General features: G+C 39.6%; 1 protein-coding gene across 1 annotated transcript; it reads left to right on the forward strand.

Annotated features, from left to right (window-relative positions):
• Positions 1-14918: 14918 nt before the first annotated feature.
• On the forward strand, positions 14919-16583 carry mafba (MAF bZIP transcription factor Ba). Its single transcript, XM_057830385.1, has 2 exons — positions 14919-15127; positions 15339-16583. The coding sequence occupies exon 2, from the start codon at positions 15346-15348 to the stop codon at positions 16579-16581; it is 1236 nt and encodes a 411-aa protein (XP_057686368.1). The 5' UTR covers positions 14919-15127; positions 15339-15345; the 3' UTR covers positions 16582-16583.
• Positions 16584-72089: the final 55506 nt, after the last annotated feature.

Below are 72089 nucleotides of genomic sequence, written 5' to 3' on the forward strand. Positions count from 1 at the left end.
AAATATTACTTTTCATCAACTAGTAGCCAATAAAACTTTGAAAGTTTAAATAAACTATAATGCATTGTCTTCCTTTGAAGTATTACACGTACATTATTAACTTGTAAAGGGTTACTTCAAAAGACTGCAATTCTGTTACATTGTCTTGTTATTCACTTTCTCCTAAAAAAAGAAAAAAAATGAATTACCATTTAAGTGTAATTTTACATTAATGAATTACCGGTAATCATTTTCCGTACGAATCCTCATTACAGGGGTTGCAAGATGCTGTAGCCCATCCTAGCTGACTGTGGACAATAATGGCACAGCAGAAGGGGACAAACACTTCATACTCACTTTCACCCCAATGGTTAATTCCGAGTTTTCCATGAACCTAGCATACATATTTGGGGGATGCGGGAGTGCCCAGAGAAATCTAATGGGTTTGTTACTACTCATTTAGAGAATGAGTGGCACCTATGTATCACTGGATTCATGAAGGGATGGGTTTCTGTGACTATTTCTGAAACACACCTCCTGAGTTTGGTTTTTCTTTGTTCTCTATGCCAGAGCATAACAAGTGGTCTCTTTGTGATGTGGGAATGGGCTGTCAGTGAAAGTGTGACTCAAACTTATGATTCAAAATTGTGTTAGCTTTGTGTTGGCTTTTCCTCTTTTTGAGCTTTTTGAGGAAAAAACATTTTTAAAAAAAAAAAGCCATGTAATTCTTTATGTTTAAAAACGTACAATACACAAATCAGAAATACAGATGCAGATTTGTTTTAACATGGAAGTGAATATTAATCCAGTTTTGGGGGGGATTGATGACAAAATTCCGATTTCAGTATCCTCACATACTGAATTTGGCAATTCTCAGTTCCTGTATGGAGGTTTAGTCTGGTCTCCATACGGCTTTACCGTATAATAAAGTTCTTGCAGGGATTGTAGGGATATGTGAAGATGTACATACATATTTTGATTTTATGCATGTGCTTGCAGGGGGAAAGGGCAGAGAAGATGGGAGGAGGCATATTAGAGTAACCTAGTGTGAAGCCTAACAAGCAACACAACTGCACTGCCATAATTCAGGTCCTGTAAAGCTGTCAGTGGAATTAAGAGGCCCCCATTATAGGTGCCCGTGCAAGTGCCTCAATGCAAAATATCAGTCTCTTCCCTGGGGCCAGCAGCTCCAGATAATTTTAGCTACTTAGTGAATCATCTTCAAGGCTCAGATGAGGTTACATACATTACATAAAATTCTCAAACTAGGTTCATCTTATTTTCTGCTTTAGGAATTTAGGCATCAATGTCCACATCACAGTCTGAAATCTTTAAGAAGGGGGTGGGGGGAGGAATGATGGATGAAAATATATTACCAAGATGTCCAACCTGAATTATTGGTTTGTCTGTGATAATCCTTATTTGTCTCCTGCTGGCATTAAGACAAAATCTGTCAGTGGGAACAAACAAACGAGGGACTGTTGATGGAATATTGGGGGGAGGGGGGTTAAAGCCCCACCTCATTTCCGAAGCGAGAACATACTTGAAGGGAAACCTCTGCTTTTTTCCCAGATGTGGAAAAAAAAAACTATAAAGCAGAAAACAATAAAAATAGCAGTATGAGTGGACAGGCCCGAGCAGTCCATTACTCAAATCTGCTTTGGGCAGCGTGGTAAAAATGTGCTGCTCACTGCAAAAGCATGCATCACCGCCAGCCCAAAACAAATGGGCTGTCTCCCATGTCTTTACCTCCAATTGTTCAAGCATCGGTGGGGAGAGGTGCGGCCTATCCGAACAACTCAGGCCTATCCCTCTGAGGGACCAGAGACTACTTATGAGGAGATGGGGTAAGAGAGACACCAGATGCATGCTGGCTGACTTTTACATGGCATATGCTTGTCTGAAGGTGTATTGTAATCTAATCAAGTGAGAATGTATAGTTTAATTCATTATCATCTATGGGAATTATTCTACCTAAAACAGCAACCTCAGCAGGAGTGAAAACTGTTGAAAAGTTAAAGATTTACTTCATTTCGGAATAACCAGGGCCGAACACACTACTGTTGTAAGGAACCTCACTTCCTTTGAGATTTCCTTTGAGTGCAATGTTTATATTTGTATTTTATCACAAGTGGGATTTATTGTTGCATGTAAATTGGAGTATATCCCAGTTTTGGACCAAGAGGGAATTATCAAGACAAACATATGATAAAATGTTTCTCAGTTTTTCTGAACATTCTATATTGTCAAGTATAACACCATAACCATAACACCATAGGTGTGAGTTTGAACAGTTGTCCTTATGTGCCCAGCTATTGGCTGGGGACCAGGCAGTGTATCCCGCCTCTTGAGCAGTTTTAATATCTGAACTCAACTTGGCCCCAGCTCAGCTGGCAAATGAGTATGAGAAATTGATGCAGGGAATAAGGTGAATGTGTTTAGATGAGCGTGTGACTAAGGAGTAACATTTTCATGATTACAGCTCTGTTTGCTTAAAAAGCCAGGCTTAGGAGAAGGAGTATATAACAGCAACGGAAGACTGAAGGCGTGTCATCCCCCCTCCCTTGTCTTATTGACTTTTAGCTGGAAAGTCCCTAGGAGGCTTTGATTGAAACATTCAGTGTTGGATATTAATTTCATGCGGTTCATGTTTTCGACACTTATTTTACTTTCCATGACCATTTTTTGCTTGGAAAGAGCCATAATAGCATCATTGGCCCCCTGTGCTGCTTGCGGCGGTGGCCTCCACAGACGTCATGGTGCAACTTTACATCTCAACTGAGGCCATATCCTAGTGCGGCACAGCTGGGCTTAATGACACTGCTCCACTCTCAAACAGCAATGCTGATTGAGATGCCTCTGCACATCAGCTCCGTTCATCTCCAGTGCGGTCATTAGCGGGGATGGGCCTGGTAATGACGAGTAGTTTACAATATGGCACACTGGTATAATTGGCTTCCTGTCGTCATGTTGTCACAGAGGAAGTCACAATTTTACAGCCTGTAGCTCTTTACACGTCATCCATCTGAAAGACAGCACAACTACTGAAATAAGTAAACATATTTTCTGTGCTGATGATTCTTAAGTGCATATTAATATCGCCCTGTGAAGTGTACATCAAATTCATTTGCTGGAGGCAAAATGACTGACAGCTACCCTAGCTACTGAAATTTGTAGCCAGCTGCATCGACATGTTTGACTTTATATGACATAAACAATGTAAGAAAAAGGCTAAATGGAAACACAGATTAAAAATCAGTAAAACGAATGTGAGTTTGTATATGTGAATGCAATAGGAGTGGCAGTGATACATGAACTTGGTTGTCCATTGAACGTGTTTCATGAAAAAAAAAAAAAAAAAAAACATTAATCTCCGAGCGATATGGCCACCATCAATCATACGTCTGTAAACAAGAAGGATAATACTTGTACCATAATGTGACTCTGAGGTGCACAAATGCACACACAAACAAGCATACTCTTCATACAGAAAACTACTGTAACACACACACTATCACCAAAATAACACACTAACGTTCTGTAACTCACCCAAACATACACTTATATACGCAGAGTAACAGATTAACGTTTATTCAGATAAAAGTAGAAACTTTAAATCAAATTCAGTTGCAGCTTTTCATATTCCTCACAGGGTGGTACAATCTTTTCATGTTCCTCAGAACAATAATTGCACTTAAAATAACCTATTCTTTTGCAGTTTTTATTTAATTAAACAAATAAAATGTGTGAATAAATCCTCTGCTATGCTGATGGGTGCGTGTGTGTGCGCGTGTGTGGGATGTATTGGGGGCATCTTTGCTGCGACTCATGGTCCAGATGGATGACTTGCATAGGGAGTGTATTTATTTTGTTGGAGGGCGACATCAGGAGATTTGTTATTCCCAGGCATTGCTGTGTTTTTCACATTGCTCCACATCCCTGGAACCATATTTCATCCACGCACCCCCAATCCCCAAACAGATTTATTTACAGAGCCCCCCCCCACACACACACACACCTATACACACGCACCCCTACATACTGCTACAGACACATAAACTCATGTATATAAAGAGCAGTCTTAAAGGTATGAGAGCAGAAAATACACTTTAACTTCAATCAAACACACAATCACACATGACACACCAGAAAGATGCAGGAAAACTCATATTTATGCCTCTATTCTCTACAGAGGTATGTGACAACATCCAACAAGTCTTGCCATTTCACCAGTGACAAAGACATAGGCTGCTGTTTCTTAACAAGAATGAAAGACAACAATAAGTCTCATCTGAAAAGAATTTACCATGAAAATCAAATGATTATTATTATTATTATTATTATTAAAATTACAGCTATTTTGGAACATTTGAAACAACACAACTAGATAAAGGTGTAGGAGAAAAAATGGGATAAAGTAAAGCGAAGAGAAAAAGAATGAAATATTAAGACAAATCAAAAGGGAACTGGGAAAGAGCAAGGGGATTGGGCATTGGGAGTTTGACTCACAATTCACTCACAGAAGGGAGGGGGTGGTTGTAGCAAAATGCCAGGACAAAAAACCTGCATGGGATTCAGTATGTATGTACGTACAGTACGTATGTACATATGAAGGTGAATATCCTAGATTGATCAACTTATGGTCTCTCCCTATCTGTGTGAGTAATGATGCACACTGCCAGTGCGGCGGCATCTTCCAATCTATAAAAGCTTATGTTCCAACAAACATACAGGCGAGAAGATTCATATAAGAAAGGAAACGGAGCAGGCAGATGGTCAGAGTAAGCTGAGTACCACCATTTAGGCTTCAAATACTGTAGTCATGCTGTCATCATGCATGCAGATTCAACAGTTTACTAACCCAAAAAATAAATAGTACAGATGATTGTCCAGATACTGAACATTTATGGATACATTTGACTTTAATGTAACCATTTCTAATTGGAATTTAAAGTTCTAAACAAATGGTGTCCAAACGTTTTTTTTTCTCTGAGAAATCAAAGGTCGCATGGATCAATTTGAAATTCTTCAAATGTAATTTTGTAAACACACTAAAAACACCGGTTATTCAATTTACCACAACACCATTAATGATGGAGAAAACATATCCTAGTTCCAATCCTGACTTTGAGATTTCTTTAAAACACGCACTGTTGTTAATCTTGCTTTAAAAAGTAATTAGTTAATCAGGTAATCAGTTACCTCATTGTAAGAGTAATTAGTTACTCAGCAAAGTAACAGATGTTACTTTTCTGATCTGATTTGTTCATTAAAAAAAAAAAAAAAAAAAAAAAAACAGGTCACACATTTTCCATTTTTTTTATTTCACCTATATAACAGTGTAATGCCATACCAACTTTAACTTTCAAATACTGTTAAAGTTATTGTTGTACTGAACCTGCACTGAACCGTGACCCCCGTACCCGGGTATATACTAAACGATGACTTGTGTGTATCGTCACACCCCAAATATATATAGATATATTTTTCAATATGCGGGTGAAGCTCTGAATCTCCTGCCGCGCCTATCTTTGCTCCAGTTGTTTCGATTAAAAAACATCACAAAAGGTTCATAATATACGTCATTCAAGAAAAGTTTAAGGCATGTGACCCTTTTTTATTATATATATATATATATATATATATATATATATATATATATATATATATATATATATATATATATATACGGTATATATATATACGGTATATACACACATACACATATATATGTACATATATATTAGGGCTGTCAAAATTATTGCGTTAACTGGCGGTAATTAATTTTTTTAATTAATCACATTAAAATATTTGACGCATTTAACGCACATGCCCTGCTCAAACAGAATAAAATGACAGCACAGTGTAATGTCCACTTCTTGTGTTTTTCGGTGTTTTGTCGCCCTCTGCTGGCGCTTGGGTGCGACTGATTTTATTGGTTTCAGCACCACAGGAGCATTGTGTTATTATTGACATCAACAATGGCGAGCTACTAGTTTATTTTTTGATTGAAATTTTTACAAATTTCATTAAAACAAAAACATTAAGAGGGGTTTTAATATAACATCTCTATAACTTGTACTAACATTTATCTTTTAAGAACTACAAGTCTTTCTATCCATGGATCACTTTAACAGAATGTTAATAATGCTAATGCAATCTTGTTGATTTATTGTTATAATAAACAAATACTGTACTTATGTACCGTATGTTGAATGTATATATCCGTCTTGTGTCTTATCTTTCCATTCCAACAATAATTTACAGAAAAATATGGCATATTTTATAGATGGTTTGAATTCGGTGCATATATATATATATATCTATATCTATATATATATATATATATATATATATATATATATATATATATATATCTATATCTATATATATATATATATATATATATATATATATATATATATATATACAATTTTTAATCGAGTTAAATACCGTACAGATTAAAAATTGATTAATTGTAATTAATCGTAATTCAAACTATAAAAAATATGCCATATTTTTCTGTAAATTATTGTTGGAATGGAAAGATAAGACAAAAGACGGATATATACATTCAACATGCTGTACATAAGTACTGTATTTGTTTATTATAATAATAAATCCACAAGATGGCATTAACATTATTAACATTCTTTCTGTTAAAGGGATCCACGGATAGAAAGACTAGTACTTCTCAAAAGATAAATGTGAGTACAAGTTATAGTAATTTTATATTAAAACCCCTCTTAATGTTTTCATTTTAATAACATTTGTAACATTTTCAATCAAAAAATAACTAATAGCTCGCCACTGTTGACGTCGCCGAGCGGAACGTCACATGGGCTCCCTGCCTTTCTTCCACAGTGTCTTTAACTACGTAAGGTAGTGATTGAAATACACCACAAGGTGTCAATGGCGAGTTTTAAATTAATTAGCGATCTAGCCAAGGCAAAGTCTGAGTAAGTTTTATATGTATTTTGCATAGCTTTATTGATTGGGAATGCCAGTTCTCTTTGCATTGCGCGCTTTTCATTTTGTAAACATTATTTTTTTGGAGAGATAGGAATATTGTTTTTGTTGTGCTTTCACTAAATGATACTGTAGCGACTTAACTGTTCTCCCCAAATGCATGATGGGAAGTTGGGCAACCATGACTGTCAGTGGTGGCTGCAAATGGTATATGTTATGTTCTGCGTTGTGTTTCATAAAGTGTGTTAAGAAAAACATCATCTTTGGTCATTCTTTCACACGTTGCTTGCCACATTAGTTATGTTTGTTGTGAAAGAGTTGCAAAACTTAATGCCAATAAAAGGCACGGCCCAATGAACGCCTGTGTCCACTCGCATATCACTGCCTTTTAGCTCTCAAGGTGCAAAAGTGGCGTCATTATAATCTGTTTGAGGCAACGCATGAGCGGGTCATTCCGTGCATGCGTTAAATGCGTCAAATATTTTAACATGATTAATAAAAATAATAATAATTACCGTCCGTTAACGTGATAAATTTGACAGGACTAATACATATTATATTATATTGTATCGTCTACAAGGACAATGCCAACTTGGTGATGAAAATGCACACTCAGCAGGAAAATAGTATATTATTTTCAACTAATTGTACCCACCTCGACGCTACAAACTATATGTAAAAAAAAAAGATGCCGGAGAGTGAGACAACGCGCCGCTAAATGCTAATACTAACGCGAATGCTATGCTAATGCACCGAACCACCTCACCATCCATCATCGCGTTTGCAACAGCGTCACCACCCCTTTCGCTCCTTCCCCCTCCTCTGTTCTCTTCCAGGAAGCACTGACAAAGTCGGACAACTCGCGTTTCATCCAATCAAATTGTAGTGACGCGCTCCTAATCAGATTGCTCACAATTTACAAATAAATAACACCATTAGAAACGCTTTTATACGCTGTTATTAACAACACTGAAAACAAGTACTTTACATGCTTTATTTGTATTGTTTTGTTTTCCAAAATGTGTAGTTGACAACCACCCCTCAAAAGCCTTCTAATGAATGAGGTTATTTTTAAATCCATATGGTATTATGTTTTCTATAATTCTACCAATTGTGAAGTAATTTGTCAATTCACAAATGTTTCTTTTTACCTTTTCCATTTCATTCAATCATAATTTCAACAATGATTACTAATTAATTAATTACTACAAATTCAGATTCATTGTTTTTGAGTACCATTTTTGGCACATTCACCTGTCATTAGTAGAGTCAACATGGTTTCAGTTTCCACTCTGTAAAGGAATGAATGTGACTCCGAATGGTTGTATGTCAAGATAGGTGCCTTGCAACTAACTGGTTACTGGTTCAGGGGTAAGCTTGCATTTCACCCCAAAACCAGCTTGGATTTGCGTCAGCACTCCAGAATCCTGAGCATGATTTGGGAGTGTGGAGAATGGATTGATGCATGTGTGCTTAGCAAAATAGATCTCGCCACTTCACATGATCACCCTCTGCCAAATTTATCCCTAAGATGCAGTATTTTTCCATTACACTTTAATGCCAGTTGTAAAACTAGATGCACATTCGACTATAGTCTTGATCAACAGAGATGTTTAGTATTTTGAAAATGCCAGACAGGTGATAAATGCATTTACTTCAGCAAAGTTTATTATGCCGTCAATGTTTTGGAGTGATGTACAACTGTGTCATTCTCTAACGCTTTTCTAATCTTAATCTAACTTCACATTTAATAAATAATGCAACAAAATTGGGCAGTCTTGCAATGCCGTAAACTAGAACAAAAACGATAAACACACAAAAATAAAAGTAAAATAGTTTTAGTAAAATGTGTAACAAATCTGGATTTTATTATCTGTATAAAGGCAGATTTTTGTTTATGTAAACATAATATTGGATTGTTTGTCTGTTTGTCCAGTAAATGGGCTCAAGAGTTAAAGTACTACATATTTCTTCTCCAATTCTTATGAATTGTTATAAACAGGATTCCATTAAGTTTTGCTTTTTTTCTCCCAATTTCACTGTAATAGCACAGTAAAATTAAAAACGTCTACATTTGATGGCCAGTCCATTTCTGAGTGGCTAAAAAACCTGTATATGTACATGTATAGATAAAATTGCTCCAGACGCCGGTCTGAGGCTGTGTTTCAGGAAACAATCAGTCGGTAAATAAAACTACCTTTGCATTACATGATGTAAGTGAACATGAGAGCTGCTCCTGCGGCTTTAGAGTAGGCTGGGTGTGGTCCAGTGGTCAGGGAAATGGCCGGATGACCTGAGCTGTGCTGAGTCATGTCCCAGGTGAGGGATAGCGTGCGTCCACTGGGCTCCGAGACGTGCACTTAACCTGCAGTAATTACTGGAAACAACACTGAGAACAAGACCAACATGGAACTGGTGAAAGGGGGATGGAAGACTTCAAATTACTTGGAGCCTCTTGAGGCTTTCTGTAAGGGAGGCCGCCAGCATTGTAATGTGGATTTTAAAGTTGGTTATCATCATGCTTCAGATTCATTAGGCATAAGTGGCAATCAACTGTAGGGATAACGACCATAGAAAATAATGACACAATAGCATTGATTGGCTTAGCGGGCAAGAGGAGGAGTGAGCGGAAAAATAAGAAATAAGGAGATGGAGTATGAGAAATGAGCTGGAGGGGGCAAAAGGAGGTATTACGAGTAGCGCAAAGAGGGGGTAAAGCGAGAGGAACGGGTTGGAACTCTGCGAATAAGAACCAACTGCCTGCTAAAAATCATTAATCTTGTGGGGATCTGTGTCAGCGAACAGCGGCGACACAAAAGGCTCTCGGAGCAGCAAGGAGAGCGGCTCACTGACCCGGACCCAATTGGCTGAGAAAGGCCCACCAGGCTTTAATAGACTTTTGCTGATCCGACACTTGTTTGCTGGTAGCCACAAAGAGGCGATTGCAGGGGCTGACAGGGGCCTGCAGGCCTGGGGGCTCCCCTCCTGCTCCATGATAAATGACCCGGGGTGGGCAGGGCCATGGCCAGAGGAGAGAGGTGATGGAGTCTCCAGGCGAAAAGGTGACCCAAGCAGCAGGGCAGGGTGGACAGAAGGGAGGAAAGACCAAGAAGAAAGAAAAGGGAACACTCAGATATTTCATTATCAACTACAGCCACATAATATTTCTGAAATGAAAATGAGGTTTTACAATCAGAGATTACATGGTCCTCCTAAAAGAAAAAAAAAATCATACAAGTCTATTTATCTGAGATGTTTGACTTTTAACAAGACATTTATGGTGTTTTCTGTTTTTATTTAAAGCATAATTGTTCAGTTAAAACATTTTAACCTATGCACTCCCCAAAAAATGTTTTGTCGCCTTTTTGTATGAAATTAAAACAAAATGAGTGAGGAATTAAAGCAATTTCCTACCCTGAACCAGTTTAAAGTCCCTGTGAAGTTCAGACAAATGTCTTCTAAATTTGACACATCACAGCCACGAGTGTTGTTCACAACACTACCAAACTTCAATGATTAAACATGATTTCCAATTCTTAAAATAAAGCCTCAATATTTTGGAAAAAGCCCATTTTTCTACTCTCAAATGACATAGACCTATCAGCTTTCCAATGCTTGCACATCACCTACATGTTAAAGGCACAAAAATATGTCTGCCTTCAGTCTCTGGTGGATGAACAATATACCACTGGTCACGGCAAACAGCTTGCTCGCAGGTTAACCACATAAGCCTGTAGCTGGTTTATCATACAGTTAGAGAGGATTGACTCATGACGGACACACAAGTGTGACAAGGGGCGCCTTTTTAGCCATGCCTCAAAAAATCAGGAAAACCGAAATGGTTTTAAAAAAAAAAAAAAAAAAAAAAAGGTTTAGGGCTTTCTCTTGACAATTCAGTGCTACATACTGTAATTCTCAGCCTTTAAAATGTTTTCAGAAATGATATTCCAACATATATAATGTATTTAGCAATAAATCTCCGAATCCACAATGGGTATTTAAAAGAATGAACAAAATACACAACACGAGATATAGGTAAGAAATCTGCACCTGCTACACCTTTCATAACCCTCATGGTCACACACAAGCTAATCTGAAGTCAACTGGTACCTATGAATATTGTATTCTAAAGTGAAATAGTGGCAAATGCATACGTGAACAGACAAACACTAATCATACTGATTTTATTATACCATTTTAAAAGTTAATAAAGGTTGATACAAAGTTTAGTTGTCTTTTGGTTCAAACACGGAAGACAAAGCATTCTTTTCTACACCATCTCATAATGTGGACATAATACAGGACAGATATTTGGCTGGAACGCACATTAGTCATGACTGTTTCAAAAGCTATCATAACCGAATATTCAAAACAAGAATAATGCTGTATTTATTTTAGTAGCCCTGAATGTTTCTGTAGATTGGTTTTCAACATTGAAAATTGTGACTTTTAATCAGTGTTGCCTGTGTTGGCACTACCCCAAATTTTGATAAGAACCCAAACATATGCATGTGATTCTGCTCAATACTGGAAAGAAGCCAAACTACTATGCATAGCATTGCAATTTACATTAGTGCAAGAACCACAGTAAGAGGCAGATTTATTGTTTGTTGCCTTTTTCTTACTGGGATAAAGCCAATAGGTGTGTGACATTTATTTCTTGTAATATTTATAGAATGTCAATCAGAGACATCTAATCTCACAAAAGGCCCACAATTATACTTGGGCCTTGCTGTCATATTTTTTTTACAACCTCTTTCCACCACGTTTCGAGAAATAAATTAAACATATGATGTAAGTGATGTGACGTTAGACCTGTATGCACGGGTTAACGCATTAAAATGCGAGCAGTAAACAAACTTGCCACCAGGGGCGCCTAGTCACAAGAAATAAACAGGCGGTTTCACACAAACACTAAATTACGCAGATGGACAATTGCTGAGTTGGTGGCAGAGACTGAGCAAGAGTGGCTTAAAAAAAGATAAAGATAAAATTATCTTCACTGTTTAATCGAAACTTCTTCTACATTAATGAGGTCGAGGGAATTTGCACTTATCTCACCCATTGCTGTGTCCCTGTAAGAGTGGTGTGTGTCAATTAGGTCTGCTGCGGCTGCAGCAGGCTTCCTTCACAGACCGGACTCTCTCCTGTTTACACAGACAACAACTTAATAATGCATGTTTTTACAGAGATAGTCGATCAGTCTGGAGTAAACAAGAATGCCTGAGTAAGTGCACGCAGTAAAGGGCCAATTAAAACGATGAGGATGCAAAGAGACCAGTTCACGCTTGTGCACCAGTAAACAAAACTTTTATAGGGATTAAACATGCACGCGCAAGTTATTTGTTATCAGGATGACTCATCGCTGCAAATCAACAAGATGCGAATTAATGGCCCTGAATAAATGTTCCTGGGTTGAATTAAACATGTCATTCGGTTTAAACATTTAAGCATGTTAATTATGGCAAATTGTGCATTTTTAAAAGTACAAATTAGTGACAATTGCTATTAGAGCCTACTCAAAGGTTTTACACATATTGTCCACTTCTGAATTGAAACTCACGCGTAATGCAGCAACGGCAAGCGTCGGCTCTCCTTCACTCTGCCGGTCACGTCAAGCTCATGCAGCTACCTGCGTGTCGATTAGCGGTTCACTCACTTTGGAGAGAAATTGGATTCAGGGAAAATTGCAATTAAATATCCTTCATTTTTTAGTCCAGCAGACATCACCAACAAAAAATCTTTTTTTTCTTTTTGGGTTTTGTCAGCATCAGGTAAGAAGAGGAGAAGTGCGGCCGCCAACTCAGTGGTCCATTCCTGGTGCACCGGGCCTCCTTGTTAACAGGTGTGACGGTATGAGATGTGAGCCTCTCGGATGCGATACGTCGACTGGGAGCAGCAGCCTCGGCATGCTCAAGTTCTCAGTGCAAGATTTTAAGGCTGACTTTATTTCATGTTATTCATTCCTAAAATCCGTAGGACGGGACTCTCATCGGGGGGTTGAATAAGCAAGCATCGACACTTTTTTCGCTGCCCATAAGCACACACATCACTTAATAGATCATTAACCACTGATATGATGCTGACACTAACGTTTTTCCCCCCCTTCTGGTCCCTCCATTACGGCCCCGTTATTGAGAGGGCGTCAGCATCGCCTGCACGCCTCAATAGACGGCGGGCTCTTGCTCCGTGAGGGAGGGTGTAGGACCACCTAACGGGGCCGCCGCCGGCTCGGCCTGACCGGGGAGAACGTTTGTGAGCTGCTCGGTTCGGTTAGATGCTCCGCGGGCGTTTTGGGAAATACGACGCTCGCCTGCAGGTGCATGCCAAGAATAAAATAAGGAGAAGGATTTTAATTATCTTGACTTGTTTTCGGGGTAATTTGTGGATCACTGTGCGTTGTTAAGCGTAATAAGGCTGATGTGGTGTAGAGTTCATAGAACAACATTTTTAGATATTGATCATTTTCTTCAGGAAAAGAAAAGAGATTAATAATGAGAAAAGAGTATATTTATAAATGTTGTTTATCATCGTGGTTATCACAATGATATCACATGCATAATTTATAAAATAATTTCCATAAATGATACTCACTCTCACCGAAGTCATGTTGAATAAAATGCGCGTGCATGATTGATTTTTTTATTTTTTATTTTCTGGCATCTACATGCAATTAAAGCAGTGGAGAAACCACTGATAGATATTTTTAAAATCTGATTTACAACAAAAACAATAACGCGCATACGTTGATTAAAAAATTAGTAAAATAAGAAATCCAATGCGCGAATTATATTATCGGATTTGTTGGGGAGGAAAAAATACCCAAATTATTTGGCGTCATGCCAGAAGCCTTTTTAAAGTTTTTATTTTATTTTTGTTTTATTTTATTGTATTTGTTAACGTCACAGTTACATTCACTCGTGATACATTGATAAAACAATCAAATTAATACATAATTGACAGTTAATATATATGTTATTTAACTGGGAGGCGATTTATTATTGTAATAGGGGAACACATAATATTGGTCTAATTGATATGAAGCGATTATAAGTTGACACTTCATCGACCGTTCGAATTATGAGCGTTAGATTTGGCGGGAGAAATAGTTCACTTTGACCATATGTGTCCACACAGTTTGCACAGGTGCTTGTGTTGACCACCAAGGGGCAGCCTTGAGCCTGATTTGGGCTCAAAGAGTGTCCGAGCCAAGAAGGGGCTGGCTTGGGGTTCATGAGGAAGACACATGTTCGGGACGACACCGCCCACGCCTATTAAACTCGAATTCATTGAAATGTTTAATTTGCAAAATATGTTGGATAGACAAGAAGCTGGAGTTTGGGACTTATTGTTGTAATTCATTGCATTATGGATCATTTGTTGGCATAGCTCGCAATAGTGTATAAACATACCAGACTGCTAAATAAATAATAGTAATTAGCAACAGAATTGAAGAGGAGTTCGCTCCTGGTACAAAATGTTTGGATACACTTAGAGCTATACTAAAGGTTTATTCTAGTGGCTGCTATAGACGGCGCTAGATGTCTCTCATCCATTTTACCGGCATTTTACTCAGAGTAAGTTTAAATGTTATGTCTATCGTTGTCAATGGCACGCAGGGAGTTAACTATATGTATCCAAACTTCTGACTGATGACGTTGATTGTTCATGTTTTGTTATCATAAAGTATGTTGGAATCCAATTGGAGCGCATTATAGATGTGCAAAGGTGGTGAGAAAATAAGGCAGCACTGATGGTGTGGTCCCATTTTGCGCTCAGTCGGTCAGCTGAATGCCTGGCTGTCAAGACAGGCTCCTTGCTCTCCTCCGCCTCCTCTTTCCCTTCCTCTATTTCAAGTCAGGGCCCGGCTGCCATTGGAGGGTGGCGTTCCTCGGATCCCGCCTATGGGCTCGCGTCACCGCGCGTTATAAGCATAAAGCTCAGGCTGGCTCTGAGCGCAGTCTGCTGGATATCAGAGTGGAGAGGAGAGAGAGAGAGAGAGAGAGAGAGGGGGGAGTTAAATCTCTGCGGTGCAGAGCTGGAAAAAGCTGCTTCTCAGCGAAAAGCAGCCACCCTATGTAATATTTTCCCTTGCTCCTTTTATTTTTCCTGGAGAAAAAGAGGACTTTTACCAACAAGTTGCAACGAGGACTGGTGCCCTTCTCTGCGAGCAAACTTGGTATTTCTTTCCTGTTCTTATTTGTGTTTTGAAAGTTGTGAATGCACATCTACTGAAGGGACTGCTTTTGCACTGAGGCCGCTTGCTTTTCCTTCTTCCTGCTGCCTGGTTGTCAGTGCCAGCGCAGAAATCTACATGATGCAAACAGTGAGCACAGCTGTAGTCTGAAAGTTTTTTTTTTTCTCCTCCACTCCTGCACTTTTTCCTCAAGGTGTTTCATGCCACAGCAAGTCAGTGCGCAACGCTGGATGAACCAAAAGAACTACTGCATGAAACAAGAAAGGAGGGAAGAGACGCTGATTCACAAGTCCGTTTTTGCGACCCTTGCAAGCTCCTTTGCATACGTGCAAAAAAGTCGCGACGGGAACATGAGCGCAGAGCTGAGCATGGCCCCGGAACTACCCAGCAGCCCTCTGGCTCTGGAATATGTCAACGATTTTGACCTGATGAAGTTTGACGTCAAGAAGGAGGGTTTGGCCGGTCTGGAACGCGGAGGAGTGCGTCAGTGCAACCGCCTCCAACCGCAAGGCTCCGTGTCGTCCACGCCGATCAGCACGCCCTGCAGCTCGGTTCCCTCGTCGCCCAGCTTCAGTCCCACAGAGCAAAAGAACCACCTTGAGGAGTTGTACTGGCTGCCCAGCGGCGGCTACCACCAGCAGATGGATCCCCAGACCCTCAGCCTGACTCCCGAGGACGCAGTGGAGGCCCTCATAGGGGCCACGACCCACGGCCACCCTCCACCCCCGCACGTCCAACAACAGATGCAGCAGCAAGGCGCTTTCGAAGGCTACAGGGGCCCGCACCACCACCACGGTCACCACGGCCACGGCCAGCAGCACCACCACCCGTACGCGGCTGCGATGGGCCATCACGCCGAGGAGCTCTCGGCACACCAGGGAGCTCACAGTCACCCGCACGGCCAGCACCACCATCACAACAGCAACCAGGACCCCGACAGCCCGTCCCCGGTGTCCCCGGAGATGCACCACCACCGCCACCATCATCATCACCACCACCACCATGCGCACGGCCACCTGGGCCAGACCGCGGTGCACCACGGCTCGGCAGGCGGTGGGCTCAGCGTGGAGGAACGCTTCTCGGATGATCAGCTGGTGTCCATGTCGGTGCGGGAGCTCAACAGACACCTGCGCGGCTTCACCAAAGACGAGGTCATCCGCCTCAAGCAGAAGCGCAGGACCCTGAAGAACCGCGGTTACGCGCAGTCATGCAGGTTCAAGCGGGTGCAGCAGAAACACGTGCTGGAGAACGAGAAAACGCAGCTGATGAACCAGGTGGAGCAGCTCAAGGCGGAGATCAGCCGCCTGGCCAGGGAGCGGGACGCCTACAAACTCAAGTGCGAGAAACTTGCGGGCTCGGGTTCGGGGCCCAGCGGCGGCTTCCGCGAGGCGGGCTCGACCAGCGACAACCCCTCATCGCCAGAGTTTTTCATGTGAGTTGTTTTCATGAGGCGACAACTATAAGAGACAGTATCCATTTTGAACACAAATTGACTGTTGGTAAAGAAAAAAATGAACATAGAGTAAACCAATTTTTGGACTCTGCCTCACAATTATATCCACATTAGAAGATCAACTATAGTATCCATATTTAATCATGTTTCCATCCAGGCGTCCACCAATGTGTCTGTCGTGGCTGCGTCTTTTAGCCTAAAATTGCTCGTCAAGAACTCTTTCAAATTCCCTCCTCGAAGATTAACATTGCCTGATGAACTTTAAGGCTGAACAACTTTTACCACGTGGTAATGTACTTTTATCTTGCTATTAAATGGTGGGACAGGCTCGCTTAAGAGGCCTGGCGACTAAAATCCTCCCCAAAAAGAAAAAAAAAGCAAGACTCAGCCACTTCACTTTATGCAAATCTGTCTATTAACCCGTCACCGGGAAGGACATATATGCAGCATCTCATTAATTCATTGCCTGCTTGGTTATTATATCCCAATATATAGATAATAAAAAAAAAACATGCATTAAATATTAATCCTGCATGCTGGACATGTATGGTAATAATTTCTATTTTGTACTTTCATCATCTCGTGTATATTGATAAGAGCATGCTGTTGATCTGCGCTTCTCCACAATAGTTTTTGGGGAGGGTTCGTTAAACGCTGCGGAGACAGAACAGCAGGACTGCCTGTGCAGCATCATATGCTCGCGGCTGGGGGGCAGGGGTGGGGGGTGTCATAATTTGGGTTTGTAAATATGCAACCGCAAAACTGCACAAGATTGAAGAGGCTGGTTTGAACTTCTTTCTTTCTTTGTGTAAAGTTTCTGTTATTTCATTGCTCTATCATAGTTTCTCATTTGCGGGACTGATTGAGAGAGGAGTGCAGTTTTGTTCCACGTTTGTCAGTTGAATTAAAAAAACAAAACAAAAAACAAAAACAAAACAACGACAACAACAACAAACTTTGTGGAAAGGGCACTTTTGTATGATTTTGCAAGTTTTAATTTTGACATTTGCACAGACCTCCCTCCAGGAAGCAAAATTGACGCTTTAAGGTGATGAAGGAGTGAAGGGTAAAAATATTAAAACCACAATGAAGTTTCCACAAATATACTCAGGGTGAAAATTTGGACTGACAATAATATTTTTAATTTGATGTCATAATTGTGCCTCGCTCCCCCTAAAATAACATAGTGTGATTTGGTTAATTGATAATCAGAAACAAACAGATTCTTTCGGATAGACAGCCACTTGTAGCATCAACAGTGCGTCATTGAGGAAATATTTGAGCATATTTTCAAGCATAATCCTCTTTTATGATGCAAAGTTTAACATTTCTTGCTCCTGTGTTTTTTTTCTGCAGGTCAGTAAAAAAAAGGGAATCAGGTATAGTGCAAATGCTCAAAATGAAAATTATTTGTTATTACTTGTTTGTTTTTATTTTTATTATTATTTGTTGATTCTGGTTCTGCTGGCCAGATGCATAGTTACATAAAGTTTTTATTTTAATGATTTAAATTAACAGACTGTCAGATCATATCAAATAAGCATGGTGCTTGCATTTGAGACTATTGTTGAAAAGTCATGCATTTATCAATCTTTGGTTATGTTGATTCAACTGCGTTGAAATCAAACTGAAACTGCAGCAGCGGGTTGTTGTTTTGTTTTCGGAAATTCCTTGTACTTTGTCATGATAAGGATCAATTTTCAATCCTGTTTATATATGAATAATAGTTAAACACTCAAATTCGAACTGTTCCATTCAGGCTGGTTTCTGTTTTGTCCTATTTTGGGGGTTGTTTTGGAAGAAATTGTTTCCTATTTTGCTTATTAAAGTCATTGAAATGGCAATAACTCCATCTCAGACTTTTTACTATTGCATCACCTTGCACGTCGACATTTTAATGTCAGATAATCCATCAAAACACGAATACATAGGCACATTATCGAATTCATGTAAAATAATTTCTGCAGCTATCACACATCACCTGTACATGATGTGGAGGATGAGGAAGGGTCAGCGATGGGGGTGCTTGTGGTGCATGCTGCTGGCTCTGAGTAAAAGCAGATTTTGATCTTGCAAAACACGAAAATTAAGACCAAACTCCCAGATTTACATTGAGTGGACTGTAGATGAATCATACTTAGGGGTCGTGCGTGGCTTTGAATACACTTAAAAGCTCAACGTAATGGACTGGGGGAGGGAAAAAAAACGAAAGTTCCCGTCTGATCACCTGCTGAGATGTTACAAAAGCCATCACGCGCGGCCCTTAAAAATACATGTATTGCTATTATTTTTTCATCATCACTCACATGCGTTTCTTTGTACTTGAGATTGTTGATTTCAGAGCGTGAAATTCTCAACACACCTCCTGCACAAAACTCGGAGCGTCAATTTAGAAGCTGCAAAGTAGCCGAAGAGGGGAGTAAGTTTTGATGTGAGTTTCTGGTGTCAGAACATTATCTGGCCCCCGTCTGCACATTCTCAAGGACAAAGCTTATGAGAAGGAGAGGCGAGCGTCTCTAGTTTACATTCTACTTTTCGTCTCTGCTTTTGCAGTCTGGGGGCAGGAGTGCAGCTGGGGTGAGCCAGGACAACCGGCTCTCCACTTACACGTATGGTTGTGTGATTAACGCCGAACGAAAATGTCAAGGTTTGTTTGTCTTTTCGGGACTATTTCGAATAGCCACATTTTAATAAATATTTTCATTTGTATTTGATAGTTATATAATAAAATCAAGTTTAGTCAGTTTGAAATTAGAGCTGTCCTGTGATGACCATGTACAATATTTTATTGCATTTTTACTGATTGCACTATACTCCTGACTCAATTTTAATTACAGCACCGTATATAGCAGAGATGCCAGCAAAATTACAACTTTGTAACAATATCCTTAGACGCCTGATCTGGATTTGCCACATACGTCATACGTAGATGGCTGTAAATGTTGTGTAACCGTTGAAGAGCAAAGAGGAACAAAGGGGGAGAGTAGAAGTGAGCACGGGGCTCAGCTCAGCGGAAGAGCCAAGGACACAGTGACCAGGCGTACCGTAATGATTTTAGTCTCCGATCACACGTTCACGCCCCCCCTGCAGAGATCCTATCTGCATTGAGCCTTCTGATCCCCTCCGCGGCCACAGCAGCAGCAGCGCCACCACCACTATAACACTCGCTCGGGTCTGGCAAAAATTTTAAAACGCGAGGTCATCTACTCCCAAATTTAGCCCCGCTGTTTTCGCATATCACCCTTTTTGACTCGATCTCCACACACCATGAACTCATATAGGGATCTTGCATAGTTAACGAAATGCATATTTCACAATTAGCATTCCCAGAATTCACATGTGCTCAAGGTCGTACGTAGGTTTGGTCTCATCATTGGTCGGGACGATATAACAGCATAACCTGCTTGTACACTTTTAACTGGGGACGGGACATTAAAAAGACCAAACAGATTGGGTGAACAGGGGTCAGGGCTACATTTCTCACAAATATAAACCTATTAAATTGATAGGCAAAATGATCAATGCAAAATATATCTGTTTTGACTTTCATATGTATTGGTTCAGATGATACACCGTTCGGAAAGTTAGGTTCAGGTGATACACCGTTCGATTCAAACCTTTGTGTTCAAAAACTACTAGAGAAACATTTTGAAAGCTTCCAGAATAAATGTCTGGATTTTATTGGCAAAAATTAATAAATTATACTAAAATACACAATAAATACAAACTTGTTAATAATCTTTTAACTATTCAGGATTGCAAAAAAAATAAACATTTTTCTTAAGACCACTCAACATTGTCTAAAGAAATTAAATATAACTGAAATATTTCTTATTCAGGGTATAAACAATATGAACAAAAATGGAGCCTTCCTTCAGGTAAAACATTGCTGCTTTTGTCCACATGCACAGCCAAACTAAAAAAAAAAAAAAAAAAGAAGCTTCTTTGGGCTGGTGTAAGACTACATATAAATGAAATAACAATAAAAATTGGGGAGAAGGATGTAAACCTTGGTTCACTACGTTTCTTACAGCGTATTTAATGTTAACAATACAAAACACATACAGGACGACACTCTCTAAGCAGCTTCCTATTCGCGTTTTACAGGTTAGATGCAGGTCAGACTTTCAGTAGCAAAATTAGTGGTGTGTTCTCCACCTCCACAAAATTGACGTCTTTTGAGATTACTGAAAGTGGCTGCTGCTACAGCTGCTGACTGAACAAAAAAACTTCTAATGTCACTCCTCTTCAAAGTCGGCGGAAAAGGCGGCATGTGGTCGACATGTTGTATTTGTGTCTGTTCTACATGTAAATTTACATTACTGTAGTTATTTTTGACATGGTCACCATAGCCCCATTACCATCCAGATTTTACAAATTTTAAGGAAAAAAAAAAAAAAATCAGTCAGCCGCTCCTGACTGTAAGCTGCAGGTGTCCTTGTCTTAATATGATATATTTACATAGACAGGTGTTACACAGAAATATTTAATTGATCAAAAATATCTTTATTAACTATACTGTATAAACACGTATCTACACACCAAGTTGCGTTGTCCTCGTTCATATGCCACAGCCTATCACTTAGTGGAGCCAGACTTCACAAGCCCCAGTCGTATTGTCTGAGAAAGTCTTAAGTGTAACAAAAAAAAAAAAAAAAAAAAAAAAAAAAAAACAAACAAAAAAAAAAAAAACAGGTCACTACATTTCCAAAAAAATAAAAATAAAAATCCAATTTACCTTGCCTTCTAAACAAAGTCCTCAAAAATCATAGCATAGTAGCTTTGTTGTAGCACATTGTCGCAGTCTGTATTTTTTAAATCCAAAGTTAAAACATCCTTAAAGTGTTCTTCTGTAATGGGATCAAGCATCGGACGGAGCTTTCCTGGTCAATAAAGTCCTCTGCCTGTTGGTTCAAATTGGCTTATCGGCACGAGCATAGAGTCCTCTTGATGTTGCAAACACAGAATATCCATCCTTTTAAAAACATTCTTTTGTAGCCGCATATTTTCAGATGGAGCCCTCTATTATTATATAAAATCCTCAAGGTTTTTAAAGAAGCCTAACAAAGTTTCCAGCAAACTTTGTCAGTGCTAGTGTAGCAGCTGAGAGCCATGCTATGGATTAATTTGGACATCCACTCTTTTATAATTTGTCTAATCATTCATTGTTAAATTTGAAAGGTTCCTTTGTATTGGCAGCACGGGTCTTATCTTAGGCTACGTCTAATCTAGGACAGATAATTATCTCCAGGGTATTTTGGCGACTATTTTTGTACCTGTTCACACTTACGTTTAAGGTGCATTTAAGCCCCCCCGTTTCTGCAAGGTACGCCTGCATTTGCGCAACCTACGCATGGGTAGAAAGGAGCAGCCTAATATGTGCGGTAGGTTTACCTGTGAATCTCATTAATTTTGAAATTACTACGCCTTGCAGACTGTCATTATTTTGCGATCACTGTTTTTTTTTCATGAACGCAATTGGATGTATCACGCAGGAGCGAGAGTGAAGGTACAGCACGCTCGGCTTTTATGAGCAATTGCCGAGATGTGATTGAAATCAATTTTTAGAAAACAACGAAAGCCTGACATCGTTACTTGGGATGTTACAATCGATGCTCAGTTGCGCTCTCACCACTTGGAAAATAACAAATAGAAGCATATGGTGTGGCGCTGCGTATATTTCCTGGAAGCCTTAACCAGGAGTACTTGTGTAGCGATCCTGGAAGTGGCGACAGTTTTGACAGGCCGAAATGGCATGGAAAAAATCTGATCGCACGCCTCTTTGACTGGGGGTACCAAGCAGGTCACTTTTCGACGTTTAATTTTCCTTTATGCATTTTTATATACTCATGTTCGGTTGGCATTGAGTTGGGAGGGGCCAGCCTCGCAGCTGGCTGATCGGAGACAACGCGGGAGATGAGCTCTGTAAAAAACACTCATCTCCGCGTCATCCGCGATCGGTGGATCACAAATGGGCACTGAATTGAAGCATATTAATGCGATGTAGTTTGAAGGTTCAAGAAAAATGTGTGGAAAAGAAAAGAGGAGCAGGAATACCACATTGTGATTCTCCGCCTTCATTGTTTACGATGCCGTCATACCTCACTAAAAATGGCGGCGGTATGACGTCACTTCCTTAGTATCCGATTGTTGTACGGAGACATCAGTCACTATTAAGCGGCGTGTAGTATTACCCGCCTACATTATCCGTCTAACAACTAATTCGGATAATAGGCATACTTGTGTAGCCGATATCTCGTATAGTCCAACTAATTACACATTTAAGGCCATTATCTGTCCTAGTGTAGACGTAGCGTTAAAACAAGTTGACATGTAGTAGTTGTATTGAGTTCATTTTGCCTACACTTATAGATTAGAAAAAAATTTCGCCTGACGAAGGCGGAAATGTTCGCCGAAACATGTCAGGTAATTAAATCACCTACTATTATTGTATGGGATAAAAGAAAAATTCGACTAAGTTGACATGTAACTGAAGTTAACTAGTTTTCTCATAAACTGAGCCTGTGGAAATATTACTGGTTAAGGGTGCGTTTGGAAAATAAAAAACACACTGAGCACGTGTGGATTTCACACATGTAGAGATATCCCAGGAATGATGTATGAGGGGCCGTACAAGACATTTTTCATTCTGGCCCTCTCACACACATACATTCTCCTTTCACATACATATATATTCACTCTCACACACATACATTCTCCTCTCACATGCATACATTCTCCTTTCACATCCATACATTTTTACTTTCACATTCATACATTTTCACTCTCACATTCATACATTTTTACTTTCACATTCATACATTTTCACTCTCACATTCATACATTTTCACTCTCACATTCATACATTTTTACTTTCACATTCATACATTTTTACTTTCACATTTATACATTTTTACTTTCACATTTATACATTTTCACTCTCACATTGATACATTTTCACTCTCACATTTATACATTTTCACTCTCACATTCATACATTTTTACTTTTACATTTATACATTTTCACTCTCACATTCATACATTTTTACTTTCACATTTATACATTTTTACTTTCACGTTTATTTTTCAAAGTACTTTTATTTTGAAATAATACATCAGAATTTTATCAGAGTACTTTAGTTCAATACTTGAGGTAGTCTAGTATACCCCAGAAGTGGAACCGTCCCGGGATATCAGCCAGATTTTTTTAAATCAATTTTTGAAATCAGGCGAAATGACAGCTAAAATAGGCAATTTTCAAAGTACTTTTATTTTGAAATGATACATCAGAATTTTATCAGTGTACTTTAGTTCGAGTCTTGGGGTCGTCTAGTATACTTCAGAAGTGGAACCGTCCCAGGATATCAACCAGATTTTTTTTTAAATCAATTTTTGAAATCGGGCAAAATGACAGCAAAAATGGGCAATTTTCAAAGTACTTTTATTTTTGAAATGATACATCAGAATTTTATCAGAGTACTTTAGTTCGAGTCTTAGGGTCGTCTAGTATACCTCAGAAGTGGACCCGTCCCGGGATATCAGCCAGATATTTTTAAATTAAAGTTTGAAATAAGGGTAAATGACAGAAATAACTAGCAATTTTCTAAGTAGTATTACTCGGAATTCCTAAATTATTTTTTATATCATAATACTTTAGTTTGGGTCTCGGGGTGCTCGAGTGCCTCTCTCAAGTGGACCCGTTCTTGGATGGCTTCCCATTTTTTATTTATTCATATTTATTTTTTTCAATAAAGGGACTAGCGCTGTGAAGCCACCGGGGAACTTGCGCTGTGAAGCCACCGCGTTCCATTATGAAGCCAGCGTGTTGCAGTACCATAATGCACACAATGCAAACAATGATCCAAATGAGGGGCGGCTAGCTTGACTTCGTTTTTACGAGTGGAGGGTGGCTTGACCGCAGTAGTCTGGGAGCGGGTCATATTAACTCCCGCTTGGACAGTTGAAGAGGTTCGAGAGTTGCTCAGTCTAAAAATGTCTCTCATTTCACTTTCAACTGCGTCATAATTAGCACTGTTGGGTGCAGTTGATTGTGTCCTTTGCCGCCGCTTGAGACAGGAAGCCAAAGAAGTTCGTTTCTGGGGTCGACAAAATGTTTTGCAAAAGTCCAACTGCTTGCCGAAGTGATTGTGCGTCCCCTTCCTTGTTATTTTATGAACAGTAACCCGCGTCAGGTTCTCAGCCAATCAGAGCTTACCAGTCAGAGCTAGCCAATCAGAGCTGGCTTCCGTTTCAACTAGACTCCTTCCGTTTTCACTATACTTTCACTCATACATACATACATTCTCCTCTCACGTTCATACATACTTTCTTCACCTACATATATATTCACTCTTATACACATATATTTTATTTATACAAACATACATTTCACAGACTAAAAATGTGTGAATGTGAGAGTAAACATGTATGAATATAAGAGTGAAAATGTATAAACGTGAGAGAGAAAATGTATAAACGTGAAAGTAAAAATGTATAAATGTGAAAGTAAAAATGTATGAATGTAAGAGTGAAAATGTATAAATGGGAAAGTAAAAATGTATGAATGTGAGAGTGAAAATGTATAAATGGGAAAGTAAAAATGTATGAATGTGAGAGTGAAAATGTATGCATGTGAGAGTGAAAATGTATGAATGTGAGACTGAAAATGTATAAATGTGAAAGTAAAATGTATGAATGTGAGAGTGAAAATGTATGAATGTGAGAGTGAAAATGTATGAATGTGAAAGTAAAAATGTATGAATGTGAAAGTAAAAATGTATGGATGTGAAAGGAGAATGTATGCATGTGAGAGGAGAATGTATGTGTGTGAGAGTGAATATATATGTATGTGAAAGGAGAATGTATGTGTGTGAGAGGGCCAGAATGAAAAATGTCTTGTACGGCCCCTCATAATGATGCGTGTTGGAGACTTTCACAGACTTGTCCCTTGTTGCCCACCGGCCGGGAGGGCTGCTGGTGAGATTTTATAACCCTTACATGACGTCATTTTTGGTCGGCATTGGCTGTCACAATGCTGTTCAAATCTTATAGAGAAAATATGAAGCTCATTTGTAAAATAATAAAACAAAATAATCTATGCAGGATAAAAAAGGAGAGAAAAATGTAGTGGGTTTTAAGTTAGAAAAAAATTGGGTAGTTTTTTACTTCCATACTCCATGTGCTGACAGACATTGCAGTGCAACATCACTCTGAAATGTTCAGTTGCTGTTCATCTTCATCTTCCTTCCCTCTGGTCCAGTAGCAGCTCAGATCATACGTGGTAGTAGTAGTCCTCGTTATTCAGCCGTTTAAGGTAAAATGTGTGCTATTTCTCTGAGGGGTATTGCAATACTCAGTCGAATCAACTGCTGAGTCGACATATGATCGCTTCCCGTCATCCCTGTTCAAATGGATTGAACGTATATTTAGAGACGTATGACGTTAGATTCAGGCCATAATTATAAGTGTGTAAGGGTTTATACCATGTACATAATATCAAATACCGAGCACGAAAATGTGTTTTAAGTGGACAAGTGTGTGTTCTGTGTGCAGAAGAACGTGTTTTCTGTGCACGCAAGCATATTTTTGGTATAAATTTACAATTATGTTTTGTCTAAAACATTATTTTCTGAGTTTCCTTGCATGAGAAACACAATTCACTCACACTTGCAATTCATTTTCATGTTACACATCTGCCACTATTTTCATCCAATCAGGACTCGGTATGCAGGGAAAATTCAGAAGAGTGCGACTGCATATGGTGATTGTATTCACTAAAATTCATTGGAAACACTTTTTCTCATTGTTAGTGCTGTTAGCCAGCAATGGAACCACACTATTTATTTCAGGTCAATTCTTCAGACTGCATATTTTTGGTGAAGTGGGAGGCATCAATTCAAAATACAAATAATACAATAAATTTACCATGCGTTTCACATAAATAAATTAAAACACCTGCTTTCATTCTGAATGCTGTTTTAGCTGGCACTTGAAGACCATTACCAACTAAAATTACAAAATTCACCATAACTGTCATTAGGGTTGTTCCGATCATGTTTTTTTGCTCCCGATCTGATCCCGATCGTTTTAGTTTGAGTATCTGCCGATCCCGATATTTCCCAAACCGATTGCTTTTTATTTGCTCCCGATGCATTGGCAATGCATTAAGAAAAAAATGAATAAAACTCGGCCGAATATATACATTCAACATACAGTACATAAGTACTGTATTTGTTTATTATGACAATAAATCCTCAAGATGGCATTTACATTATTAACATTCTTTCTGTGAGAGGGATCCTCACATAGAAAGACTTGTAATTCTTAAAAGATAAATGTGACTTTGTATATTGTGACTAAATACTGCCATCTAGTGTATTTGTTGAGCTTTCCGTAAACGATACTGCAGCCATTTAACTTCTGCCCAAATGCATGATGGGAAGTGCAACCATGACTGTGCGTAGTGCTACCAATTGATATATCTTCTCTGCGTTGGGAAATAATATGGGGCGTTAAGAAAAAGATCAATTACTAACTTTTTTCCCCACATTGCATCCCATGATATTTCTAATTGTAGGGAGAGGGATTATAAGGCTTTAGCCAATTAAAAAAAGGCTTCAAAGGCTGCCAAAATTCACTCTACTCATTTTACGCTGCCTTGTAGCTCTCTGTATAGGTAAAACAGCACCATTACAGATTGAACGCGACAATGCGTGAGTGGGTCGTGCAGCGCATGCATTAATTGCATTAAATATTTTAACGTGATACATTTTTAAAAATATTAATTAACGCCGTTACCGGGATAAATTTGATAATCCTACCTTAAGCCTAAACTAAAGACTCTGGATGAGTGTAACATATTATGTCTGTAACGTTAAATACAATTAGAAAATGATTTAATTAAAGAATATATATATATATATATATATATATATATATATATATATATATATATATATATATATATATATATATATATATATAAAAAGGCATGTCCGATATTTTTTTGCCAATTCCGCTACTTTGAAAATGACGTGATCGGACCCGATGCCGATCGATCGGGACATCTCTAACTGTCATTTTTAGCAAATAGGCGACAACAACAATGAACAATTGGTGAATCTTTTGGATAGTAAGCAGCCATTCAGAATTTGCCCTGCATCTCGACCCCGGATTGCTTAAGAATAGTGGCATATTTGTAAATAGAAAAGAATCGCAAGCACGAGTGAAGTGAGTTTCACAAACAGGGAAAAACATGGTTCTACGTGACCGAGAAGCACTGGTGTGCACACATAGACGCCAGGTGGTGCTCAAGCACTGGCCCTTGCCCTTAACCTGGCAAGTGCCCTTATCAAGGTTATTAAGTCATGATCATTATCATGTTAGTAATGCGTGTGCCCCCCAAGCGCTGCAGCCATAATCACTGTGACAGCACCCTATGTTCTCCAAACGTGGAAACACGTCACAGCACAGTACAATAGCTTTCATCAAGCCTACAGCCCCTACACAGAGATAAAAAGATTGTGTATGTGCCCTCCTAAACATCAGTTCCTTGACTATTTGTCTCGTCAAGTAGCTTTTGTCTCTGTACAAATATCTAAATTAGCCAAATGCCTAGTCCCACCCGTTAAACAAGCTAGGCTAGCCATTGTGGCGACCAGCACACAACCAGTGTCGGTAGGAAAAATAAATAAAACTATCATATTGGCCCGAATATAAGACGGCCCTGATTATAAGACGACCGCCTCTTTTTCAAGACTCAAGTTGGAAAAAAAGACTTTTTGAACACCAAATTAAATTTTATACAGAAAATAGTCACAGTACATCTGAAACAGATGATTATAACAATATATTTGAGAGAGAAAGAATGTTATTTTGCCTCATTCAAATCTTAATATCTGAACATTTAAATATGTAAACTAAAGTGCAATCACGTTCGTAAATGAATGACTTCTGGTTTTTGAAATGTAAATAAACCAATCCATTGTGATAAAACAACAAAATTGCAATAACTGTATTAACCATCAAAGTGAGGTCTAACTGTAACTGTAGTCTTGAAACAAATCTGAATAAGGAAAAGCATTGCAATAAAATAATGCAAACTGGCTAAACTTAAGAGTAGCTGAGATGTCATGACAGAACATTACTCCGCAAGTTCAGCATTCGCTTCACTGATATCTGGCGCCATCTCGCGTCGTGAATGGGTATAATGTCTAGACCCCAAATATAAGACGACTCCCACTTTTTCAGTCTTATTTCAATGCAAAAAACACCGTCCTATATCCGGGCCAATACGATATATACTGTAATGCCTTTGGCTGAGAGAGGAGAGGAGTGAGGAATGGCTTCACCCACTTTAATGCAGTACTTCTCAAATAGTGGGGCACGCCCCTAAGGGGGAAGCAGAGCAATGCCGGGGGTGGCGCATGCGACCTCCGGTAACATAAAATATTTTTTGCCGTACTAGAATAAAGTGTCATTGCACATCTACTCAGTGGGTGGCAGTGGTGCTCTCATTTTCCATGTTCGGCTTAGGAGAGTCACAACGACCACCCTCACCTCCGGTTCTCCCCCAACCGCCAGGAATGCGCCGTTTTTGGGCCGTTTGGCTTTGACTTTTAATTCAGTGGAAGACGAGGAAAGACCACTCAGTTTACTGTGTCTAAAAATGTTTGTAGCGGACAACGGGAAGCCAAATCAATTAAGACGTTACTTAAAGACATTAGACCCCAATCTCATGATGAAGCCGCTTGATTGATTTTCATCGAAAACCCGCCGGATAATCCTAACAATCGTCTTGCTTTGGGAGTGTTACATCAGTAATCCAACAAGCACTGTATAGCATGCTGAGTGCAAAATAACCCCACAATACAGTACAGTAAAGGAGCTGATACTGCCTGCAGCAAAAACTGTCCCTCTGTCCAATGACACTGTCGTTTTTGTTCTATTCATTTTTGTTTGCTCGGTCAAATTGTTTGGCATAGTGTCCTCATGAGTTAATTTTGCTAATCAATTTGAGTTTACTATCTATAGATTTTATTATTTTTAATTTTATTTTTCAGTATCAAATGGTAAAAAAATGTGCTTACAGTTTATTTTTAATGTTTGGATGTGACTTTTTTTTTGTTTTTTTTGATTCAGCTAAATTGATGCACTTTTTCTTTTTTGTTTCAAACAAAACAATATTAATAAAGTTATATTTCATTGTAAGTTGATCTATTTTCTTTATAAGAAAAAAAGGACATAATGTTGGGCAGAGGTGTACCTATAATGCTAATTTTATGGACGAATGATACTATTTACAGTGGCGGCAGAGAGTTGGGTGGGGGTGGGGTGCGCGAAACATTTACGTTTTCATGGGGGTGGGGGTGGGGGGGGGGGGTTGGGGTCCTAACAGAAAATAATTGAGAAGCACAGCTTTAATGTGACAACAATGCCAACAATAGCACTGCGGGCTGCAGCGGAGTGTGTCATCCATTACTAGCTCCCAGCACTCCACTTGCTCGCTTCCCCCTACGTCAAAGCCCACATGTCCAGAGCGTCTCTTAAAGGGGACTCACATTGTTTCGGACATTACATTATTATAGCTCAATATTGAGTAATGTGTTTGCATGTTTATTAGTACTAGTACTGCTACTTCGGGAGAATGTTGCTGCTAAACAAAAACTAATAAGAATCAAAATAAACGCACACAAAATATATATATTTGAAACTCGTCTGGAAGAAATGAAACTGAGTATGTAGTAGAAAGTGAATAAAAATGAAAATGAAATAAAAACTGTAGGCTCCCTTGTTTGAGTGTGGGCACAGAGATACACTGTTATAATAACAATGCATATTTTAAGAATGCTAAATGCCAAACATAAAATCAGCCATGTAGTATGTGCCCTGTTGTAATGTCGCCAAGCAGGCTTATTCATATTGTTGTTATTGCTGTTTTTCTTTATTTTATTTTATTTTTTAATATTTATCACTTGAATCAGCAATCATGCCTCCAAAAGAATGAATCAGAAAATTAAAGTATTTGTTGACTCTTGTCAATTTGGAATAGACTGCGATTTATTTAAATATATACATAGATATATATAAAATATAAAAATGTTTTTTTCTCTTTTATTAAGTCACATTTTTCTAACGAGGCAGCTGGGCTGGTACTTACAGTGCCTTGCAAAAGTATTCGGCCCCCTTGAATCTTGCAACCTTTCACCACATTTCAGGCTTCAGACATAAAGATATGAAATTTAATTTTTTTGTCAAGAATCAACAACAAGTGGGACACAATCGTGAAGTGGAACAACATTTATTGGATAATTTAAACTTTTTTAACAAATAAAAAACTGAAAAGTGGGGCGTGCAATATTATTCGGCCCCTTTACTTTCAGTGCAGCAAACTCACTCCAGAAGTTCAGTGAGGATCTCTGAATGATCCAATGTTGTCCTAAATGACCGATGATGATAAATAAAATCCAAATGTGTGTAATCAAGTCTCCGTATAAATGCTCTGTGATAGTCTCAGGGTTCTGTTTAAAGTACAGAGAGCATTATGAAAACCAAGGAACACACCAGGCAGGTCCGAGATACTGTTGTGGAGAAGTTTAAAGCCGGATTTGGATACAAAAAGATTTCCCAAGCTTTAAACATCTCAAGGAGCACTGTGCAAGCCATCATATTGAAATGGAAGGAGCATCAGACCACTGCAAATCTACCAAGACCCGGCCGTCCTTCCAAACTTTCTTCTCAAACAAGGGGAAAACTGATCAGAGATGCAGCCAAGAAGCCCATGATCACTCTGGATGAACTGCAGAGATCTACAGCTGAGGTGGGAGAGTCTGTCCATAGGACAACAATCAGTCGTACACTGCACAAATCTGGCCTTTATGGAAGAGTGGCAAGAAGAAAGCCATTTCTCAAAGATATCCATAAAAAGTCTCGTTTAAAGTTTGCCACAAGCCACCTGGGAGACACACCAAACATATGGAAGAAGGTGCTCTGGTCAGATGAAACCAAAATTGAACTTTTTGGCCACAATGCAAAACGATATGTTTGGCGTAAAAGCAACACAGCTCATCACCCTGAACACACCATCCCCACTGTCAAAAATGGTGGTGGCAGCATCATGGTTTGGGCCTGCTTTTCTTCAGCAGGGACAGGGAAGATGGTTAAAATTGACGGGAAGATGGATGCAGGGATGGAGATTTATCTTCCAACAGGACAATGATCCAAAACATAAAGCCAAATCTACAATGGAATGGTTCAAAAATAAACGTATCCAGGTGTTAGAATGGCCAAGTCAAAGTCCAGACCTGAATCCAATCGAGAATCTGTGGAAAGAGCTGAAGACTGCTGTTCACAAACACTCTCCATCCAACCTCACTGAGCTCGAGCTGTTTTGCAAGGAAGAATGGGCAAGAATGTCAGTCAATACTGATAGAAACATACCCCAAGCGACTTGCAGCTGTAAGGGGTGGTGTGGCTCAGTGGTAGAGTAGTTGTCCCCCAAACCCAGGGGTTTGTCCGTTCAATTCTCCGCCCTGATGAACACGCCTAAGTGTCCTTGAGCAAGATACTGAACCCCACGTTGCTCCTGGTGCTGTGTCACCAGTAGGTGGATGGTGAGATAGTGTAAAGCGCTTTGAGCGCCTTGAAAGGTGGAGAAGCGCTATATAAGTGTAACACCATTTACCATGTAACACCATAATTGGAGCAAAAGCTGGCGCTACAAAGTATTAACGCAAGGGGGCCGAATAATATTGCACGCCCCACTTTTCAGTTTTTTATTTGTTAAAAAAGTTTAAATTATCCAATAAATTTTGTTCCACTTCACGATTGTGTCCCACTTGTTGTTGATTCTTGAAAAAATATAAAAATTTTATATCCTTATGTTTGAAGCCTGAAATGTGGCGAAAGGTTGCAAGGTTCAAGGGGGCCGAATACTTTTGCAAGGCACTGTACATACGCTGCAAAAGGTGCCCTTTTTTCCCCTCTGAGCACCTGCCCCCCAAATTGTATGTGCACGCCGCTGGCAATAAGGGTGAAACTAGCGCAGAAAATAACTAATGAATTGTGAATTTGCAACAAAAACACACTTTCCGCAAATAAAGCATTCTTCTTTACACAAAACACATACTTGTGAACTTAAAACAAGTTTTTGTTCTCTGTATTTAATATTACGCACATGGAATGTCCTATTACGCACATGGAATTGTGGCAGAAATTTAATGGCAAAGTGACATAATAAATATAAAATTAAAGCATGAGGATGACAAGAGCCACATGCGGCTCTGGAGCCACAGTTTTCAGGCTCCTGATTAAATTTCAATCAGGGTCAATGGCCCTGCAAGAGTGAAGAGCTGCTTAAAATAAGGTAGAATGAGTGCCAACAAATAGATGTAGATGTACAGTGGGGCAAATAAGTACTTAGTCAACAACCAATTGTGCAAGTCCTCCTACTTGCAAAGATTAGAGAGGTCCATAATTGTCAGCATTGGTAAACCTCAACCATGAGAGACAGAATGTGAAAAAAAAAACAGAAAAACACATTGTTTGATTTTTAAAAAATGTATTTCCAAATTACAGTGGAAAATAAGTATTTGGTCACCTACAAACAAGCAAGGTTTCTGGCTGTCAAAGAGGTCTAACTTCTTCTAACGAGGTCTAACGAGGCTCCACTCGTTACCTGTATTAATGGCATCTGTTTTAACTCATTATCGGTATAAAAGACACCTGTCCACAATCTCAGTCAGTCACACTCCAAACTCCACTATGGCCAAGACCAAAGAGCTGTCGAAGGACACCAGAGACAAAATTGTAGACCTGCACCAGGCTGGGAAGACTGAATCTGCAATAGGTAAAATGCTTGGTGTAAAGAAATCAAGTGTGGGAGCAATTATTAGAAAATGGAAGACATACGTACAAGACCACTGATAATCTCCCTCGATCTGGGGCTCCATGCGAGATCTCACCCCATGGTGTCAAAGTGATAACAAGAACGGTGAGCAAAAATCCCAGAACCACACGAGGGGACCTAGTGAATGACCTACAGAGAGCTGGGACCACAGTAACAAAGGCTACTATCAGTAACACAATGCGTCGCCAAGGAATTAAATCCTGCACTGCCAGACGTGTCCCCCTGCTGAGGAAAGTACACGTCCAGGCTTGTCTGCGGTTCGCTAGAGAGCATTTGGATGATCCAGGAGAGGACTGGGAGACTGTGTTATGGTCAGATGAAACCAAAATACAACTTTTTGGTAGAAACACAGGTTTTCTTGTTTGGAGGAGAAAGAATACTGAATTGCATCCGAAGAATACCATACCCACTGTGAAGCATGAGGGTGGAAACATCATGCTTTGGGGCTGTTTTTCTGCAAAGGGACCAGGACGACTGATCTGTGTAAAGGAAAGAATGAATGGTGCCTTGTATCAAGAGATTTTGAATGAAAATCTCCTTCCATCAGCAAGGGCATTGAAGATGAGACATGGCTGGGTCTTTCAGCATGACAATGATCCCAAACACACAGCCAGGGCAACAAAGGAGTGGCTTTGTAAAAAGCATTTCAAAGTCCTGGAGTGGCCTAGCCAGTCTCCAGATCTCAACCCCATAGAAAATCTGTGGAGGAAGTTGAAAGTCTGTTTTGCCCAACGATAGCCCCAAAACATCACTGCTCTAGAGGAGATCTGCATGGAGGAATGGGCCAAAATACCAGCAACAGTGTGTGAAAAGCTTGTGAAGAGTTACAGAAAACCTTTGGCCTCTGTTATTGCCAACAAAGGGTACATAACAAAGTATTGAGATTTGGTACTAACTTTTGGTATTGACCAAATACTTATTTTCCACCATGATTTGGAAATAAATTCTTTAAGTCAAACAATTTGATTTTCTGTTTTTTTTCCACATTCTGTCTCTCATGGTTGAGGTTTACCCATGTTGACAATTACAGGCCTCTCTAATATTTTCAAGTGGAAGAACTTGCACAATTAGTGGTTGAATAAATGTTTGCCCCACTGTATGTATGTATTTGATTGAATATAAAATCTGTATGTACTGTACATATGCATATTTTATATGTAACAGTTTACTGTATTTGTAAGTATGTATATGTATGTATGTACGTATGTATGTATAGTATGTACTGTATGTGTGTGTTCACATTATTCTCCCATTCAAGTAGGCAGTGGAATGTGTGTAGCCATATCTCGTCTTTCTAGTTTGAATACAGGTTGGCAACTTATGTTTTGCCTACGTGGAAGCTTACGCTCTATGGACTGATGTTTTAGTTTCAATGGTATGTCGTGTCATTATAGTGTCGGTAAAACAACAAAATTAAGTTGTGGCCATTTTGTACATGTCTGTTTGAATTGACTGTTTCCTTTTAATACCCAAGAGGGAAATTATCTAATGTCACAACAAAACACACAACATCTGACCCCACTTTTTTCATGCATTGGTACCTGCTTAGTCACAATCAAACCTTAGTGGCTATGATAGACACAAATGTCCACAGCAAGTCAATGACAGTGACCCATGTGTAGTTGTGTACACCTCTGCTTCCGGGATGTGAAACCTAATTCCGGGTGGGATTGATCTGCATTTGGTCACTGTGGAGATAAGGAGTGCAAAAGAAGATAAGAAAAGACAGCAATTGGTCCACGATATGCCTGAACGATCCACCTCTACTAAAGAAAAGATCATTTGTTTAAGGAACATACTGAAGCACATCAGCACACATGCAAAGTACACGTGGCTGTTAAACTCTGCGCTCATTACAAAGATTTACAACAAGTTGGAGAATGCAGGATTATCCCAGGTTTTTGCCATCATGATGTGATGGTGAATATTTTATTACTATGTCAATGTTTAACTAAGCATTTGAGATTTAGAAAATCCTGTATGAGTGGTGAATAAAATTAACAATGTTTTAAAACAAATACAAATCAGTTTCACAGCTAGCTACTGAGCTATTACTTAAATTACGTGTTAAGAACATGGTATACACACCTCACATTAAAACTGAGTTTACTGCCAGTTTGTGTGACAGTTAACTTCTGGCGAGTCATTGGTCCTTAGATGGGCGGTAAATAATTGAATGGGCCCATTAATAAATAAAATGGGGGTGGCAGAAGGAGGAGGTAGAGGGGTCAGTTGTCTTTACAATCACCAAGCGGTGACTGGCTTGTTGGAGAATGCACTTTCCACTCTTGCCTTGTTTACTCCCACACAGGTGCCTGAGTGGAATTTAACATGCAGTGGAACTTCAGGTTAGAGAAGGACATGCCAGTTAAAAACATATCCTCCCTCATATATCAGTACATGGCCATTTTCCGTTTAGCAAGTGGTAGGAGGTATCAGCCATCCTTTATACCATTGACCCAACCAATCGTTTTACAGTATAGGACTTGAGGGGGCGGGGGGTCTCCACTGAAGGCTATGATTCCTACATGACATAGCCAGCTATTTTCAGAGGAAAACTTGCCAATGAGCCACTGACTAGAGAAAAATAAGTAGTGTTTTCTATGCATGTTACATTTTTAATAGGATCAATTATCAGCCTTTTTTTCTTGGCTTGCAACTACTACAATAGTTTTGTCGAAATATAGCTTTGCCCAGATTCCTGATGGCCAATATTCACAACTCAAAGTACGGGGGCAGTCCTTTTGAGTAAAAACAGTCCATCATCATCATCATCGGCCTATATTTGTCAGCCTTTTGAAATAGCGATTTGATTCAAGTTAAAAAATTCAAAGTTCACTAGCTAAATGAAAACACAGTTGTCAAATCACAGCTCCAAATGCACAAATGTAGCCCTACCCATTTTCTACATCAATTCTCTATTAACGCTCAGCTTTCTTCTCTACACGTTCAAATCTGCTCTTCTTGTTTTCTCTTTCTGTGGGCCTTCTTTTATATTTTACAGCCTGATCTCTATTTAGATTTCCTCGTTTGGAGTTGCCACAACGCTCCTCACTGCCAACATCTGTAAGCGGTTTGGAGTCAAGAGACACGATGGAAAAACATCAAATAATAAAAAAGAGCAGCACTGTGTGCTTTACTACTGGGCTGCGATGGAATTGAGACTGTGAAAGGGATACAAACTGCTGTAGGATCAGACACCCGCCCAGGCGCCAATTAAAAAAGCTTGGCAGTGATGCTTGTGTTGTGCTTGGAGATACGTGTCTGTATCAGAAAAATACATAATATAATTTACTTTTAAGGCAGTCTAATATTCTGCACAGTGTGTAACATAAATGTACAAACCACACTAGACCTTATTTTACACTGCTGGGACATTGGGGGTTCACAGAACCCCACAGTTTAAGATTTACTGGAGATTGACCTTAATCACGTGTCAGGTTTTAGGGAGATTGGAGTTGAGCTGCAGCACTTTTAAAGAGATTATGTTATTGTAAGAGATTAGAGGAAGTAGATACATTGAAGGGAGCTAATGAGTGGGTTCTCCCTCCCAGCTGCCGGCTTAATGCATTGCTCACTGTCCTGTTGATAATGCATACTACAATGGTATCATTGTGTTATTAAAAAGCCTTACAGTGTTTTGAAGCAAGTTACACTGTTGATAGTTTACTACATGCAAGTTTCAGAGTTATCCGTTTATTTGAGGGCATGTGGCTGCCATTTACTATGTTGGTTGACGAGCGAAATGGCTATGGAGAGAGTCAAGGGATGTGTGTGCACAGTAGGGTCTCATTAGGTAATGAGGGTGATTACGCTGCATTAGGTAGTGGAGAAGCGAGGCAACAGCCACAGGGTGGGAGGGGTGAGGCGAAACATGTGTCTGTGATTTGCGGCATGAGCACATACCATTTAATAGAGACAAGCTGTCTCTGTCTCCATATTGGTGCGGAGCTGTCCTCTGCATGTCTGCTTAGCCCTTGCTGTCCTTAACTCAGAGGGCAGAAAGACAGATGTGGTGTGAAAGGGTGGAAAGGGAGTGTGGAAAGGTACTGGACTCCAAGGCAGCTGTAGTTCAAAGTAGAGAGAGGAACAGTGCCCGTCTTTACTTTTCTAGGTCAGAGCTTAGCATGTTAAAGATGATGGAAATGTTTTGTCTGGGAGTCAAGAGAGTGACTGATTGTGCCGTGATGTTTCATCATAGATACAAAAAAACTGAAAGGAAGATGAGCACTTGAGCTAAATGTGTGATAGGGTTCCCTTTGCAAGGTACAGGCCTGTCTTCTACAAGTAGGGAGGTATTTTTACCCTGAATAAAGTGCTGACCCAGTCTCAGGTAATTACACCCCTGTTGGGCTTTGGCACAGACATGTCAGGACAGTGCTGAGTGCACCTTACACCCCAGCGATGGGTAAATCACACGTATCTCACCATTTACGAGCAAGTACAGACGCAATCTCCGAATGAAGATGGGGAAGTAGGGCCTACCTTGGCAAAATTAAGAAACCTGTCTCTTAGGGATCACATCAACAATCAAAATGTGAAAGAAACAAAAAGTAACTCGTAGATATGCAGTGAGTGAAGAAAGGAGAAAAGACATAAAAGTGCCAAACAGTGGGATTATGGTAAAGTGGTGCCTGTATGTGGTGCATTTCCTGGCTACGGATTCAATCCACTAATCCCTAAAGAGGGTTAGGCATGTTCTAATCACTTGTAATACAATAATGTTGAACGAGCATGAACAAGATATATATATATATATTTTGGATTTTCATATCTTTATTGAATTCTATAGTTTTACTGACGGGTCTGTATGTGTTGACACTTGAAAAAAAAAACATTTAATGAATCATGTGTGTTTCTATTTCAGGCATTCAACATGTGGTGACAACAGTAAAAAATAATTCAATTCTGAATTGAATCATACAGAACATGGAGGTATTTGTAATCTGCAACGTGGAAAATTAGCAGGTCTTTGCAGTATTTGGGCTGAGTTTAGCCTAATTTACTACCTTCCACCAGTACATGTTGTAAACTATAAATCTATTGATAACAAATGGGCAATGATACATACATTTAGTGCATCCTGATCATGTGGACTTTTCATCATCACATAAATGATAGAAATTGAGCTGATCAGAATTTGATGGAATTTACTGAGCACTTTTGAATTTATAGGGAATGCAATGTTTCCTCACAGGTATTTTTTAATTCTAAAAAAAATATATATATATATTACAATCAGGGTTACTTTGACTTTTCAACAATATTTTTATCTGATTGACAGCTACAACTTCAATATTGTGAAAGGGCAATGCAATTTAACTGTGGTTCATGTGACTTTGCAGAGACCGACTTCAAGTATAAATGCCAGTATCTTCATGGTCTTTACCACTGCTTGAATATTACAGCCAACATGTGCTTTTTCAAACACTGTGAGCAGAACAGGAAACCTTGAGTCTGTGTTGTCTTTACTTTGTCCAGAATCTATGTATCGTGTCTCCTGTTAAATGCATGTTTTATGGAAACTATGCGCTGTGTGTTGCACAGCAAAGCAGAGGCTGAGGGAAATGGTTGCGGTCAGACCATAGTCCTTGACAGAGTAGAGAGGAAAGCAGAAAGAAGACAGGAAAGGTGTAAAAAAAAAAAAAAAAACATTCTAAATAACAAAAATCTAAATGATGATCCCATGTAATATATTGCTGGCCAAAAGTATTGCTAGCCCTGCAATTCTGTCAGACAATGCTCAATATCTCCAAGAAAATGATTGCAATTACAAATGCTTTTGTAGTTACTGTATATCTTCATTTATTTTGCTTGCAATGAAAAAACACAGAAGAGATTGGGAAAAAATATATATATATCATTTTACACAAAACTCCACAAATGGGCTGGACAAAAGTATTGGCACCCTTTGAAAATCATGTAATGCTTCTCTAATTTGTGTAATTAACATCATCTGTTATTTACCTGTAGGACATAACAGGTGGTGAAAATAAATCACACTTGCAGCCAGGTAAAATGGATTAAAGTTGACTAAACCTCTGTCCTGTGTCCTTGTGTGTACCACATTGAGCATGGAGAAAAGACAAAAGACCAAAGAACTGTCTGAGGACATCAAAAGGAAAATTGTGAGGAAGAATGGGCAATCTGAAGGCTCCAAGTCCATCTCCAAAGACCTGAATGTTCCTGTGTCTACGAAGCGCAGTGTCATCGATAAGTGTAAAGCCCATCGCACTGTGGCCAACCTCCCTAGATGTGGACGGAAAAGAAAAATTGACAAGAGATTTCAACAAAAGATTGTGCTGATGGTGGATAAAGAACCTCGACTAACATCCAAACAAGTTCAAGCTGTCCTGCAGTCTAAGGGTACAACAGTGTCCACCCGTACTATCCGTTGGCGTCTGAATGAAAAGGGACTCTGTGGTAGGATACCCAGGAAGATTCCACTTCTCACCCAGGGACATTAAAAACAGACCCGAGTTTCCCCAAACTTACCTGCGAAAGCCAAAAACGTTTTGGAAGAATGTTCTCTGGTCAGATGAGACAAAAGTAGAGCTTTTCGGGAAAAGGCATCAACATAGAGTTTACAGGGGGAAAAAATGAGGCCTTCAAAGAAAAGAACACAATCCCCACAGTCAACCATGGCGGATGTTCCCTGATGTTCTGGGGTTGCTTTGCTGCCCCTGGCACTGCACTGCTTGACCCTAGTGTAAAAGCATTAGAAATGGTTTGAGAGAAAGCACTGGAGACTTCTAAAGTGGACAGCAATGTGTCCAAATCTGAATCCCATAAAACACTTGTGGAGAGATCTGAAAATGGTAGTTTGGAGAAGGCATCCTTCAAATATTAGACACCTGGAGCAGTTGGCCAAAGAAGAATGGTCTAAAATTCCAGCAGAGCATTGTTGAAACTCATTGATGGATACCAGAACTGGTTGTTCGCAGTTATTTTGTCTAAATGTTGTGCTACCAAGTATTAAGCTGAGGGTGCCAATACTTTTGTCAGGCCCATTTTTGGAGTTGTGTGTAAAATGATAATGACTTTTTTTTTTCATTCTCTTTTGTGTTCTTTCATTGCAAGCAAAATAAATGAAGATATTACTACCAAAGCATTTGAGAGAGAGATTGAGCATTACCTGACAGATTTGCATGGGTGCCAAATCTTTTGGCCAGCACTATACTAGTATATACTGTATATATAAAATGCTAGTGTAACTATATCACTATAAAATCCACATGTCTACAAAATACATGCCACTCAAGTAGAACAGAAAGATTCCAGCTGAGGTGCAGTGTGTTATATGCTGGTGGGAATGTGCCACTGCACGTTAATTCTCCCTTCACGCTTCCGTTGAGGAACACAGAGCCTCTAATTGATGCTAAACAAACTGCTGACCCACACTCAGGATGAAAGTCTGTCCCTGGTGCTCACAGTGACAGTTTAAAGTTTACTATTGCCCTCAAATTCACTCAAATGGTAACATGCTACAAGCACAGAAACTGTCATTTATTTATTCAAGCATTTTATCTTCGGCTTGAGCTAAAATGTAAAGTACACGAGTGTATGGCTCATAATTGACAATGTTGTTGGAATTCTGAGGTGATGTTTGGAGAGTGGCCATGCGTGTATTAGGAGCCAAGGTGTGTGTGTGTGTGGGAGGGGGTGGGGGGGGGCAGTAGAAACTCATTCTTGTCAGGCATGCGTATACTGCTGACATGCATTCATAGACATCCAATGCTAAAAGAAGGGATACAACGATACCTTTATGCAGGCCACATTTCCCGCGTCTCTTTGCTTCTCCACACAGAGATTATCTTCGCGTTGCATGCTGCATGGAGGGCAAGTGCATGCACGCCATAGAAAGGGAAACAAGGGAGGGCGAGGGGTGGAAAGGAGTGAGAGGGAAGTTATAACCTGAATCATTTTCCACAGATTCCCCTTTTCTCTTGTCTTCTAACTTACTCTCCCTCACTCTATCCCTATTCACACCCTCCCCCTTTTCTCTCACTCTCTCCACAGAGGAATCCAGTCCCTCCGTTGGGATTGGAGTCCTTTGAAGGTGATCCAGAATTATGTTGCTCTGCCTGCTCGGCTCTTCCCCTCTGCCACCTCCACTCCCTCTGCACCAGCCCTCGGGGGTCCTGGATCCCGCTCAACCTGAGAGCAGCCATTCTCCAAATCCAGGCCCTGGCTAAACAGTGCTGCAGGCCTCACAGACCGACCCACTGTACCCCAGAGAGAACACAGGGGGCCTGGGAAGATGGAGGACAAAGGACGACACACGCATGGTCACGTAGAGCGATTAAATGCTGTGGATGATCTTTGCCTTCATCCCTTAGCTTTTCATTACCATTTTTTCTCAGCATTACACCTCCTCCCTCATCCCATGCTACTTCCTCTCTGCCTTCCCTTAACTTCCTCCCTCCGTCCCAAGGGCAAACTCATCAAACTGGTTCCTTTGGCACACCAGGAGCACACAAATACACACTGGGATGCCAACACAACCTCTTTATTCAACAGAGGGCCTTTCACTCAGGGCCTCAGAGCTGAGCAGCAGAAGACAGCGAATGACAAACAGACACAGAGAGGAAATAAAAAAGAGAGAAAAAAGCAGATAAAGAGAGAAGTGATCCAGAGGGATGTGCATTCCTTTGGTTCGCCTGGCTCTGGAGCACAGGAGACATTGCTGGCTGTTGAGTTTACTATCCCTGAGCCACATGGGCTGGCATGCCTTAGTGAGTGCGCCCCTGTACGTGTGTTTGTGTGCGAAAATTCATGTGCATACATTCATGTGTGTCAAACTAAGAGCAGAGAGGGTTTCCACTAACATTACTACTTTTATCACCTATATAGTATGTGTGTGTTCTAGACCATAATAACCAGAGGAACACACACTTCCAGCTTACTGCTTTCAATTAAAACTAAAGAGCTTCCAGAACCACTGGGTCTTCTTGCCAAAACCTGCCGCACGTTTACACACAAGCAAATTTACACAAGATGGTAATTCATCTTGTGTGACACTGCACAACATAATTGCAATCACACGATGTATGGAGCCAGAGTGGTTTAGTAAAGAAATGTAGTTTAGTGGTATTGCCAAATCTTACATTTTGGTCAAATTAACAAAGCAATCTGACAGAAAAGCCCCCAAAAGTCACACAATTTTGTTTTTATCAATACTGTGTCTTGTGATCATACCGATGTATCGCTTACCATTTTCAACTAATGTGTTCTAAATTTTGGAACTCATTCGTTCAATTCAGAGCAACTTGGTGATTGCTTTTGAATTACATTCGCAAAGATTATTGAGGTGTGGAACTGAAATTTTGTATTACAAATTGATTTTTTCACGGATTGGCTTCAACTTAAAAAAAAATGAAACTTTAGTTTGGAAACAATAATACCCAATGCAACATGGTACAGTTTTTTTGCCAGCAGTGTACAGATTTGCAAACTGCAACAAAAGTATTTTTACATGCTCAACCCCCATTATTTTCAGACTTGAAAATTTATTAATATCACACTCCTGTTTGTAATATTTCAGCATCTCTCATCATGGCTGTAATTTGGACATAAGCATGAAACTGCTGGCATCTCTCATCATGGCTGTAATTTGGACATAGGCATGAAACTGCTGCTGGTTTACAAAAGTTCAATATATAAGATCAATTTAATGAGCAAAAACCCGTTTTAAGTTATTTTATTTAGTCTCTAATTTGCCTCCACCAACACCGAGAGCAGCAGTGCCATTACCTATGGTGTTAGAGGTTAGCACAGCATGCTAACTACTGTATTGTTTCACACAGTGAGATGACCAGTTAGTCCACTTCAAATCATTACATATCGTTTTTGCAATGATGTAATTTAGTGGGCACCAACCCAATGACCAATTAATCTGGTACTGAAAAATGAAACCAACTGTCATGACAAGTGAGAACTTGTTATTCGCTTTAGCATGTTGACAACATGTTCCCTCATCTTTGTACACTTATGGTTATTGCCAATAATGTATTGTTTTTTTCTCATGTCTCTCCAGGTGTACATACAGTATATGCTCACTCATGGAATTACTCTTGACAAATCAAAATGTTTGAGAGCAAATAACCAATTATAAATGGCTGTATCATTGCTTATGACTGCGGTGGCTTAAGGCTGAATTGTGCTTCTGCGTCACAGTGAGGGCGTTGCGACGGCGTAGACCCTACATCGTCATTGAGAAGTTCTGCGTCACGAGAACGCATTGCTCTGTAATTCCCCGCCAAGCAACTAACTAGACGGTTGCGGCTTTGTCTTAGTACGGTTTTGAGGGACTCTTGTCGAATTCTTTTAGTTTTCCCCCGGTCATAGACAGCAATGGCAACGGACATGAAACCTGTGTGTTTGCTGCTGTAGCTAATTAATGTTGTACAATAAATGTTGTTAATACAAATGGTGAAGCGTAGGCAACACAGAAGACGTGCACGAATGTTTGAAAAAGGCAGTGTTGTTATGCAACGTTCTGAGCAGACCAATCCCAGTAGTTTGACGTTAACGTCATGACGCGTTGACGGGACATGTAGTCAGGATTTTTTGGAGGAGCACGTGAGGCTACGGTGTAGGGTCGTAAATCGGGTCTGCATTAACGTCATAGGTCCGCCGTCACTGCAACTCAGAAGCATAAATCAGCCTTTAGTCTACATTACTACATTCGAATGACCAGTATCTTTACCTGTTGTGCATATAAGCATGATTTATGTACCTTTACCCAACTGAAACCTGCATCTTAATCACCTCCAAGTGACTTTTTCTTGTTCTACGTCACAAGGGTCAGCAGTGGAGTGTTCACTGTGAAGACGGGCGTTCAGTGTGTGCAAGCTATCTATAGCCAGTGTATCCCTGGGGATTTGTGTCTTAAACTCCATATTCATGACACATCACTTTGAGGATTAGAAGGGCATCATCAGATAGAGGGGCTTACAGTAGCGGACACACACAGACACACAAAATAAAGAGGCACGCTCTGGGATGTTTTCGTCCTGGAAAGCAAAGAATAAAATGCTTTCCAGGAATCTGCTCACCTATTTGTGCGGGAAGAACATTTTTGTCAATGCAAGTAAAATACCGGTGAGATAATAGAGGAAAACCAATCTCTGCTGTTACAATTGAGATGTTTTTTCAGAGAAAGCAGGATGATTTCTTTGTATCGCTAACTCGAACAGTTGAGTGTTAATTTAACCGGTGATTATTTGGCTACTTATCCCTTTCAGCCTCCAGTGTTCATCACTCATTGCCAGTTCAAACACTTTGCGTTGGATCTGTAAGTGTCAATTGCTGAGACATGAACATATTCAAATGTGTGAGGCAGAGGTTTATTAAGGCCACAGGAATCTGATCTGCAGGAGGGGTTGGAAAGAGAGGTGCGGGTGTTAGTACCAACAGTGTGGCTCTGGGCTGTGATTGTATAGTTTGTAGATGTGTGTGCATCCAAGCATGCATATGTGTGTTCTTATCTCCCCTAGTCCACAGCAGCAGGAGCATCAGAGGAAGCGCAGCCTTTCCTTCCTGTGCCTTTCACACTGTCACAACATACTCTGGCTACGAAACTCTCTCTGGCCTCATCCAACTAATGAACATTGTGGGCCTTTGAGTTGTTAGTGTATGTGTGTGACATGTGGTGTACTATACATTGATTGTGGGAAAGACAGGACAAATTAGACATTTATTTCAGGTAGCCACTTACGTGAAAGTGAGAAAAAGTATGCTCTTTGCTTTTAGGTTTAGAAGAAAGAAAGAGTAGGTTTAATTTATATAGGCCTTTGACCTCTATCCGAAAGTTGGAGAAGGACACCCAATTTTTTGCACCTGTATCTATCCACTGGCAGACTGCCACTCCTTCCTGTTTCGATTTGACATCTGGAGTACTGACCCCCAATACTATATATGAATACACGCTTCCTTTTTCAACTTTTTTATGGTAAGCTTTATTAAAAATTGAGCTGTTATGTTCAATAAAGAGTTTGACTTTTTGAAGGGCCTTTCAGTGAAGTACTTGGCTGGTGTCGTGTTCAGTGTCAGCAGCTCACAAAGCATTATAAAGCAGGAACCTGAAGAGTACTTAATTGAGCAGGTATTATGTATTCATCTTTAAATTAATAAAGCGAGGATAGCATGGAAATAAGTAAATGTTATACAGTGTGTCCATGAAGCCCATGTACATTTTTTTTTAAAAATTATAACTTTGCATTTGTGATAGAATATTTAAAATGTATCAGAAACTGTAATGTATTAAGTTTTAAGTAAAATTATACCCCTTCCCCACTGGCCAAAAAACCCATGTCAACCCACTAACAATCGGCTTTTGGTGGCAGTGGGAAAGGTGCAGCGACCCGCCTCGACCCGTGTCAATCAACCCGCCAAGCGACCCGCGTTAAAATCACCTCGGCTCTGATCGTCATGCAGTGTGAAAGCAAAAGCCTGGGTCAACAGTCAACACCCTAATCTACGTGGTGACGCAGATTCTTACGTGATGCGTCATAACAACGTGCCAGTCGCCTCCCATTTAACACACCCCAAAACCGTAGTTACGTCGATCCTAACAACAAAGCTAGTAGAAGAAGAAGAATTCACGTCCCTACGTTGCCTCAGCACAAGCAGAGTGTTGATCCTTTGCCGCATTTCGACCATTTTGAGGGCAGTAAAAAGCATGAAAACAGAGAACACAAACGGAAAGAGGCTTCCATGTTGCTCTGCATTGTTTACTTCCTTGAACTGAATGAATTCGGTCGCACTTGTCGACGTTCATCTTAGCGTGGTGACGTCACGTAACCTTACGCACGGCTGAGGAGGGGTGGGGGGTTAGACGGGTGAAAAAAAAGACACAGCTTTTTTTGTCAATGGGAAAGGTGCCAAATGCCAATTGCTAGTGGGTTGCATTGGCTTGGAAAAAACGTGCATTGACCCACTAGTTTCAGTGGGAAAGGGGCATTATTGAGCAATTCTTCACAAGAATATTTGTAGCAATTGTTGTTAAAGGTTAGTTGAGTTAAAAGCTGAAGAATCTTTCTGATATTCTTCACAGATTCTTAAAAAATATATATATGTGATTTTAATGAAAAGTGCTGTTTTAAGCAATGCTCTGTGTGGTGGAGATGAAAAGTCTACATTCCTGTTAAAATTCCAGGTTTTCATGATTTAAAAAATATATATATATATATAAAGAACAGAGATTTACAAACATTTCCCAACAATAATTGGTCCGATGACCTTTACAACTGAATTAAACAACTAAAAAGAACAAATTGATATGGTTGCACAGGAATGCACAACCACTTCTCTTCAGGCATGTGACATCTTCTTAACTACCAGGTTGTATGTTAAATGACAGTCAGAACACACCTGCCATCATTTTAAGTTCGTCTATTAACCCAAAATAAATGTCATCTGATTTTCAGCTGTTTTCCTTTCTTTTCTCAAACATACCTTTGAAAATTATTCCCAAAAGTTGAGCATTGGCATAACAGTAACACATTTTCTCATGTATATTTCAAATGTTTCTTTTCTTTGTTAGCCCCTATCCACACCCCAGTCAAAGATGAAAAATTAGTCAAAGGGTGTGCACATTTGTGCAAGCTTAGCATCTCACTTTTTTTTTTTTTTTTTTTTTTTTAACTTTCCTTGTTGAGATATTTCCCCAATTCAGTTGTACAGGTTTAGGCTCACATTAATAGCCTTGGTCTCATTAAAACCTTGGTCTCATTAATGACATTGGAACAGATTTACAGTATTTTAGACCCATTTTATTTGTCTAAACAATTTAAATGTCTAATATGAAGTTGAGTATATCACACACAGACACACACACATGCAGACACTCTCTAGAGATATTACATGGGAGCTGTGCCAAACCAACAGTTGATTTCAATTTCAAATCCAAGACCTGACTTTGACCTTTCAACATTAAACTAGTTAAGGCATCAGTTTCCCTCTCTGTTTTGCTGTTTGTCAGTTCACCCAGTTTCAATTACCATGACAACATTAAATGTATTCTGTTAAATTGTCAAGTCCAATATTTTCTCCAAGCAAGTTTGGTCATTTCAGTGTATTTTGGACCCAACCTTAAATCTTGTCTTTCTAGCCATCTTATTTTTAAATGTTGTTATTCGAATACAAAATCCTACTAACACTTTCTTTAAAATGTATGTTTAAAAAAAATAAAATATATTTTTGGAGCATTTAGTTGTTGTTTTGTTGTGAGTCCTTGTTCCCATCTGGTGAAGTTCATTAAATCTAATTGAGTTTTTTTTTTTTATTGGATTGGGGTTTAAAAAAATCTCCAAATCATTTTGCTGGAATCTGAAGAGTAATTTAAGTAAAAATCCTTATTTGGCACACGCGACTAAAATTTTGACTTCCCTGGTGTCTTTGAGTGTCACTTTCCATCACTATAACTTATGTGGAATTAAACTAATGATGACAGAGGGGCGCACATGTCGGTCCTTTCAAGCAGGCAACACTTTCCCTGCTCTTAAACTGTCTACACATTGTGGAAAATAGATGATGAAGATGATTATGACGTAAAGTTGCAGACAATCGGATAAACCATGGAGGACACGATTATTGCCAAAGGGAGCCAAATTGTGGTGTTGGTTTGTCGGATTTATTTCTGGATTTTAAGTTATCATCACAGTCACTGAATGAGACTGAAGTCATTGATACCAGCCATTTCGCCAAAAGATTTTGTGATAACTAAATTGCAGTTACACCACTTTCATATTGGAAAGAACACTGTTGCTTCCAGCTAAAAGAGGGGTGTGTGAGTGTAAAATAATACCAAAAACTAAACCAAAGGAAGAGGGGAGATGGAGAAAAAGAGTGGGAAGAAAGTAGGAGATGGAGAGGGGGTACCCGAGCGGGTGTTCCAAAAACCTGTCAAGGTATTTCCTTTTGCAAACATAAAATTTGTGGTACTTTGGAGAGAGGCGTGCCAACACTCACACATGCAAAGCCTCCAACACACAACAGCTGCAACTTTGATTTAACGCATACTTTGATTGGGTAGGTCTCAGGTTGACTCCCTTATCCCAGTGCAGTCGTGACTGTGGTCGCCGTGCACAGCTGTGCATGCACGCACACGTGTACAGCTAAACTTAATGAGCCGTTCAATACACGTTGAGCTCCAACGTACCTCGGCCCCCACTGCACATCCTGTATGCACACAATCACTCTTTCCCCTCACTTGATATACGTCTCATCTCTCCTGCTTTTGTCATGCATGTGCCTGCATGCTCTGATACAAATATATACGCACATACCTACAAGCGTAATGTCCCGCCATTCTCTTTCTATGCCAGCTGTCGTCCACCCAGTGTGTTTACACAGCCCGCTGAACCATGATGAAGAAGGAGTCTTGAGCCGTCTGTCTCAGGGCGCTTTCTTGGGCTCACAGGAAATGGACACACACAAAAATGGGAAAGATGGATGAAAATAAATAAGGCTACCAAAACCTCAGTCATAAAAGACGAGACAGGCAGTGACGACATATGTCCCATGGTTCCATGAAACCTGGGACAAAATGTGGGAATCTCCTCGTCTCTCCACCACAAGTTATTTCACAAAATATATAATAATCGGCCAACAGTAATAAAAATATTGCTATTTGACTCCAGGCAAAGCTAAGTGGGGATTGTGGACTGCTTTTTTCTCCTCAAAACACATCAAAATGGCCTTCTAGTAATGCTTCATATATACATTATAATGTCATGTTGTGAAACGTTTCACTACACTGTGGTAATGGAAGGTAAGTCAGTGGTCAACATTCAGCCCCTTGGCCAGGAAAAATGATAAAACTGCTTGCCCTGTCCGTGCGAGCATATAAATATTGATTTAAAACCGGTAATTACATTTAATTGTACTCAGGTGAGACGTGAAAAAGCTGCTTCCTTGATTTTTTTTTTGTGAACTTTTAAGCATTCCGTATTTAAAAGGCTTTCCTTGCTTTGTTCAAAAGGACTAGTTGTGAATTAATCGGGTTTGAGATAAGAGTAGCCTCATTTGTTGTCATTTTTTGCCTATTTTTTTCTTCAACTGAGTTTGGAAAAAAAAATATCTGCTGAGAGCTTTTGTGGATCAATGTCAAACCTACCCAAACACCACCTTGAATTGGTACCTAACATACAGCACTTGCAACAAATAAAAAAAGACATGAAAAAGTTGCCATAGAGTTCAGGTGTTTACGGGGCTAATGATGCCACCCAGTTGCTTCTGCATCCGATCTGAATTATGACCAGGTTCGCACCTCGTCGAGAGAAAGTGCCATTTGTTGCATTCCCTGTGTCATTTTAAGAATAGACCTCTGATCTACTTTCTGTTAGGAACTCAAACCTAAATATTGGAAAAGGTTTGGAAAAGGGACTAAAAACAACATGAGCTGTGACTGTGTTGCTTCATATTTAAAGCAGGTGTGTGTCCCAACACTGAGTGTGTGTAGGAATGTGACTTGAGGTTTTCATTTAACTAACGGGGACTTCTAGCCAAAGAGTCTGGCCACAAAAACCAAACCAACTAACCTCAGTGTCTGGGTGGCAGCTCTGAACCTCACCGCCTAATCAACCAAAGCGTTATACAACTTTGTGGTCCCAAACCATAACAGTAAGTTAAAGATGGCATAGATCTTGATTCAACACACGTGTTTACTTTTGCTTCTTCACTTTCCATTTCTTCCATTTTATTCTCCACTTTGGCTGTTCCAAAAAACAGACAGGTGAGAGTAGATGTCATGACTTTTGACCTTGCATCATTTGTTGGGCTGCTCTGGGTGGCAAACTGGGTTGACCTGAACTCAACCCTAACAGTGACTATTGGGTCACTGCCAGTTGCTGTTTTTTTTTTTTTTTTTTTTTTAAATCACCATACACAAAAGGCACCATGGTAAAGAAAAGCTGCATGTGCCTTTCTGTGATGCAGGAATACAAAAAATACCTCCTCTAAATTTCTAATTACGTGATTTTGTCGTACATATCTGCAATCACACACCACTTATTGCTTGTTTCCCTCTCTGAGGCAACACTCATGCTTACCATAATGACACTCGGGTTTGATGATTTACAACGGCTTAGCATTAGCACCAATTTCAGCAGCAACAACATAATTATTATTATGACATTATTATCAAGCCAATTAAAATTAAACATCCAAATGATATTCCCCACTCAACCAGTAACCAAGCATGATAGAAGTTGACTTTAATATACAGTAAGAGTGATGTAAGTTCAAAGTCAACTAATTGTTAATCACATGTTTTTTGCATCTACATTTCAAATTAGCCATTTTTTTTATATTCATCTGTGTGGGTCTCACAGTATGACAAATAAGTTCGTTGTGGAAGAGTTTGCTTCAATTTGACCATTTCAATCACAGTTATAGTCTTAAAAATATTCATGCCATCAAGACCAAAGGACCAATACTGAGAAAGCAGTGCACAGGCATTAAGTGCAGCTTTTCTATAATTTCCAAAATGTTTTGCCTATAGTGCAATTAGAATATTTAAGTAAGCTACTTTATTATTATAGAACTTGTATGAAACTGCACACACCAACATAACAATTTAGTGAAACACTGATCAAAACACGAGCAAAGCATATAAAAAGCATAAGAAAAGCCTTTCAATGTACTATAAGATGGTCACTTCCCAAATATGCAAGTTCACCCTCTAATACAAAAAAAAAAAAAAAAAAAAAAGGGAAAGAGCCGAATTATTTTGGAACCTCATGGCAACACAAGTTTACAAAATGCCAGGATATGGGGCTCTAGATGCAATTTGGCCAGTTTGTTGAAGATAATCTTGCACCAATTACTGTATAACAGCTAAATTCAGCAAAATGCTGAAATATATGTTTAATCGGTTATTTCTATGCTGGTCCTTAGAAACGTGAAACAAAGCCGTAGCGCCAAAATATTTGGGGATGGCTGTACTTGCCTGAAAGAAATATCAAATAATTCATTGACGCATTGGGTTTGACTCGTAGGATCATTTTAGTTCACTTTAAATGATCTGTATTTGTTTCATGGGTCAAGTAGCACTAATGCAAGATTCTTTAATTGATATTATTACATATTCTTTGACTGGCTGAACAAGCCTCATAAGGACATAACTTTTAAAAAAGAATGCACACAAGATTACTAATTTGCATAAGTAGGCCATTGGTTCCTAATGGAGACGTTTTTGTTCTGACACTAACAAGGTGTCTCGCTGGGGCGTTCGCTCATTCGTGCCTTCCTGTCATCTGCCGACTCTGACGTCCGGGCAATCAGTGCCGCGTTTGGGCGCTCTCTTTGTGTGATTTACGAGCTCCCAGATTCATTTAAAAGCCATTGTTCTCCTCTGACGGATATCATAGGCCCCTCCACATTCTCACTTGTGGACCGCACACACAACTTGCATCGCTGTCGCTTACTCTTACTCACCCACACATGGATTGCCCATCCATCATGAAGGGATGCAGAAGGAGAATGTTATCCCAGTTACAAGATTAACTCACAGATGACCAATGATGGTCAATTGAGAGGTGAGTCAGAAACAAACAGATGAGACAGAAAGCGGAAAAGGAGAAAAAAACCTTTGGCTTTTAAAAAACAGTTTTATTGTCAATGAAGGACCGTCTGACAATCTGGCAAAAACAAATTGATTCCGTACTTTGTTCATTGAAAAACATGTAATGTTTGAGTCATACATCCTTCTCAATAGAGCTAATCGGGCTCCATTTTCTGATAATTAAAGGGAGATTCACAAACTCATCCAAGTACAGTGCTGTCTTGCAATATGAGGTTACTTTGTTCTGGTACCATTCCATGCTTAAAACTTGCATGCAGTTTTAACTGAACACCCCAAATTCTCTCCTGTGATTGTTATTGTGAAAGGTATTTTTTTGTATCTGACCTGTGATTAGCTAGTCCCCAGTTCAAGGTGTACCCCACCTCATGCTCATAGTAAACTGGAATAGTTCAAGCATCCCCGTGACCCTCGTGAGGATAAGCAGTACGGAAGATGAATGAAAGTATATTATTGAACAACAACATAAAATGAATGAATAAATGAATTTAAAAATATTAAAACCAAACAATTAAAAAAATCTTTTTAGAGTGCTTGCTTTGGCAATTTAGGGACATTATGAAACAGACTCAGATATCCTGTTAGTGTGACATTCCAGTCCTCATAGGTCAGCAATACAGTAGTAATAATAGTCGCTCTTTGCAGGAGATAAAGAAGAGGACTGAGAACGGTAATAATATTTTCATTGAACATGTAATGTCTTTAGTTTGTTGTATAAAAGATTTATAACACCACAATGTTGATGCAAATCATTGGGCACACGAAGCTTGCAAACCTAAAGACTATATGGTTCGTCTAAATGCATATAATCTTTTTGTTTTGTGTATTTTGTAACAGGTAAACCTCAACTGATAGTAGCAATACGCAATTTCAAGGTTAAACTATGGAGAATTCCTCAGATTTGCCAAAGTGCTGCTCAATATTGAGTGAGTTAACCTGAGTTTACTCCAACCATAAAGCGCTTGTATCCCGAGTTAGCGTTCACAAATCTTAGACTATGAGTAGACTACTATACATCATGAAGTGATCACCAGTCAGTCACAATTAAGGCAGAGATAGAAAGAGACAACCATTTACACTCACAATCAATCCCATACTGCCTACATTGAAGTCAGGCGAATTAATCACTACACCATCAGTAACACTATGGTATATTAGACATGTACTGTAAAACAAGTTATATTTGAATCCCAGAATACTGTAACAATAACAACAAAATCAGAGATTTAACCACGATTAGACATGATGTCATTTCACTATACAGTATGTCCTGTAAAATCCATTTTCAAATGAGCTGTTACAGGACAAAAAGTGAAATGAAACCATCATCAATCAAGAGGAGGAAAAAAGGTGAAAGGCTCCTTCCTCGTGCGTCCTCTTGCTACATTTTGCTGAACGCCACCGAGGCGTCTGTAAATCCATCAAGGCACACCTGTGCTTGATTAAGTGTGTTTAGACTGCAAATGTAAGGACGGCAAAGACGGCAAAAAGGAGTGGGTGGCAATTTAGAGTGCAGAGGCTTTATGAGAGCAATCATCTCCAATAAAGGCTGCTTGGGAATCTCAGGCCTACCACTTCATCCATGCACATTAACGTAGTTGCACTTTCTCTCGATACGTGTACGCCTAAGTGTGAATTCCGGAGTTTACATTAAGAGCTAAACAGGTTTTAATCCCATTGCTCATCAGTGGCCAACATACTTTAATTTTGGAAGATGAGGAAAAGGTGATCTCCCACAAAGTGGGCTGTATTGAGTTACAGCCTCTGCTCCGCCTTTGAATGGGAGATTAACTTCTCGCTCTGAGTTCATATTTTCATCTGGGACTGCCTGTGGTCAGACGGAGGCTGGCGGGGAAAGAAAAAACAGGCTGAGAGGGAGGAGGAGGCTTGGTGAAGATATGATTGTGGGATAGTAAATCATATACATACAGTACAGTATTAAAAAGTTAAAAGAGAAGCTTTCTTTCACTTCAAGTTGTATAGGCAACAAAGTTACTGAGCAGTTGCAAAACCCACGTCCTTCTTGTCATTGATGAACAGACTTGAGTGTACCACACCGCCACATTACTGGAGTGCTGCGGCCTTTTCTGGAGCAAAGGGCACATTAACTCAGACAGTCGGAAACCTAACAAGATGCATCCACGACAGAATCTTAATTGGAAAATTACCCTCAGGAGAACCCAGGAGGGGAATTTGCGTTAGTTAAAAAAACTGTTTTTGAAATGTAAACAACTTTTAATTAAAACAAACTTTGCCTCCAATGACTTCTGCAACACTTGACGGACACATTGATAAACGTAAAGGTTACTTTAACAATAACAAAGTCTGGTTTTCAGTTCTTGACTTGGCCAATAGTGATTAAGCATGTGTGGAATAAAGCCATGAGGGAATATATCATAAAGTGACATAAAAGACAGATGTGGAGTGCATCAACAGAAATAAATAAATAAATAAATATTCCATTGTAACACCAACTTTCAGGCTACAGGAAACTATGTGGCTCAAATGAGCAAAAGTGTTAGAATTTTTTTTTTTTTTTCATTTTTTTTAATGCCTTTAATGCCATGTTATCATGTTAGCAAGAAAATTTGCTATGAAAATGTAAAATTTCAAACAATTTTAGTTGGTCCTGTTTGCTTGCCTCAGCTGGATTCTTATAAAGATGTGGCCAACTCGATCAAATTTGAATATTTAATGTTTACATTTTAATTATTCGTTCTAATTGTCAATTGGAGAATGGTATGTCAGGAATAAGTGTTTGATTAAGGCTGGCAATGTGGACTAATGTGACAACACAATATCACTGATTTAAAATCAGAGCACGACAATTCAACTGACATCAAATCACGAATCACAGATGACAAACTTGAACGAGATCACATTCATTTTAGCCTTTTCTCATGCATGGGCAGGACATACTGGTACATCAAGTGCAGTTACACTGTATTGAAATTATATAAGTAACAAAAACAATATTGTGACTCAAGGAGCGGTAACAGCATGTCAGCCTATCCAGAAACCTGCCGGTAAAGATCCCGTAAGCACAGTCCTGCTAGTTTGAGGGTAAGTGGGACGCTGACAGCTTTTTGGAGCGCTTGTTCTCCGCTCTGACGGGCCAAGTGCTATTATCAAACCTGAGACAGCCCATTGGTTTGGGTTTCAGTTTTGTGTGTTGTGTGTGGGTGCTTGTATGCATGGTGGGCTGAGAAGGGCAGAGAATCAACCTGTTGCTTAGCTTCAAGAAAGCAGCTGTGTTTGTGCACAAGGGCCAGAGGCTTTCACTTGTCAATCACGTGCATGAGTACACACTGTACACTCCTCATATTGAGCTCTCCTCCTCTTCCTATTATCTAAAAGCAGTCAAGACTGTCTTGCCTTGTTTGAGAAAATACATTTGGAGGAATGCAATCATCAGTGTATTAAGTTGTTTAGTTTGTTTTAAAAATTCATCAAGTACAGTACAATTTGTTCAGAAAAGATGATTTCACATTGATTAATTTGGTGTCAGCGACATGTAGGCCATTCTAATCAAGATATGTTCTCACATGAATAGAAACGAAATTTTACCAAAATATAGCACTATGAAATAAAAAACACCCAATACTAACTTTACATAATAATGCCATATTTTGACTCTGTCTGACTCAGCACAATAGGAGAGTGATGATTTCCTGTGTTTATGTATCAGCATGTGAATGTTCTTGCCTCTGTCTGTTCACAGCAGTGGTAAAATTTTATTTAAATGCTTATTATGACAAAGTCGTAAAACTCATAATTACATAATCATGAAGGGATACCAGTCATGAACAGGAAGGAACACTTATGACAGATGTCATTAAGTGTGTTAACCCTAAACCATGACATTTCAAATAATGTCAACTTTGCATCAAACGTGATATAATTAATGAATGACACTAAGGCTAGAAGCATACTGCAGGTCCTTATGCACAATTCCAATTTTTTTGTCACATCTGTGTTTTTTGGCGTGCCCGTTCAGACTGCCTTTGTCCACTGAGCCCGTTCAAGTATCACGCATGCGCACTAATTCGCAGTCCAAGATTCGCTGAGGAACTTGACCCATATGCTCAGGAGCATTGAAACAAATGACCACACATGTTGGCTCAACGTAATTCAAAAGTGATAATATTTTGATTTCCAAAAAGAGGACACAAATAAAAGACATAAATAATCCCTGTCTTATATTCAAAGTTTATATGGATCGATAGCATGCACGCACTGTCCGTGCATGACACACACACATACGGACAGTTTGCCCCGACTCTCGGCCGTGTAAGCAATCTTGAAATATTTCTCATATGAAGCAAAAAGAAAACCGAGCATTCTCAGGCTTATCCTCAACCCATTTTAGCTTTTTTCTAACTGTTGTCAAGCCCGCCCCCTCCACAAAAGCCGTGTTCAAGGCAAGCTTGGTGCTAACGCACAGCTGCATCGCTACTGTAGCACCCTGTCTCTCTCGCTCTTTGATGACATAATTGCTGCATGAATTCCGATTTGGGAGACTTCACAGTTCAAACCGCCTTGACATTCTGAAAAATGTGGCCCAGATCAGGTTTAAACCACATACAAAAGTGACCCAGATTGGATTTGAAATGGTCCACGTCTTTGCGACTTGTCCCATTCAGACCGTCAAGTTAATGTCTCACTCGAGTGGGAAAAACATGAAAAAATCGGATTCGTGCATTAAAACCTGTGGTATGAACATAGCCTAAATGTTTTGCAGTAGAACTTTATTTAGGCAATGATGTTTCTGATATGTTCATGGAAACAAAAAAGCTAATTTCCTACTTCTTTCATGAGAACATAGCATTTTCATACTTTTGGTACACAAGCTCCCTAAATTCTGAGAACATGCTCATCAAAAGTACTTGCCATGGCTCTCCACATGTATTCAAACTTAGTTTGGATGACAGGGTGGAGGAACTCACTAAGCTCAAAATTCTTCTGTGGTTTTTGCACTGTGGATAATGGGAGAGTCAGCATTGCATTGAATGCATACTGGACTCAAAATATATCTATTTATATTCGACGACTTGGAAAAAAGAATAAATGTTCAAACTATATCAACTATTCCACCTTTATCACCTTATGTCTGTCAACTGTTTTCCGACAGCAACCTCCCTACTGCCACATCTCCACCACTTGATCTTCCTTCTCAAGTAAGTAACCCTTTCTTTGACATCCATCTTTTGTCCCTGGCCAAGGAAAAGTTGTTTAAACTCTTAAAAAAAAAACATGTTAAACGAAGTACACTTCCATAGCATTTTATGTACACTATCAAAGTGCCCGAAGCGCTTTACAGTGGCTGAGAATCAGTCATTACCTGGTCTTTCCTTTGGAAAGATCAGGTTGTGAGATTCTACAACTTCCTCCCTATATTTCCAATTTACATTCCTTCATCAGCGGATGGTGTTACTGCCATTCAAGGAACACCATGTGCCTACTGGGCCTAATATATAGTTAAGTATCTTGCTCAAGGGCACTTCAACAGTGGACAGTCGCTGCCTTCCGTCAAGAGGAAACATGCTCCGCAAAACATAGTTGTAACTGTTAGCTCCTAAGCTAAAAAGAAGCTAACAGTGATATAATATCATGTAATTTTTAAAGCCAACTCTAGAAGCCAATGTTGATGTCAACTTTGGTAGCCAACGTTGACGTCAGGTTTACATGACAATCGTTAAGACTTGAGGTAAAATTGGAAGCAAACATTAAATGTAACGTTAATGCTAAGTTTGGGTGCGCATTTCATTTTTCTAACGTCATATTGACGCTGCCAATCACTGAAGGTGATATTAGGCTCCAGTTAGCTATTCCAAATAATGTTCCCAATTGCGTTAAAATTAATCAAATGATACAACTACTTTATTGAACACTGTTGGCTTCAAATAGTAAAAAATTATTGTACTGTATATGCCACGGAGAATAAGTCACTTCCGGCAACAATTTTTAAGCAGCATGGCGATTTTCGGCATACTATATTGGCTTGAGTGGTACCCTTCAATACGACTAGCAAAATGAATATACCAGTGAACAAAATGAGCACTTACCCTCAGCAGTACTGTGTACCTTTATGTCAGGCTTCTTATAGGAAGAGCGCAGCATTCGGCAGGTAAAGGAGAACAAGCTATTTGAATCAGATTCCACCAGAGCTTTTTGGCAGTACCAACCATTCAAATATACTAGTATGTGCTCATGGTTAAAGACAACATAGCAATGAAAAAACCCTCCACCTGTTGTAATGTTTAATGTATTAAAGTTTATTTTGTTTAATGTCTTTTGTTCTTTTACAGTGCCTTGCAAAAGTATTCGGCCCCCTTGAATCTTGCAACCTTTCGCCACATTTTAGGCTTCAAACATAAAGATATGAAATTTAATTTTTTTGTCAGGAATCAACAACAAGTGGGACACAATCGTGAAGTGGAAAAACATTTATTGGATAATTTAAATTTTTTTAACAAGTACAAAACTGAAAAGTGGGGCGTGCAATATTATTCGGCCCCTTTACTTTCAGTGCAGCAAACTCACTCCAGCAGTTCAGTGAGGATCTCTGAATGATCCAATGTTGTCCTAAATGACCGATGATGATAAATAGAATCCACCTGTGTGTAATCAAGTCTCCGTATAAATGCATCTGCTCTGTGATAGTCTCAGGGTTCTGTTTAAAGTACAGAGAGCATTATGAAAACCAAGGAACACACCAGGCAGGTCGAGATACTGTTGTGGAGAAGTTTAAAGCCGGATTTGGATAAAAAAAAGATTTCCCAAGCTTTAAACATCTCAAGGAGCACTGTGCAAGCCATCATATTGAAATGGAAGGAGCATCAGACCACTGCAAATCTACCAAGACCCGGCCGTCCTTCCAAACTTTCTTCTCAAACAAGGAGAAAACAGATCAGAGATGCAGCCAAGAGGCCCATGATCACTCTGGATGAACTGCAGAGATCTACAGCTGAGGTGGGAGAGTCTGTCCATAGGACAACAATCAGTCGTACACTGCACAAATCTGGCCTTTATGGAAGAGTGGCAAGAAGAAAGCCATTTCTCAAAGATATCCATAAAAAGTCTCGTTTAAAGTTTGCCACAAGCCACCTGGGAGACACACCAAACATGTTTAAGAAGTTGCTCTGGTCAGATGAAACCAAAATTGAACTTTTTGGTCACAATGCAAAACGATATGTTTGGCGTAAAAGCAACACAGCTCATCACCCTGAACACACCATCCCCACTGTCAAACATGGTGGTGGCAGCATCATGGTTTGGGCCTGCTTTTCTTCAGCAGGGACAGGGAAGATGTTTAAAATTGACGGGAAGATGGATGCAGCCAAATACAGGAACATTCTGGAAGAAAACCTGTTGGTATCTGCACAAGACCTGAGACTGGGACGGAGATTTATCTTCCAACAGGACAATGATCCAAAACATAAAGCCAAATCTACAATGGAATGGTTAAAAAATAAACGTATCCAGGTGTTAGAATGGCCAAGTCAAAGTCCAGACCTGAATCCAATCGAGAATCTGTGGAAAGAGCTGAAGACTGCTGTTCACAAACACTCTCCATCCAACCTCACTGAGCTCGAGCTATTTTGCAAGGAAGAATGGGCAAGAATGTCAGTCTCTCGATGTGCAAAACTGATAGAAACATACCCCAAGCGACTTGCAGCTGTAATTGGAGCAAAAGGTGGCGCTACAAAGTATTAACGCAAGGGGGCCGAATAATATTGCACGCCCCACTTTTCAGTTTTTTATTTGTTAAAAAAGTTTAAATTATCCAATAAATTTTGTTCCCCTTCACGATTGTGTCCCACTTGTTGTTGATTCTTGACAAAAAAATTAAAATTTTATATCTTTATGTTTGAAGCCTGAAATGTGGCGAAAGGTTGCAAGGTTCAAGGGGGCCGAATACTTTTGCAAGGCACTGTAGGTCTCCTGGGGAATCATCTTTCTCTTAATGCCATTTCATTAGGCAGGATGTAAGGTTATTCATATGTCTGTAGATCAGGGGTATCCAACTCCAGTCCTCGAGAGCCCCTCTCCAGCTTGTTTCTCCCTCCTTTTAACACAGCTGAATCAAATGATCGGCTCATCAGCAAACTCTGCAGGAGCCTGATAACGATCGTGATTATTTGAGTCAGGTGTGTTGGAGGAGGGAGACATGGAAAACAAGAGGGATAGGTGCTCTCGAGGACCGGAGATGGATACCCCTGCTGTAGCTGTTGCTTGATTCCTCAGACCGTATAGAGTTTGTTCTCCTCACATCAACCTGAAGCACTCAGATTGAATAGTTACAAGACAATGCCTTACAGAAAAACACAGACAAAGGCGACTATGAATAAGTTAGCATTAATGTTTGGTCCCACTAACCACGAAGGTGACCACCTGTCCAGTTTTAGGATGTACATTCAGCCTTTTCAGTGATGTGTCTGGTGTCGGGCACATCCCATTAGCCAGACGCTTTGTAGTCCGGCTTTTAAATAAAAATGGCCGCAGTTCAGTGTATGTGACACAACTCAGCCCCACGGTTGTCACAACTGGTCTGTGATTGTCCTAACCCTAAGCCTTGTCCAAGATTGGCTTCATTTAAAAAGTCCTATAGCATCTGTTCAATATAATGTAAACAAAGCTTCACATGTGGCTATCTGACGACATCATTTCCTCGCCGAGATTTCACAAAAGAGCTAGCAAACATGCCAAAATGGTGGACATTTTTTAACACTGAATAGACGAAAGAACGTGATTTCCTCGCCAAGAGCAGTTGAGACTCGGTCTACGGTTTCTGCATGCTTTGACAGTGTGACGTTGACTCCACTTGCTTCCAGTCCATTTTAGAATTGATTTCAAACTTTTACTGTTGGTTTTTAATTCTATTAATGGCCAGGCTCCATCTTATCTATCGGAAATTTTAACCTTCTGTAACTCTGGCAGGACTCTTTGCTCGACCGGCCAGCTTCTTTTACATGTTCCGAGGTCAAAACTTAAACAGTGGGGAGACCGATCTTTTGCGGTTGCTGCCCTCAGGCTGTGGAATAGCCTTCCCCCTGAAATCCGCACCACTACGGATCTAGGCCTTTTTAAGTCTCGGTTAAAAACACACCTTTTTAGACTCACCTTTTACACAGATTACGATAGCCTGGTTTTAAGGGTTTTTAATGTTTTGGGATTTTATCAGTTTTATTGATTTATTTGCTGGACTTTTATCGCGATGCGCTGTCTTTGTTTCATTTTTTTTCTTAATGTCAATGTATAATATTTTCCTGCCTTTTATTTATCTTGAGCCATGTTTTGTTGTAAAGCACTTTGAGGGCCTTTTGGGTTTTGTAAAGGGCTATATAAATAAATTTGATTTGATTTTTGATTTGACTTGAGTATCAGGGGCAAACAAGCCGCAGAACGTCAAGCGGAGAGCGCGAAACACAAAAGAATTACGCGAGCAGCAGGTACGTCGACTTTGAAAACTTTTTTGCGAGAACCTTTTTCGCCTCTGGATAACAAAATAACGGCAGCTGAACTTTGTAAAGTTGTTCCTCATATATTGAACATTGAACAGTTCAATGCTCTCACTGTTTTTACACAAAAAATCTTGCTCTTAAGAATTTTGTTTCTCACAAATGCACACCGTTGATACTGTTGTTCTGCTAAAATATGCTACATTGGCGAAACATCTACCAATGGCGAATTTGACCCCATAAGTACTACCCTGCGCTTTCAGCTTGTTTTGTTTGGATGCATACAGGAAGAAAATACTAAAAAAAAATTTTCTATTTAAACATTAAGAAAACTTGCGGTTTTTTTCTGCCAACTGAGAATTCGTTACGAAAGACACTTTTTTATGCACACAAAGGCAACACAAATGTGATCCTTTTGAATCTTCTCCTCTGTGTGTCTGTAAAATTGCATGTTTTTTTTTTTAATATTAAACTTTCCCAGCGTTATTTCGTTGTGTAAATGCTTCTATAATGATCACAGAAATATGTAGACCATTTAAACATTAAGAAACATGCGTTTTTTCTGCCATCTCGAAGAAATGAAAATAAATTGCTGCTGCTGCGTTTTTTTTTCTCGCGTCACTCCAAGCCGGGTCGGGCTTCAATACCAGCGGGCCGTGTCGGGTCGGGCTGGATTTTTTAGGCCCCATCTAACCTCTACTATCTCTCTGCTCTCTCAATTGCAAAAAAATGATATTTCCTCATGTTGAAACAGATTTTTATGGCTGCTAAAATGCTGCTGCACTTCATTTTAATTCATTATTTTTTATTGTTATGTGGTAGTTACTGATTGCATTTCTAAGTTGATTGCACATATATAGTGGGCTAGGCCTACATTTTACTTTTGTTCTACACTGCAATTTAGTTGGATGTTTTGTTTGCAACTGAACTGATCCCTGGATTGATATTACGATAAAGATGCTGCTGCACTACAATATTTTCTTTGTCGCTTTCTTTAATATTTACTTGAATATTTTTATCGATGGGTTGTTGTGACTAAAATACAGTGACTGTTATTACTGATTTTGCACACGAGTTCAGATGTTGCACTGTGTGAAAGGCTGCTACTGTGTGTAAAAAAAAGAGAAAGCCCTGGTCTCATTCAAAGCACCAATTAAATGCTGTGATCTGCTTTTTGTTTTAAATATATATCTAAAAGTATTTTCATTTGACTTCAACCAGGAGTGACACAAGAGCCAATAAAAAAGTTGTTTAATGTCTGACCGCTTGTGTTGCCTCATGATTCACGAAAAATATGCTTTGCTTTAGAATTTTAATGCATCGCGATGCATTGCCGAATCGAACCGAATCGAATCGTGACCCTCTGAATCGAATCGAATCGAATTGAATCGTGGCCCTCCGAATCGTAATCGAATCGAATCATGAGGGCAGTACCGATGCACACCTCTAGTAAATAATACACTTTAACAGGGGTCCCCAAACTACGGACTGCGGCTCCACATTTGGTCCGGCCCCCTGAACAATACCACAGAGCATTTTGATTTTTTTTTTTCCTCCCTCAGTAGTGTTATTTATTTCCTGGCCTTTTTCAGTGAATAACTCTTGTTATTTTTATTTTATTTACTTTTGTTCAGTGAAAAATCCACAGAGGGTTATTTGATTGTGGCTTTCTGAAAAACAATCTTTTTTTTAGATTTAAGCACTCCTGCAATCGTGACCCCGGCCTCTCATCAGAGAAGGGAAAAGTTATGTGGCCCTCACAGGAAAAAGTTTGGGGACCCCTGCTTTAACACATATTGCCAAAGGCAGAACAACGACCTACAGTGGGGAGAGCAAGTATTTGATACACTGCCAATGGGAAAACCCATTGGCAGTGTATCAAATACTTGTTCTCCCCACTGTATATGCCAATATATACCAATATTTTTTATTTCTATTAGAAAAATGTTTCAGTAAAATGTTACACATTCTTGTGCATTTGCCACTTATTGCCACAGTTAACATTGAGGCTTTGGGCCTCTTTCGACCTCGTTGTGAGTTTGTGACTTCTGATTAAACAAACTCAATGCCAATCAAAATGTTTGTTCTTCTTTTTCTCGAAATTAGAATCAATAAAAGAATCGATAAAGAATTGAATCGCTAAGCAATATCGATAATGGAATCGGAATCATAAAAATCGTATCAATTCCCATCCCTACTCATATATCTTGGAAACTATTCAAACCATTTTTATGGCTTATTGCATCAAAATGGCAGTAATAACTGTGTAATAAACTAGATGGAAAGTGGTTCTCAAATAACATCAAATAAATCAGTAAATTGATGTAGGCTTGTTCGATATTCATTTTCCTCCAGTTTAGGGTCCTGGTTTATTCAATATCACTCAACACCAAATGTCATCAAAATAATACATGTAAAATAAAAAATCCTTTACATTGCAAAACTTTTACTTCAAGTGATGAAAGCAAAGCAGTGAAGAAATCCGTGTCCACTTCACCAGCTGCCAGTGAACCTTATTTTTGTTAGACAATTCTTGCATACAGCAAAGTCCTTGTTCACATTACTTCCTTTGTTGTTGGTGTAAAATCTAAAGTGTGTCCAGATGTGAGATTTGTAGCAATATTTTTGTCACTTTTTCCTCCACCCTTCCCACGAAGCGTTTTTATTTTTTTCAACCCACTTGGAGCTTCCTCTCTTCTTCTCTAGACGACTTGTGCGCACTTTACCTTCATCGCCACTCTTGAGCGCCCCTAGTGGACCGCCAAGGAATTGCTCAACAAACATTGAGCAGTTTACAGCATCCAATGGCCAATATGTCAAATAAAAGTATCGATACTTGGCTGGAGCATATCGATAACCGATCGGGTTGCAAAATATCGCAATATATCGCTGTATCGAGATATTGTCACACTCTTAGACATAATAATATCAAATAAGGGTGGTTTAAATACATTACATGACTAATGTGGTCAACTGATAAACACTCTGTTTTAAAGCTACCAAACACAATGCTTAAACGATATCATAGGAAAACACACAGCAAAAGTATTTTGAAGCATTGGAAAAGTAAAAATAGTCTCAATAAAAACAAAAAAAAAAAGTGCTCGCTGCTTTTAACAGAGGTATGCATGCATGTGCAAGCGCACTGGGAATTGGTAGAACGTTTCACCGTGTAGGATATTTTGGCAGAACACCGTTAGTAGGTATTTTTTTCTATTTAGTCACACAAATATGAGCTCTAAAGCATGCAAAACTGTTTTGTTGATGAAAATAAACTGCACGTCTGATGTTTATTTCATTTTATTTTTTAAGATGTCCTCCATTTTGACCTTATGGAAGTCGTCACCATGTCGCAACCCAATATGAGTACCGACAGAATGTGAGTGGAACATGCGTGGTACATGCACAAGCTAACCGGGCTGGGCAAGTGTGTAGGTGTGTCTGTCATCCCATTCCAGGACCAGCACCTAACGGGTGCAATAGCAGCTATCAGCAATCGTCATCAACAGCATACATAAGCTAGCCAGAGATATTTCTGAGTAAACTTATCTGATTCTTGCTTTGTCCTAGGATCTCACCAACACCTCACGTCTTTTGTTACCTCCGCACAGGCTCTCCACGTTAAGAACCCCATGGCTCTGCATTTATTAAACTCTGACTTCCTAACCACGCCATCTCACGTTCCTGCTTTAGGGTTCTCTGCTCACGATCGTAACATGTAAGGGTTGTACTCAATTGTTTATATTATTCAAACACTTGTTAATAATCTCATACATACAAGCATAATTTATTAGACCCACATCCTGTCGGTACTCACATTGGGTTGGTTGCAACGCACCCTACTAACCACTACTAGGTAACGCTTACTAACTATGAATATTAAGTTTTCTCCTTAATAATTGTGAATATAGTTCACCACAGACAGCTTAAAGTCTTTGTCCTTCTTTGGAGATGATCCTTCAGAGAAAAGGCAGGTAATTTGATTAGCATGCGAACATTAACATGACAGAGAGAGAGAGAGAGAGAGAGAGAGAGAGAGAGAGCGCGAGAGAGAGAGAGAGAGAGAGAGAGAGAGAGAGAGAGAGAGAGAGAGAGAGAGAGAGAGAGAGAGAGAGAGAGATGGAAGTGGTCAAGCCAGACAAGGAAGTGTGGCTTTGATGTTTGTGTTTTAATAGTCCAAAACCAAGCAACTGCGTTACTTAAAGTTACATGTGCTCCAGTGTGTGTGTATACATGTCAGTGTTGTTAAAATCCATATATCCCATATTTTTGGGACTTTCAACCCCTCCCAGAGGCTAATGGTTAAATAAACAGCCTGGGGTTGAACCTGCTGTGGAAGGAGTTGAAGGGATGGGGATCTGTGTCTGTGGGGCTAGGCACACCTCTATACAGATATTGGTCAGTGTCAGCAAGTGGCAGTGGCAGCAAGCGGTGTGACTCCGTCTTGGGCTGATGGATGGAGAGAGAGAGCAAGAAAGAGCGAGAGAGAGGAAAACAGTTGGGTAAAGCTATTACCTGTTTGTCACCCAGGTTCGATGTGAAATAAAAACAGAATGTGAATCACAGTGTCATCTGTTCCACTCATGATCCTTTTATGTTATGTGAAATGATGAGGATTTTATTACACTAAACCTAAGGAAACTCCAACATTTTATTCAATGAGTAACCAAAACTGTGAAAGTTCCATTTTTTTACTAGTGACTCCCAGTTTATACTGAAGTGTCCGTCAATTATTTGCTGGGAATGCTCCAGTATGTCGTCTCCTCAGTAATTAAATTTTTAATCAAACACATAGTTGTCTACGTATGGTGAGTGGCTTGATGGCTCTCAGCACATTTTCCCACTTGTCCTACCACTGTAAGGGTCAATTTTTATTGCTAAATGAATTTTTGTATATTTATATCTGTCCAAAATATATATTTCGTTGTTGGCTGCATGGCAGAGCAGCTAAAATTACTGGAAACAAATTGTTTGCCTGTTTCAATATACTTGTTCAATAAAGATTATATTTGAACATGTCTTTTCTACTTGATGTTGATTGAAGATGTGCCTCAGATTGAGCGTGAAAGAGAGAGTGACGGAAAGTACAAGAGAGAGAAGTAGGCCATAACTGAATGGTGGCTGTGTCATGTGTTTGATGTCCATTTGTGGCCATATTGCACACGCCTGATTGAGCGGCTCTATACAAATTGTTGGGAGGCCTTTTGCAAACTTTGTGCACGCAAAGTCATAAAAAAAAAAAATAAATAAATAAAAAAAAAGCTGCCTAAATGCAGCTGCTGCTGTCTCGTATCCATTAAGTGTAAATTACATGAAACCTTTAAGTATTACGTATGATGTTTCAGAACATGAATAATTTTCTGGCTGCACTAAATGGTATATCTTACAAAATGTCTGTACCAGTATTTATTTTCCTGGATTTTATCTTGAGGGAATTCAGAGCACATGCAACATGCACATCCATTACTTGTAGATAATGTTAGACAGAAAAACAAACTGAGTGAAAGCTCCCGTTGAGATTTCTTGCTCAAATGTGTAAAGATAAATACACTCACCCACACACAAACCCGAGACGGGCCTCTCCAGGCATGATGTTTACAAATGTTGCTCCCCAGTGGCACAGCTTGCTGGGCTAATAAACAGCTCTCCATGGGGATATTCCACGAATACATATACGGATACATATTAATACATGTGTGGGTGTATTAGAAGTGTGGGGAAAAAAAACAAAAACAAAACATGATTGTCAGGAACACTTCACCCATGACCCTGAAAAAGACAAGCACAATATAAAATTTGATAGGACACAAAACCATTTTCAAGGCAAGAATACTGATAATTTGGTAGAATTAGGCTTTGTGGTAATCAGAATATGAGCTATGAACCAAAGTTGTTGAACCAATGAATGTTGAATTACAGCAAACACTTGTTTACATGTTGTCACAGTGACCATGTTATATTACTAACTGCTCAGTGAGTCCTTTGTGCTGATGCCTGTAAATGAAATACACAGACACACACACACACACACATATACACAATGCTATAAAATAATAATAAAGGGAACACTAACGCAACACGTTGTTGATCTGAATGACTGAAATATTTTTATTAAATACTTTGTTCTTTCCAAAGTTAAATGCGCTGACAACAAAGTCACAAAAATTCATTCATTCGAAAATCACATGTATCAACCCATTGAGGTCCGGATTTGGAGTTATACTATAAATTCAAGTGGAAACACACACTACAGGCTGATCCATTGATGTAATGTCCTTTATACAAGTCAAAATGAGGCTCAGTAGTGTGTGTGGCCAGTACCTGTAGGACCTCCCTACAACGCCTGGGCATGCTCCTGTTGAGGTGGCGGATGTTTGCCTGAGGGATCTCCTCCCAGATCTGGACCAAGGCATCACTGAGTTCCTGGACAGTCTGAGGAGCAACCTGGCGGTCTGTAGGATATTCCAGGAGAGAGGTAGCTAATCCAGGGGAGCTGGACAGGGCTGTAGAAGGTCCTTAAACTTTCTGCAGAATTGGTATCCACTTCTTTGTTCAAGGAGGAACAGATAAGCACTGCCAGAGCCCACAAAATGACCTCAAGCAGGCCACTGGTGTGAATGTTTCTGACCAAACAATCAGAAACAGGTTTCTTGAGGATGGCCTGAGGGCCTGACATCCTATAGTGAGCCCCGTGTTCACTGCCTTACCGCTTAGAGCTCGATTGGCATTTGCCATAGACCACCAGAATTTGCAACTATGCCACTCGCTCTGTGCTCTTCACCGATGAGTGCAGGGTCAAACTGAGCACATGCAACAGACGTGAAATGCATTGGATAACATTATGTTGCCTCCAACATCATTTAGCATGACCGGTATGGCGGTGGGTCAGGGATGGTCAGGGAAGGCATATCCCTGGAAGGACACACAGACTTCTACAGGTTAGATAATGGCACCCTGACTACTATTAGGTATCGGGATGAAATCCTCAGACCCATTGTCATAAGCTACGCTTGTTTCTGAAGGAAGAAGGAATTGATAAAATTGACTGGCCCCCTCATTCGTCTGAACAAAATTAAAAAGACCCATGGTACATTATGTTTTATCCATCTGGCAAAGCCAGGTTGCTCCTCAGACTGTCCAGGAGCTCAGTGATGCCCTGGTCCAGATCTCCGAGGAAATCCCCCAGGACACCCTCCATCGTCTCTTGAGGAGCATGCCCAGACGTTGTAGGGAGGTCAAACAGGCACAGTCACACACACTACTGAGCCTCATTTTGACTTGTTTAAATGACATTACATCAAAGTTGGATCAGCCTGTACTGTTTTTCCATTTTCATTTTGAGTATAACGCCAAATTCAGACCTCCATGGATTGATACATTTGATTTTCATTGATAATTTTTGTACTATGTAAAGAATAAAGTATTTAATAAAAATATTTTATTCATTCATATCTACATTGTGTTACTTTAGTGTTCACTTTTTTTTTTGCAGTATATAGGTGCATAAATCAAAATAAGTTACTACTGACTCCCATTACAATCACAGTGATAAGGTGCATGTGTGTGCACGGATGCCCATGTGTTTACTATAGAAAACGGACAAAAGTACACATATTTACAATCACTTATCAGAGCAGCAGGCAGAGTTTTAAATGGTTCTACTTGCAGAGAGTGCTTATGCAGCACAGCACAGCACAGCACATTTTCGTTACACGTTACTGTTGTTGGTGAAAATGGGAATTATGGACGGGTGTGGAACAACAAGGTGAGGCTCTGAACAAACATTCATGTTGTTTTATTGGCAGTGTTAATACTTACCCTCCTAGTAAGATAACTTTAGAAATGCATGTAGGCGCATACACATGTGTACACTTACAAGAACCACAAATAAGCGCATGCACACGCAAACACAGATCCCAATTAAATGAACAAGTCAACATGTGCACTTTCAGAGATTTGCTCAACTCTGGGGCATGGCTTGGGTAAAGTTGGATTTGGAGTCAGAACTCATTATTCTTCTGTAGTAGTAATCAAACAGCAGTTATTCTTATCAGATTCGCATTTGGTGAGTTAAAAGACCATTTTGCTCCTGAGTCACTCCAAAATTAGGCCTTTCCTATGTTGAGCCTTTAAGGCTACTGCATTGCAGGTTTAAGTTTGGAAATACAGACGTGAGCAAAAATAGTAAGAGTTGGCAGGTGAAAGAGACCTCATAGCTGATAGATGTCTTTGTGGCTTAAGACACATGTTGAAGAGACTGTAGATAAGCCCTTTTACAGTTAAACATTTAACTCAATATGAGTTGTAGCAATTTGTAATTCAGTTTTGTCTTGTCAACAACAATTTTTAAATCAGCAACTACATTCTATCTACAATCATTTTCAGATATCTTTTCATTACATTTACAATGCAGTTGCAAATAGAGTATCCTCAAATGAATTATGAATATATGCAGCTGTTTTGTTAATCTGTAAAATCAATTGTAAAAATTGTCATTAATTTAATGGTACTAGGGAAAATATAGGAATTTTTAATGTTAATGTAAAATAATTTTCTACTCCATGCATGCTCCCCCATGCCCTGATGAGTACACGGAGCCCTGACATTTTAACGGAAACTGCCCCAAACAGCGATTTTTCTTCTCATCAATAGAGAGGCTGAGTGAACATGTGCCTGTGCACGCTCGCGTGCATCCTCGCAGCAGCAGGCTGTTTCACCGAGACTACGCTTAGTCTCTGCTTGACAAAAACACTTTTCGAACCCACTTAAGACTTGCTACTAACAGTAAACAATCACTTTTGCTGTGTGGTTGGTTGTGCACCCCCTCTTGCCATCCCTGAAGGCCAGTTGATGGGTGCGGCCCAGGGGACCACCCTGGATCCTGGGGGGGTGGGCGACGATGGCTCCTTTGCTGGGCAGCTGGAGGAGGGATGGGCTGCGCTGAAGCCCCCCTCGCCCGTCCTCCCTTCCCGGGCTGGCTGGGTGGGAGCCGTGGCCCTGGGTTGGCGCCCGCGTCGCGTCTCCGCTCGTCTGTGTGGCTGTCGCGCACTTGGTGGGGCTCGCGTGCGACTGGATTTGATAGGGCGCGTTCGGGTGGGAGGTCCCGGTGCCGGAATTGGCAATGGGGCAGTGTAGGGTCGGTCGCCAACGGGCTTACACTCACAAGGGATTCAAACAGATGAACAGGACAGGTTAAAAAAAAAAAAAAAAAAAACTGGACTGGATTTATTTTAATTAGGCTGTCAAATAATTAAAATTTTTAATCGAGTTAATGACAGCTTAAAAATTAATTAATCGTGATTAATCGTAATTCAAACCATCTCTAAAATATGCCATATTTTTCTGTAAATTATTGTTGGAATGGAAAGATAAGACACAAGACGGACATAAACATTCAACGTACTGCACATAAGTACTGTATTTCTTTATTATTACAATAAATCCACAAGATGGCACTAACATTAATAACATTCTTTCTGTTAAAGGACTGTTAAAGACTTGTAGTTCTTAAAAGATAAATTTGAGTACAACTTATAGTAATTTTATATTAAAACCCCTCTAAATATTTTTGTTTTAATAAAATTTGTAAAACTTTCAATCAAAAAAATAAACTAATAGCTCACCATTGTTGATGTCGCCAAGCGAGACGTCACATGGGCTCCCTGCCGTTCTTCCACAGTGTCTTTAACTACGTAGTGATTGAAATACACCACAAGGTGTCAATGGCGAGTTTAAAATTATTTAGAGATCCAGCCAAGTAAAGTCTGAGTAATTTTTATGTGTATTTTGCAGAGCTATTTTGATTGGGAATGCCAGTTCTCTTTGCATTGAGCGCTTTTCTTTTTGTGAACGTTATTTTTTTGAGAGATAGGAATATTATTTTTGTGCTTTCACTAAATGATACTGTAGCGCCCAAATGCCTGATGGGAAGTTGGGCAACCATTACTGTCAGTAGTGGCTGCAAGTGGTATACAATATGTTCTGCGTTGTGTTCAATTAAGCGTATTAAGAAAAAGATCGTCTCCTGCTCTGCACAAATGCAAGATGGGAAATTGGGTAACCATGACTGTCAGTGGTGGCTGCAAATGGTATACAGTAATTTCTGTGTTGTGTTCAATTAAGCGTGTTAAGATTGTCCCCTGCTCTGCCCAAATGCATGATGGGAAGTTGGGCAACTATGACTGTCACTGGTGGCTGCAAATGGTGTACAATATGTTCTGCGTTGTGTTCAATTAAGCGTGTTGAGAAAAAGATCATCTGATTGTCAATGAATGCCTGTGTCCATTCGCATTTCTCTGCCTTTTCGCTTCCAGTGCGCTAAAACGGCGTCATTGTAAACTGTTTGAGGCAATGCATGAACGGGTCATTCCGTGCATGGGGTAGTTGCGTCAAATATTTTGACATTATAAATAAAAAAATTAATTACTGCCCATTAACACGATAAATTTGACAGCCCTAATTTTAATTTTATTTAGAATATTTCAGTTATTGTTTTTTTTTTTTTTAAAGTTTATCTTAACTTAACATTATACTTATGT

The sequence above is a fragment of the Corythoichthys intestinalis genome, chromosome 2 (assembly GCF_030265065.1).
Source record: "Corythoichthys intestinalis isolate RoL2023-P3 chromosome 2, ASM3026506v1, whole genome shotgun sequence".
Classification (NCBI taxonomy): domain Eukaryota; kingdom Metazoa; phylum Chordata; class Actinopteri; order Syngnathiformes; family Syngnathidae; genus Corythoichthys; species Corythoichthys intestinalis.

Excerpts from the sequence above, each read along its gene's own strand:
- mafba (XM_057830385.1), top strand. The coding sequence starts at position 15,346 with ATGCCACAGCAAGTCAGTGCGCAACGCTGGATGAACCAAAAGAACTAC.